Source organism: Saccoglossus kowalevskii, chromosome 12 (genome assembly GCF_978046115.1).
Source record: "Saccoglossus kowalevskii chromosome 12, keSacKowa6.1, whole genome shotgun sequence".
NCBI lineage: Eukaryota > Metazoa > Hemichordata > Enteropneusta > Harrimaniidae > Saccoglossus > Saccoglossus kowalevskii.
The window spans coordinates 26,704,813-26,766,967 of NC_140652.1; the positions used below are offsets into that span (position 1 = coordinate 26,704,813).

A 62,155-nucleotide genomic window follows, 5' to 3' on the forward strand; every position below is an offset into this window, starting at 1 on the left:
TTCTGGGAGAGAAATTCTGATTTTGCACTACTGAGCATATTTACTGAGCATGTATGCATTGCATTCTGGGAGAGAAATTCTGATTTTGCACTACTGAGCATATTTACTGAGCATGTATGCAATGCATTCTGGGAGAGAAATTCTGATTTTGCACTGCTGAGCATATTTACTGAGCATGTATGCAATGCATTCTGGGAGAGAAATTCTGATTTTGCACTACTGAGTTTATTTACTGAGCATGTATGCAATGCATTCTGGGAGAGGAATTCTGATTTTGCACTACTGAGCATATTTACTGAGCATGTATACAATGCATTCTGGGAAAGAAATTCTGATTTTCCACTACTGAGTTTATTTACTGAGCATGTATGCATTGCATTCTGGGACAGGAATTCTGATTTTGCACTACTGAGCATGTATACAATGCATTCTGGGAAAGAAATTCTGATTTTGCACTACTGAGTTTATTTACTGAGCATGTATGCAATGCATTCTGGGAGAGAAATTCTGATTTTGCACTACTGAGCATATTTACTGAGCATGCATGAAATGCATTCTGGGAGAGAAATTCTGATTTTGCACTACTGAGTTTATTTACTGAGCATGTATGCATTGCATTCTGGGAGAGGAATTCTGATTTTGCACTACTGAGCATGTATGCATTGCATTCTGGGAGAGAAATTCTGATTTTGTACTACTGAGCATATTTACTGAGCATGTATACAATGCATTCTGGGAAAGAAATTCTGATTTTGCACTACTGAGTTTATTTACTGAGCATGTATGCAATGCATTCTGGGAAAGAAATTCTGATTTTGCACTACTGAGCATATTTACTGAGTATGTATGCAATGCATTCTGGGAGAGAAATTCTGATTTTGCACTACTGAGTTTATTTACTGACCATGTATGCATTGCATTCTGGGACAGGAATTCTGATTTTGCACTACTGAGCATATTTACTGAGCATGTATACAATGCATTCTGGAAAAGAAATTCTGATTTTGCACTACTGAGTTTATTTACTGACCATGTATGCATTGCATTCTGGGACAGGAATTCTGATTTTGCACTACTGAGCATATTTACTGAGCATGTATACAATGCATTCTGAGAGAGAAATTCTGATTTTGCACTACTGAGTTTATTTACTGAGCATGTATACAATGCATTCTGGGACAGGAATTCTGATTTTGCACTACTGAGCATATTTACTGAGCATGTATACAATGCATTCTGGGAAAGAAATTCTGATTTTTCACTACTGAGCATATTTACTGAGCATGTATGAAATGCATTCTGGGAGAGAAATTCTGATTTTGCACTACTGAGTTTATTTACTGAGCATGTATGCATTGCATTCTGGGAGAGAAATTCTGATTTTGCACTACTGAGCATATTCACTGAGCATGTATGCAATGCATTCTTGGAGAGAAATTCTGATTTGCACTACTGAGTGCATTTACTGAGTAAGTACTTGTTAAAATGGAAAGGCTTATTTGCAATGGAAGTCTAGTCAATTTTAACAAAAAGTAATCTTTTTAACCAGGGCTTTTCCTCAGTGTAAACTGTCCATAACAAGTGCCCTCTATTGAAAGTTTTAGGAAATGTTTTCACATTTAGACTGTAGAGTACTTACCAGTACTTCCAATGTAATTAGTTTGTATTCAAAGATCTGTGATGTGTTACTTCTTTAATATACGTTCGATACTGTATTTTGTATACTGAGTATTTTTTGTATATCCCAGGCAGGGGTCCTGCATTATGGAGCTTTAATCCCAACCTCTCATAAGATGATAGGCTGTTTTGTAGGTTGTGTAAAATGAACAATTTGTTTATTAATTAATTATAACTTTGTCATTCATTTTATTTTGGTCAAATGTATATTTCACTGAAAACAACAATCTGATGGTTTATTGTGATTCATTTCATGATGAGCTTAGGGGGTATATAATCTGTAATTCAACCTTCCAGCAAAAATACCCTGGTAGTGTGAAATCTAAAATATGAGATTATCTATGTTGAGTATTGCATGTGTCTTGCAGCGTTGAAGGGTGGCAGTCGTCGCGCTGTGCATGTGCGACATTAGTGTTGAAAAACATTGATTTTCCCATAATCCAATGCGTTCGATCTTCTAATGGGAATCAGTATGAAGTATGAATTTGACCTGGGTGCAACTTGCATTAATTACCGCTGGTTACTCCTTCAATAGCTTCCAATCCCCTAAAAATTACCTAATAAAAGCTTAATAAGGTCTCAGTTTATACTCGTTGATCTGAATTGCCATCTTTGTTTATATGGGACCATATATCTGGCGCATGCGTGGCGCGATGACTACCCCCCATTAATGTCACCATGTTTATTAACCATGGCTGCTCTAGGCTAGGCTTTATATTGTTAGACAGAATAAAATAAGAACAAAAACAGATAATTCTGGGTTTCTGAATGAAAAGTGTTTGCGCATTTATCGATTGTGCACTTGCGGATATTGCGCAAGCAAGGTCAACAAATCAGAAGGTTGGACAGATTGCCAAACGCACACAGTCGCAGTACAACAAATATCAGTGTTTCCAAATTGCACCATAAAATAATCCCCTCAATATTTCCATATTTATTTGTGGGTATTTTGGGAGTTGAAAAAAACATTGTAACGGTCATATTAACCCAGCGAAACACAAACATACTATCTCTATTTCAGTTCTGATTTCTCTAAAAAATCATTTTTTGCTACTAGAAATCCATGTTTCTCAGCTGTCTTCAATAGTTATTCTAGCTGCCGGAGGAAGTACATATGTATTGGTCCATTGTTATGTGAGTGAAACTCGTGTAAAATGTATCAAATTTATTTTAAAATCAGGCCCAGTTGCATTTTATGTTTGAGAAAATTACCTACCGGTAAACACCTTTTTATCTATCGATTTTGTCTTTCGCTATCTTGTTCCCAAACTTCCCTGGCTCTGAAAGCTTGAGTGGTAAAAACTGCCCTGAGTCACCCTAGTTGTGACGCCACATAGCAGTCGAACGAAGACTGGGTAAGTGCGAGGCGCCCACATCGCCCAAGGCGGCGACACGAACACACTCCATGTTGAATCGACTATTCACATCTAGGTTATCTAGTTACGACAGGATCTACTTTTTCATTATTTTAACCTTTTGAAAAGGTTTTTGAACTGAATGTAAAAATATTCAATATAACTATATTAAGTAAAACATACAATTTTTTCAACAAAAGCTTAGGATATAAGAAACAAATGAATTTAAAAAAACGCAGAATACCAATTTGGTGTAAAATGTCGCCTATGGCAGAGTCTGCGTTTCTTTTTGGCTCCCTAGGTCAGTTCATAAGCTCAAAGACTCTGCAAGGGAGAGTGGGACTATAAATGTCAGGTGTAGTGGACAAATTCAAGTAGTTTATTAGTATTATATAACAAACGTAGGGCATTGATGATGTTTAATTTCAGGAAGTTGTGATATGCCAGTAATCACCCAACATAATAAAATTATATAATGAGCTCACTTCATGTTCTCTAAGTGTACGTTTAAGTGTTTACTACCATACTGTAACACTGGTTTCAATCTACCTGTGAAGGTTTAGTATACCTTGAATAAAATCAAAGAGAAATTGAACAGTTACGTGCCACAGGAATGAACACAATGCACATTTAAATGAACTAGAAATTACGTCTCATTTCATCAAAAAATGAGAGAGCATAGCTGTTCATATATGTGTCTGATGTTGACCTTTCCACATCTGCGTCTATTCAATGTCTATATCAACTTTGCTATAAATGAGTTCCTTTTCTTGAAAACTACAAGTCTGATTGTTTTGATACTTCACATGCATGCAGGTACATTGAATAAACTTTGTTCATTTTGAGATCTTCTTTTCTCTATTTTTTGCAAATATTTTTGTAATTTTTTCTTCCTGAAAACTACCAGCTTGATTGCTCTGATACTTGATCTGATCTTTTGGTAAAAAAGGGACCTTGGTGAAAATAACAATACTGTCAAAAATAATTTAAATACAACATTTTGACTACACAAAATAATGGAATTCAAAGGGTTACCATAGTAACTGTTCATGTAAAATATAAAATTTCAATTTTGCAAAAGAGGCTATATCTAAACACTGTATTCTACAGATAAAGTATATGGTAAGATATGATATTTAATTTGAAACATAAACATTATCAATATTGATAAAATAGTGGGCCATCATCTTAGATAAAAACATCCAGGCCAGCATCGTGATGATGAGCTTGACAGATCATTATCAGTTGTAAAGCCCTTTCTCCCAGGGTATTATTGTATTCTGTATAGGTTTAGGAAAGAATCATTATTGTTTGGGGGAGGGGCAATTTGCTCAAGTGGATTGTAATTGTTTGTATGGTTGAATGTCTGATAGATTTTTAATTAATATATGTATGTATTAATTAGAATCACTTCATATTAATTAACTATTAATTAATCACGTTATATTTTATATAATATTAATGTGCTTAAATCAAATAAAATTCGGTTCACAAGGCATACACTACTCAATGTACTTGAATGTTTAACAATTTATATAATTTACATGCAATTTTGCATAATATTAAACTTTTTTCAGCTTGTTTATTTTGTGTGAAGTTTGCTAAAACAACATCAAATTAAGTATATCATTACAGAATGGTGGGATGTTGTGAGGGCATAGCGGAAGTTTCCCTGTCATGTGATGTTTCCTACTTATACACTAGCTGCTTCACGTTGATTTAAAAAAGTAGACAAGGTTAACATAATTCACCCATACACATACTCTTAAAGTCTGTATTAGAAGCCACGACTTCTATTGAAATGTTACAATGCAACAGAGGGGGAGCAGCTTCTATTAGAGCATCACATATTAGAAATGATGAATTTTTGGTTCTCATTTGTTCAAAGAGAATGGGTGTGACTGTTATTATGGATACGGCCTCTAGTAATAAACAGTCACCTGTGTGTTTGTATGCATGGTACATTAATACAGGAGCATTATTATGAAAAACTTAAATCCTCAGGATTATAACCACCTTATTCGACTCAGATTAAATTCATGCATTTAGAAATGAACACAAGAGCAACAAATTATAGGCATTCTCAGTCATTATTATAATTACATTATTACAATTTGATACAGAATTTATTCATTACTTATTACAGTACTTATTCGCTGTTATAATGCTGTACCATTACTTTTACCATCCTAGTACAGCCAGATCTGAAGGCCTTTGCTGCATTCTGGTCACGTTGTGTGGCGCGAATCGTGTGGATAGGTTTCATGTTCTCTGCAAGTAATAAGCTCGGTTATTAAACATCCTTTTTTGGGGGATGCCCGGTGACCGAGTGGAATATGTGTAGTGACGTCAAGCCAGGAGATTAGGTGGTATACGTGAGCGTCGGATCTGTGTCACGCATGCAGTGCGTTTTTAATTTTATTTGTTGTAGTATTTACCATGCCATTTATTCTGTGTTATTTGCATTTTTGAAATATTGCATATAGTATTTGCTCAATGCTTATTTGCATAAACGTGTAGAAATGATACATAATATACTTGCCCTACATATTTCAGAATTGTTTACATTGTTTTGCTATGTCTTTTTCTGTGTTTCCTTAAAGTAGTTTACTAGTCAAAACAGGTTATCAAATTTCTGAATGTATATTTGTGCTTTTAGGATGTGCAAACCAAATTCAACTTATATACCTATATAATGTTCTTCCTTTTTTTATCATTATGTGCTCATACCATTGGAGAACTGAAAATAAAACTAAAAATTGGGGTCACCAGATGAAATATCATGGAAAATGGTCAAAATTGTCATTTTTTACACTGGTTTCTATGGTCAAAGTATTTCTTCATATCTCAAAATTTCTTTTGATGAGATAGGAAGAAAAAGTCATATACTGTGGAATACTTTATTTTCGCTGGAATAAATTTTCGCTGAAAAGGCTTTTTGGGCGTTTTGTATGGGATTTATTTTCACTGATTTTTGATGAGTTTAATGTGAAATATAGGAAAAAAAGTATATTCGCTGGATTTTATTTTCACGGAATCATTCCTTCAGCGAAGATAGCGAAAATAAATTCCAAGCGAAAATAAAGTATTCTACAGTACTATTAATGGTATAAACTCTAATACATGTACTGTAAAAACATTTAGAAGGTAATATCGGTAACAGTTTTCCATTAAATACAAAATGGAGCTTATTTCCCATAATACATTGCATATATGTGCAGTAAAACCTAAAAGCTGGTGACTTAAAGGAAAGTTCAATGCTAGCAACATAATGATGTCACACTTTACCCACAATCCTTTGCTAGAGAATCAAGTTGGCAGACTACGGTACATACCGGTAATACTGATGAAAAGTTGAATAACTACAAAATAAAGAGTGATAAAACAAAACTGTAAATTGCATTCTCCTGCATTTGTGGATCCCTTTCATCTGAAAACATTATGTTGTTTGCTATGATATCCCCTTTAAGTTGATATGTACCAATCAATTATTGTGTAACATTTTTGAAATAAAAAAAAATTGTGCAAATTTGTTCGCCACTAAATAACGTTGTGCCCCTGAATGACCTAAATACAATACAGACAGTATGTACAAGATTAAATAACAAAGTATATGTACCTAAATTGCCATGCTAATCACATGTATTCACAATAATAGATAACCTGCTATACAAACAAAAGCATACATTCTCTTAGAAGCTTTTTTTTTTTACTGTTACTCTTGAAATTTATGAGATCTTCAAAGACAAATGGAAACATCCAATTTGATTATCATCAGTGAACATTTGTAAAAACACATTTCAGTTACCTGTTCTTCCAACAATCAATTATTCAATGACATATTAGAGATGATGCATTTGTATTTGTTTTGCATTTTTTACTTCCATGTGTGTGAAACATACAATAGAAGTACTTGCAGTTACACTGTTTGTAAATAATCATTGACATTAGTAACACTTTAAAAACCATAATATTTCCTGTTAAAAAATATTGGTTTAATATTGTAATTATATACTTTATTTCGAGTACTAGCTCATATTAACATCACCAAAATTACGGAAAAATAAAAATAAATACCAAGAAAATATACATAATAAATATATTAAAATACTTGGCTGAGCCAAGTACTCAAAAGTGTACTACATTTCATTACATCTGGGTTATAAATAGCTTTAATTATTGCATCTTTACTTATTATAATTCTTAAAAGGAAGTTCGCCATTTCTTTTCTGCGAAGAATTTTACATATTTATGTATATTTCTCTCAGCCAGATGATAATTACAAACACCCGATAGTTGAAATAGTACAAACTAAGATGTACCATAGACCATCTCTGTTAGAGGGTCTATAGATGTACATAATAATAAAAAATAAATAAAACATGAAATTAATAAAATACCCATTGTCCATGTACAATACATCAGATTTTAATCAGATTTGAAAGTTGACATACACAGGCGTGACAAGGTCACCTATACCTACACAATTGGCACTATAATAAATTTGTTAAATCTCTCATAATAGCTTTATTATTCACTCTATCTCACTGCAGACAAATATTTAAAGCTGATTTAAATTTAAAAAAAAGAATTGAAAGTCCTGGAGAATTTAATTGAACTACAAATCACACTTAGGATTTAAGTAGATTTAATATAATTACCATAACTACTACCCCCCCCCCCTCCCCCGGTAGTTATTAAGCACTAATAATGTTCAAAACAAAAAGATTTTAGTATTTTGTATCATTTTATTATGTGCGACAGTGAAATTTTTAAATATGAATAATATGCTTGTTATAGTACCTGATTTGTTATTGGTTTAAATCTGTGCATATTAATTAGCTTATTTTCATATATCTTCACCTAAAGTTGAATTGGAATGAGCATAATTTATCTAATAATGTTATATATTTCTGTTCAGAACAAAAAGATTTTAGTATTTTATATCATTTTATTATGTGCGCCAGTAACATTTTGATTAAATATGAATAATATGCTTGTTATAGTCCCTGATTTGTTATTGGTATAAATCTATGCATATTAATTAGCTTATTTTCATATATCTTCACTGGTTGAACCATTGCTAGTACGACATTGTGCAGTAGTCTTCATGCTGTTTTCTGTCCAATATTAATTGTTGTTGACTTGCCGAATAATATAAAATGACAATCACTTCTTTCATAGAGTATATGTAGTGTAGAAGCCTTCTCATGAATGCAAATACCCAGATTTATTAATTTTGCAATAAATTACAGAAATATTATGTCATATGTCAAATTGTAGGCTGGTGACATCGGCCGAAACAATCATTTATGGGGTACTTTTTGATGTCCTGAATTATTTCACAAATCTGGGTTTTAAAAATGATAATATTGCGCTCTATTGAATTGTTCTAACATTATTGATTTTTGAAAAATATTACAATATTATTTAAATAATCAATGTAAAAAACAAAAGAATGCTATTTCATTCACCATGAAATATTTGCTCCATAAATTTACATGATAACCAATGAGCATTGTCATGAATTTATGAACAACTTTCTCAAAAATTATGAGTACATTTACCTTAAGTATCATAATTCCATTTTTTGTTTGAATATTTATTGTTGTACATCTGTCACCCTAACGCCATAAGTTACAACAAGCAGTAATTTTGCGGTATTTTACGGGATATTTTCATCCTACCATATTAGGAAATGTGAATTCCAAATATGAAATGACTATGCGCGTGCAAAAACAAACATGGCTGCCACCAGGGTTTGACTGGACTCCACACAAAGAAGTTCGCTGATTCTGTTCTGAGCTTTTTGGATTTCTGCATTCCCATGATGTATCCTTGGAAGGAAAAGATGTATAATAATAAGGTTATTATGAGGATATATACCTCAAAGTATGAACTCAGACAGTACAATGTCGCATCGACTTCCGCTGCGTGTCAGTCGATACTTCCGCTGTACTGTCTTCATGCATACTTGAGGTATCCTCATAATAACTTCATGTTAGTGGGTGGCAACAGAAAAATGTTGTTTGTCATAGTTGAGTTGTCATCATGCTCTTGGTCAGAATATGCTGTTCTAATGATGAGCACAGAACTCATGTTAACCAAAGACCTGTGTTACCAAAATGGGTGCAAACAACGCACAAATTGCCTTCTTCAGGAAGCTTTAACTAGGAAAATTTAAAATGTGAACTTTGAATGCCATAATTTTTCTTGCTAAAATTTGTGTGCAGTATTTTGCATATTCCATAATTTTCTTTGTCTCTTATTTGTCAATTTAAATATAAAATTATGATTCCTTTTATATATGTATATCAACGTTAATCCCAGTCAGGTTGTACTTACATGATACATGTTCGTCACATCAACCACACCCATTATTTATGTGGCGCCCCCTAGTGTCAGCTAGGTAATCTGGTTCAATACTTGAGAGGTACGGTTACGTTGGAAGATGGTTGTCAAATTCTGGTATAAATATCATGATAATAGTGGATATTTTTTTCTTAGAATAATTTTAAATAATGTAGTTGTTACTCAAAATATATCTTCTGTTGTTGCTGTCACTTGTCATTGATACTGTAACGTGTACACTCAGATAAAACAGGTCTTGCAGCTAAATGTAACTGTTGCCATGGTAACACATCAATACCATGTATACACTTTCCTTTCTAATGATGTTATCAGAAAATGGATAGAATTAATTCCTCTGACTCATGCAATTCACCAAATTTTTTTTTTTCCCAATTTGTTTTTACTCATTTTTATATTTTTATTACAAGCCTGGATAAAGTAGTTTTTCATTTTGTATGATAATTCAGTGCACATTACTTCAAGGATTAATAATTTTTGAAAATATTGAATAATGTCACTGATGTTTACTTTCAATTTCATCAAAAAAAAATTGTTTAATCATCAACTCTATTAATCAGCCAGTTCCTGTAAATTCACACTTATTTTCCTTGCAAGACACACAATTACTAAATCACTTGAACGGTACAGTTGAGTACAATGCAATAATTATGGAGCCACAATTACAGGTGCCTATTAGGTAGTTTGGCTTAAAGGAAAATTCCACATCATTGCTGCTACGTCACAGTCCCTCTAAAGACTATGGCTAGGTGTAACATAGAGTGTACTGTAAGGTATAAACATTGCAAGTACATATATATCCTTAGGATAGCTATTATGTTTGTACGCAAACTCACATACTCGGGCAATAGGTGATTTTCCATTCAATTGTGAGGTCTCTCTCGAGTTGCATGAAAGACGGAAGCCAAACGTCTGCTGCAAAAATGGAAGATTTGTTTAAACTCGAATTTCGTAGCTCACATCGAAAGACCAATCTTTGACAGGGGAATATTCCGTTTGAATACCATTACTTCATCAAAATTGACCACCATCAAATGTGTACAGCACATTATTAAGCATCAAAATTTCTCCCAGAATCCTTTTGTGTTTGTTGAATCCCACACGATGTTTACTGCCACTGTTCGAGTTCATGTATAACGTAGAATCTTGCAGAGAATAGAAAATGGTCTATTATACCAATTATTCACATGGGACAGTAATTACTGTTCAATTCCTGAAAGGTTTAGTTATTTTTTTTTATTTTTTATATGATATTTTAAATGAGTGCTTAAATAGAGGGTGATTTGAGTTCCTTGTTATTGGGAGGGGCACCATAATCTTACTTTTAAGACTGTTGTCTTTTGTCATCTAGCTTCGTCAATTTCTTGAGTGTATGCGAAAAGTTGCTTTCATTTGTCTTATTATTGAGTGTATTAACCTTTTTATCACCAAACTTTCTAACCAAAATTGTTCTGCACTTTTTTCTTGTATTCCTCAAAATTTCTGGAAATGAACCCTATTTTTAGAGCCAACTGAAAAAATTTGAGTCAATTTTCAGGCTATTTTTGTTCCAATCGTCTGAAGGAAAGTGCTGACTATAAATGGAACTATTCTGTGAATTTATGATGAAAAGAGAAAACTGGTGGTTAAAAACTTAATCCAACCATCATGGCTACTAAACTATCGGTATAGGCCAAGAAAAAAAAATCTATAGAAAAATTGTAACATTTTTTACTCACCTGCTATATTTTTGAAACATGTTATATGAACCACAACTTTTTTTTTACTTTGCCTTATGTATAGAACATGTATTAGTCAGAATTTTAATTATTCATAATCGCAATCAGAAAGACAACTAATTATTCGGTAATTCACTAAAACCCACTATGGATGTGATTGTAAGAAGCTTAATTGTGAATATAAACGTGTCCCAAGCTGAAAAGATTATTATATATTAAGAGTTTAAAATGTCATTAATGAGATTGCTTTATGTGCAGACCATATGTCACCAGCATTTGTACAAAGACTGAACTCTCACATTAGATAATACACACCCATTGTGCTCTGACATTACTGAATAAAAAAGGTTTTATCATCTCTTTTTATCATACACAATAGCTGCTTGTTTTTGTCCTCTCTTCTTGTAAACCTGTACTTGCATATCGATTCCGCTCACTCTGGGACCTGTTGAGGTTTCAGTGATATTTATGTCTTTATAAATGGTAGAATTGTGAGTAATTTAATATTTTTCTTTGTGTTATTAACATGATGGTTTTCGTGGAGTTTTCATCTTAATACGTTGCTGGTGACTTGATGACATTTTTATTCGACCAAGTTATCGAGTAACAAGAGTTTCTGAATCTGGAATCATCTTTTCCATCTAGGTATCAGTAACTATAAAACATAGCAATTCTGAGAATGATTTGTCTGAATTGTTTAATTCACTCTTCATCTTGTTTTTATGAAAAAATTGATTTGGTATAGATTGCTCTTATTATTATATCAGAAATATTGACTGCAAGGTCGATATTCATATTTGTTGACCCAACAATGCTCACTGAGGGCCGACAAATCTGGGGTCAATATTTGTTTTATTATAATGAATCAAATAAATATTTTATAAAAGGTTGTATTGCAAAATCTCTCCTGCCCAAGTTTTCAACTCCATCCGCAATGTTCCCCATTCAAAAGTCTTTGTATCCTCACACTTCCATGTTTACAGATAACATCATAACAACTGCACAAATGCAGAAGCCTAATCTGACTACTGAGAAGTATATATTATATTATATTATATTATATTAGAGACTACAATGCAGATTTTTTTTATTTTGCATGAAGATGTAATTGTTTTTCTGCTTCTGCTTCTGTCTGTAAATTTAATTTATACAAACTGTATTGTTTAAAATACTAGAAAAATATTAAAAATAATAGAAAAAAATGTGATAACTGGAATATAAATTTTATATGTTTTAAGAAAATGCACTACTAATTAAGGAAATACAATTTCTCAATCATCTCGTGTTTTATCTGAACTACTCAAAATCATGTCATTTTCTTTCATCTCACTGAAATTTAAATTTTGTAAATAATACTTAAAGCGGGTGAGTTAAATTGTCACCTGCGCATGTGTCAGATGGCCATATCGTGTCATTGTTTACAAACAAGTGTCTACCCATGAGCCTTTGCATTTTTAGCGTGTGTTGTTAACGTTGCTTGGGGCTCAATTCCCGCATGTGCACAGGTGACGACCCTCCCGCTTTATCACACAGTGTGGTTGTTTTTTATGTAAACAATGGTCTATTTTACACGTGTTGTATACGTCACTATATTTGGCCCTTTTCGATCAGTACGCACTGTGATGACTGTAGCGCTTTAAGGATTGTCGGATTTTCAGAAACTGTACACTTCATAATCTCTGAGTTTCTCTTAAAAAATAAGAGCAGTAGTTGTAGATAAGATGTGCCAGGAAAACCAAAATAAATTCATAGAAATTATTTTATTTATCTCACAGTATTATATTTTTATGTTTCCAAGCTACTTTCATTTCAGTAATTCGTAGGCTATTTAAAAGTATATTTTAAAAGTAATTCAATTATTCAATAATTGTTTCATGCATAAGATTTATAATCAATTGTGGTGTTTATGATACCTTTGTTGTGGCTTTTTATTATTCATTTTATACAATTATGTCTTCATTCATTTTAAATAATTCGTGAGATATTTTTTTAAGTGTTTTCAATTATTCAAACATTGTGCCAGACATAAGTTATGTATTATTAATTGCAGTGTTTATTAGTCCCCATTCGGACTTAGTCCGAAAGCGGGGACTTATGTTTTGCCCTGTGTGCATCCGTGCATCCGTGCGTTCGTGCGTCCGTGCATTTGTGCGTCCATGATCAACTGTATCTCGAACATGCATGGACCGATTAAGTTCAAACTTCACTCATACATCACACATTATATGGGACATATGCACATTAACGATAGCCGAATAGCGGCCATTTTAAGGCCGAAAATGCATTGAAATCGCGCATTTTCACCATTCCGGACCCGGACCTCAGTTATGCATGGACGGATTTTGTTCAAATTTGGTACATACATTAAACATAATAGGACCTTGATGCACGTCATTTTTTTTTTTTGGATCGGGTTTGAAATGGCCGACTGGTGGCCATTTTGTTTTAAAAAATTCAGTTCTGGATCCGTATCTGAGACATGCCTGGATTGATCAAGTTCAAACTTCACACACACAAGGCACATCATGTCACAAATAGATATGTGCATTTGTTTCATGATCCACTTAACAATAGCTGAATGATGGCCACATACACTCATAATTGAAAAAAGAAAAGAAAATTTAAATTTCCATAAAAATTGAACTGAAAACACGATATATACAGGTAAAATTATATAAAAAATATGTGCCTGCAATGAGTATGGAATATTAATTGATTTAAATCTTTTCTTATCTGAGGCTCAAAAGTAGTTTGTTTTTGTTTCCATAGTAACATTATTAATAATAATGAGACTTGTGGGATTCAAAATGATATGGACAGAAACTATCATTGGTATTACCATAGGGATTGGTAGATTCTATATAATTTATCAAAAGGTTTGTCTTGGTTATCTCTTATTGCTTGCATTATATATAATGAAGAAATCCCAATATTTTTGCAGATTAAATTGATATTAATACATGATATGAACGACAGCAATATAATGCACCCACTCCGGACCACGCCCCATTCTAATATACAAAGAGTCCAGACCACTTTTACCTAATTTTAAATTTACATATGAACTAGAGAAATGAAACAGACACACTCCTTATTCCCACCCCCTATTTTACAAAGATTGAACATTGCCTTAAAACTAATTGCTACAGCCTAAGGGTTATGGTTCAAAATTATGCTCAACCTCTTAATTCTTGCTGCTAGAAATGTTTTCATTTTGATAATTTCAAGGCATTTATGAAAATCATAGTTCAATTTGTGTCATGTAGAATGGTGTACCCTAGAGAAATTGTCACTATTGCAACATTTTGTGATTTTCACCAGCTCACAAAATTCACAAAAAATTTTCTCTCGCAAAATGAAAGCGGTTTAATGTATGATGTTATCCTAGGTCCCACCAATGATCCCAGCCCCCATAATACAAATAATGAACACTGCCTTAACCTTTTCACTACAAGTTCCCTCTTTTCATCACAAATTCATAAGTTGGTCCTGTTAATAGTCTGCACTTTCCCTCAGAAGGTTCGGACAAAAATAGCCAAATTTTTTTGAGCAAAAACTGAAAATTTACTCAAATTTTGTCTGTTGGCTCCAAAATTAGTGTTCAATCTCACAAATATTGAAGAATGTAAGAAAAAAAAAAACAGAACAATTTTGGTAAGAAAGTCTGGTGGTGAAAAATTTAAAACTAAATAGTGAGCTTGAGTTTTTAGAATGATGACATTGTCTCAGATCATTTTTTATCTGACTTTGTAAAGTGAAGTGAATTTACAGGCTATCTATCCATGAAAGTGATGAAGGGAAATGGTTACCAAGCAACCATCACAAACACAATGGTTGCTAAGATATGTTAATAAGTAACTGCATGTACAATGCCTATTTAGATGTGGCTGTCATTCTGCGATAACTCGTGAGTGAGATAGGATGCACACCTATAAATTATATGAAAGGCTGCTAACCACAATTGTATCCTTGTTGTGTTCCACTACAAGCATATCTCAGTAAATAAGGTAGGCATATTATATTTCACTGTCGTGGCCAAGACCACGTAAAATTACGTTTCAATTCTGTCTTAGTATTGTCTACAACAATCAATATACACTTTATTTCAAAGTCAGAATAAAAAGCTTGTATAATGCCATTGTTATTCAACAAAAAAACTACCACAATAAGACTGTATTTTTTGTATGAGATATTAATCAGGTGTGATTATTGGAATTGGCCATTTTCCGTACACTGCGAGAATCACGCGTTATGCGTGAAATCGAACGTAAAAACAGGACAAACAAAGGTCATAGCGTTGTAGTCGCGTCAAACATCGCGTGGGATTCGACAAACGCGAAAGTATTTCGGGGACATTTCCATGCTTAATAATGTGCTGTCCACATTTGATGATAGGCAATTTCGATTAAGTAAGGGTATTCGGAAGCAATATTCCTCTGTCGAAGATTGGCCGGTCGATGTGAGCTACGAAATAAAGAAATTCTAGTTCAAAATCAAATCGTTCGATTTTTGCGGCAGACGTTCGATGCGCGTCTTTCATGCATCTCGCGAGATCTCGCAATTGTACGGAAAATCACCTATTGGCAGATATCAGAATTATACTTTCAAATTTGTTTGTATTCCTGTATTCTCCCAAAATAAATCTGGATTTTGATTTCAGATTTTATTTTTGAAATTCACTCATATTTTTGAAAATTAATCTTTTGCCTTCAATCATGAATCAAAGTTTTTTTCTTCTTTATTAATAAGATTAGAGTAATAAGATCCAGAAAAACAAATTATATTTTTTCTAGTCATCATGTGCACCAGGTAAACAATGTGAGCATCAATATTTTTTTTTTTTATTTTTTTTTTTACAAAATAAAATATGAAAGCCCATTTTTTATTTTTTTTTATTTCATATTAAAAGTAACAAAATGTGCACATGCAGCAATTTTGAAAAGAATGACTCACGTCAGACTTATTTTTCTTTGTTCAATAATAAAACTACTTATACAGCACTTGTAGTACATTGTAGTTTTAAATACAGAATGTCTTTCAAGGTAAATTAGATGCATACTTGTGAAAGAAAGAACATCTGGATTATCACCTTGCTAATATTCATCAACAATTGTCAAGGTCTCATACTACTCAACTCAGAATATAGTGAATAATAAGAGAACAATATGCTATACAAGTATCTTTTCTAAGAAATAAACTCATTCAACTCCTTAAAGTCAACCTCTTAGAAAATAGATAATATCCTACTTACATTAATAAAATTAGAAATTATTAAAATCTTGAGCAAACCTTCGCATATTTAATCCCCTTGTTATTTTCCAAAGTTCACATATGAGTTTCTAAATTTACACATCTTGAATATGGGTCACAATTGGTGACTGAATTCCATGTGTGAAATTTTCTAGCAGTGAAATTTTCTATGCGTTCTATGATATGAAGTTTCAGCGACTTTTGTAAAATTTCGTCCTCATGAATGAATATATCGGAGTAATCGTCAAATCTTGAAAATTCGGGGTAGCAAAACTTCAGCAGTTTACAGTACAATTGTACATTACAAAAGGTCAAAATGTCATAGAATAGAGAAGTTTGGAGTTACCTGGTTGCTACTAAATGCCATTGAGAGACATTGAGACATAATGATACATGAGTTGTTGGCCTCAGTTTTTCAAACAAGTCAAACACATATTCTTGAATGTTAAATCCTTCAGTGATTTCTTACATTGAATACCAAGATGTTATAAAGTATTTTTTCCCATGTTATTATTTTGTGGAGGAAAGGAGGTTCAATCTTCTCAGCAGTGGGGTAAATGGATCGCCACCTGCCCACGTGCGGGAATTGACTCCCAAGCGATGATAAAAACACACGGTAAAAATGCAAAGGATCATGGGTAGGCACTTGTTTGTAAACAATGACACGCTATGGTCATCTGACGCATGCGCAGGTGACACCTCCCCCGCTTTAATCGTAATAGCGTGCATATAATGAGTGTAACAGAGCTGCACTCGTAAACAACTGAAACACAATACCTGTTGCGAAAAGATACAATGTCGCTTTAGATCCCATTGAGTAACAATTTTAAGACGAGAGATGTTTTCATTGACTCATAGAAATGTGCTTATTCTGACCTTCGAACAAATATTGGATACATACATAGAATGAAATAAGGAGAAAATATATGATTATAAAAATGACATTATTATCTGAACAGTGAAAGGTCATAGATAAACATCGATAGAATAAATGAATCTCCCCACAAATTTTCTTTGTATTTTACAAACATTTTCAATAAAAATCAGTACAAATTAAAAGTATCAGCTGACCAAGGATGTAGTAACAAGACAACTCCCGAACATTATCGCTGCTAACAAATTTTATTTTGTCTCAAAAGACTAACTCATTTCACCGTGTAAAAATATATACGTTTTGAGATGTAACCTGCAGTAGGGAATACATTTTTAACAACTGAACAGTGCCCAGAGCACAATACTATCTGTATATATATCCCAGATGTATTGTTAAAGCTGAAACAGGTGGCAAAATATCTTTCCACGCACGCCCTTTTCATTCAAAATCTAGCCTCAAGAACACGAAAATACCACAAAGTAATGCACGTAGACACTACGGAGATCAGATCGACTGATGCTTAGCGGTGGTTCGATTCCGTGTACAAAATGCAGTTTTCTGATGATAACCTAATATTATCATACGCATTTTTTTGCTTGTAATGAAAAATTCAAATTAATCATGCTGACAAAAAATGTTTTTACAAGATTTGTGCCAGTACCGTCATTTGCATTCATTCACGAAAATCTATTTCTATCATGTGATATATTGATGTTACATCCAATATAAAAAAATGAACATGCATGATTGTGTATTCAAATTTTACAATATTATAATTAAGCTTATATTTTAAATAGGGAAGATGCATCAATATCACATTTAAGTGTTAATAACATTTTCAAATTCATCTTTACAGATTTTTAGGGAAACTGAATATATTTTTATTGTAATAAAACTAAATAAGTCCGTAAACTAAACAACACCATACTATTAAAATACCTCTTTATAAGTATATACCCACATTAACTACCAATCTGTATATAGACAACAGATGTAGCCAACAGGCGTAACAGTACTTTTTTGATTTGTTGCAGGCACTTATCTTGTTTCCCCTGGAGCTCTGACATGTTTTAATGGTGCTTAACATCTGTTGTTGTTTTTCTCTGTGAGGCCAGCTTACAAAAGTGTTTAGTTTATACAAGTGTTCAGTTTACAAAAGTGTTTAGTTTGATAAATGCTCAGTTTACAAAGGTGTTCAGTTTATGTTCACTTTATAGAAGTGTTCAATTTATACAGATGCTCCATTTTTAGGAGTATTCAGTTTACAGAGGTGTTCAGTGTATAAAAGTGTTCAGTTTATAGAAGTGTTCAGTTTATGAAAGTGTTCATTTTATGGAAGTGTTCAGTTTACAGAGGTGTTCAGTGTATAAAAGTGTTCAGTTTATAGAAGTGTTCAGTTTACAGAGGTGTTCAGTGTATAAAAGTGTTCAGTTTATAGAAGTGTTCAGTTTATGAAAGTTCATTTTATGGAAGTGTTCAGTTTACAGAGGTGTTTAGTGTATGAAAGTGTTCAGTTTATAGAAGTGTTCAGTTTATGAAAGTGTTCATTTTATGGAAGTGTTCAGTTTACAGAGATGTTCAATGTATAAAAGTGTTCAGTTTATGAAAGTGTTCATTTTATGGAAGTGTTCAGTTTACAGAGGTTTTCAGTGTGTTCAATTGTTCAGTTTATGACCGTGTATATGCTGTCTGCATTGTTATATTACAATCTTCATACCTGGGCATTTAAGTGAAATTTAATAAGTCTAACCTGCATATATCTGAGCCTATTACATTTGTACATTTCTACAGCATACATTGAAAGGCAATTTTGAGGCAGCGAATTGCCTTAAGTTGCAGATGGTTGATTCAATTCTACAAAGAAAATAACTTCTTGTTATTTCTGCTTCTTTTGTATCTGTTTCCCATCAGAACAATGGATAGACGTGCTTGAAAATACAATCAAATCGCGTTGCTTTGTATAGCGTATAACTGTACACTCACCTTCTAACATTGATGTCGGACGCGATCTGCATACATTTCCTTCTGCACTCAGTCAGTCACCTTTAAGATTGATTTATTTAATTGACTGACCTTTTCATACATTCCCAATATTGGTTGTTGTTCATATATAATGACAGTATTTTCATGATATGAATGGATTTTTGTGGGGTTCTACGATGATTTGTTTTTTAAATGGCCTTGGTCTGTCTTTTTTTATTTTTATAAACAATTTATTTTTATTCTTATCTTTCCCGATCATCATTAGATGAAGAAAAAAGGTAATAGTCTGTCCTTGTTGTTGTCGTCTCCAGTGTGAACTTTTGTCTTGTGGTTACAATAACTCTAACAGTTTTCATCCTTTCTTCTCCAATCAGTCAATTATATATGCAGTGAAATTGTTTTTATTATGAAGTCATTCTTCCCAACAAAAATTAAGTACTTTTCCCACTAAATCTTTTGATTGGTTTTACAAAATTTAGCTTAAATTCCTAGCACAGTTCATGTTGCATTATTCTATAAGGGATGCTGAGATTAATACAGTATATGTAGTATTTTATATGTAAATACTAAAAACCTTATAAATATTCTCATTCATTTCTTGTCAGAAATGATACCGAGTATTTACTTATTTCTGCTCTGCATGACTGCGTACTTTTGTATTGTTCTTTTTGCCAAAAAGATGGCTTGTAATTTTTTTGCTTGTCAGAAATAATCGAGTGTGCTAAAACATTAGCTTACATGTATGACTACAATTCAGTAAATATTTTATCCAAAACATAATCATGACTGAATGTCCTAAGAAACATAATTTACTTTTGTTATGTTATGTTTTGTATGTCCAGCTGAGTGTTATTTTTGTTCCTTCCACCATTTTTAACAGTTAAATTGCCACCAGTCATCATTCTTGAATCGAATCCTTCTTATTTGTTATTAATATCGCAAGGTTTACATAATTACGCTATGTTTCTTTTATTGGAATAATAATGTACCATTTAACCATTTATCTTCTATAGAGCATACTTTGAATACCTGTTTACTACACCTGAGTTCAATGACCTGAAAATCCAGCTCTCTAAATATACCTCAATATCAATATTAATATTTATAGCTTATACAAAATGAAATATAACAGTAATCATAATTGAAACATGCTTATGAATAACATATATGTTTGGTTTAAGGGGAGGTGGGTTGGGAGTTGGGGTGCAAAAATCACAATACATTGTTTTCAAGGAAAAAGTCAATTTTAAGAATGAATACATGTACATGTGATGTATAGGGTGAAGGTAGTGTGTGTCTAACATTATTCAAAAATTACAACAGTATATCTGTTTTTTGCTGCTTATTTTAAAACATAGAAATTAATTGAAATGAAAACAACTCATAATGGCTATGTGTTCTGTAACATTGTATATACGTATTCTGATCAAATGTTATAGAAGTATAAATGGAACAATGTTTCCACATATTTTTAGCGCTTGAAAATGTTCGGTTATATGGGGAAGGAGGGGTTGAAGCTAGACAAATAGATCAGATTTGCCATGCACACATGTTTTAATTATTCATGGACCCTAAAACCCCTACACAACTACAAATGTTTCTTCTACTAATATTGACTTACGACATCACAGACTCTGTCGGCGTATTGACACTTTTATAAGCTATCTACATGTCCTCTGAGTTCTATAAGAATGTAAATTACAATAGTGACGCATTAACTCAAGCAAAATTCTAAAAGGGTTATTTTGATCTGCTGACGAACGCTGACTTACTTAAATGCCAAAGGGGACTTTTGTCAGTTTTCCACCTGTTTGAATGATATCACAGCGTTTGCGATGATCTTTGCAGTAAGATCAGCCTTTTTTCACTCAGTCTGAAATATTTCTTGGTTTTAGTTGATATACATCTTGCTAGTCAGGTTGACTACTTAATTTCCATTTCATGTTGGTACATTTCACAGGTTAGGTTTCTCTTTTTATATTTTAATTTCATGTCATTTAATATGTGTTATCATGATGTATTGTATGTTTTAGGTGCCACACCCAATTTTTTCTTTCAGTGATTCTATAAAAAAAAAATTGTTTAAATTTCTATGTATATGGTATTTTCATAGATTATTTACTTCCAACTGAAATATTTGAAAAATGGTTTGGTTATGCATAATTTGTTATCTTATTTTATTATTTTTTGTTACCACTTTCATGTCATTTAATTTGTGTTATGTATTGTATGTTTCTGGTGACACACTCAATTTTTCTTTCAGTATTTCTATACAAAAAAAAATGTTTCAATTCTTCTAAAAAAATTAAAATTACATAAAATCGTTTATTTACTTCCACCTGAAATGTTTGAAAAATGATATGGTGATGCAAATTTTTTGTCTTCATTTTATTATTTTTTTTGATCACTTTTATCTTACATTTTTAAAAATATTTTGGTAAAATTGTTAAATGCACCTTTGAAACTGACACATATGCTGACCAATGTAAATCTGTTTTATGAGACTTTCATCGTAATCTAACCGTGCTTACACACAAACAAAAGTTTAATTTATACTACCACTAGAGGGCAGTATAAAAGCTTGAACTTGAAAGAAATGTTTTATCATATCGTTTATTTCGTGACACAAAATGTATGATAACAATCAGATATCAGCTGTTGTACATGTAAATGTGCCTGAGATAAAAGATAGCGAGGTCATCATTTGTGGACAACAAGTGCACTATGCAAAAACTGATGTAAAGTAAGATTAAATTTAAATTAGAGCAGATCTCATATAATAATCTATACTTAAATCAAATTATTTTCTTATTTTTTCATCCATCACCTGGTGTTATTAATTTTCAATGTGTGTGTACATATGCTAATTCACAATATATATTGTAAAATGATTAATTTTTGCTTGTAATTTATTTTCACTATTTTCGCTGAAGAGATGATAAAAATCAGCAAATAAACAATGTTTTACATTCAACTCATTAAAAATCAATGAAAATAAACTTCATACAAAACAGTGAAAATTTATTCAAGCTTAAAATAAAGTATTTCACAGTATCTGGCTCCATCCCAGCTATATGCAGTACGATATAAGTGTAACTTAAAATTCCACTAGCTTTAAGCTACAATTTGTTACAATTTTCAAATTTGAGAACCTCTTCTTGAAGGTCAGAGGTCACGCAGAAACAATGACAGATACACGCAGAAACAATGACATTGTTTTGTGAGTTCAATTTCCTGTGATCAATTTCAACATTTAAAAAAAAAGCCATGAAATGTCTACAATACCCATTATACCTTTTTTTTTTCATAGTTTAATTTCCTAAATACATCATGTATCTTGAAATACATATGCACGTTCATTGGTTTGTGATCTGATTGAAGATGCATGAATGACGGCTATTTTGGGGCTAAAAATTAATCAAAATCAAGCATTACTGCTATTTTGAAACCTTCTCTAAGCTTAGCTATGCATGGCGAATATTGTTCAAACTTAGTACAGACATTTAACATGTAACCTTCATGCACCGTCATTGTTTTTTTTGTTTGGATTCAAAATGGCCGAGTGGACATTTTAACAACAGCTGTTCTAGAACCATATCACTGACATGCTCTGATTGTACATGTTCAAAATTTTTATTTCTTAAACTTGAGAATTCTTGGGGACTATCTGATGCATTTACTTGTTTAGCTGGTCTTCATTTTCGTGTCATGTGTCTTTTTGATTCAAATTATTTTGATTATGATATGGTGTCCCAATTTTTTTTTTTTATTTTTTCTTTGAAAACATTAATATTTTTGTTTTCATTTTTATAAATAGTAATAATGTGCACAATAAATTATATCATACATAGAGCATATATAGCATAAGAAATGGTGTCTATTATCACTTGCCATAATAAAAACAAAAGAAAATTCAATTTGGGCACAGAGGGCATGCTTCATACTTCATACACAGTGTCAATGCAACAATTCCTGTGTTTGAGAGTTTGAAATTAAGGGTTCTTTTAAACTGTTTGTCAGTGAACTCTGAGATTTTCTGTGAAAATACAAAAACCATAAGTGATTTCAAATTGTTCAACCCGTTTTACCACCAGTTCTTTTTTTTCATCACAAATTCACAAAATTGTCCTTTTTATAGTCTGCACTATCTTCCAAAAAGATTGGGGCAAAAACAGCAAAAGTTTTTGGGTAAATACTGAAAATTAACTCAAATTTGTCTGTTGGCTTCAAAAATAGAGAAAAAAGTGCAGAATAATTTGGCGAGAAAGTCTAAAAACTGTACTACATAAGATGTATTTAATGTACATTTCATTATATCTTCTAGGTCTCCCATTGGCTGCAATTATCTCGCTTTCGTTAGTTGCCTGCTTTGTATTGGTAGTAATTGTTGGCATCTTCTGTGCGAAAAGAAAGAAATCGCAGTGTGCTCGTGTGTGGATACGAAAACACAAAGTGGACAGTTCAGAAGATTCACATGAAAACTGCTGTTTCCATCTTGAAGCTAACTGTAACAATATGAACTCCACAATGAGCCAATCATCTCCGAATCCCAGTACGGATTCTAGCGGCTATGACTCACCGACAAGGATTTTACCTCGACAGTCGACCGTGCCTGTGATGACGTCAAAGAAAAAGCGAGAAATGTACCATCGGCAAATGTCACTGCAAGTTAATATGTCAAGTGTGGAATTTTCTGTTCAAAACGTCCAACGAAAGGAGCAGCCTCGTATAGGGAATCTTCGACCAGAGTTATACAAAACAGCCATAGAGAGCAATGGATCAGATGCTGAAGGACGAATTAATTTCACTATCAAATATGATCACCAATTTGAAACACTTATCATCAATATCATCAAAGCCATTGATTTACCAGCCAAAGACTTTTCCGGAACATCTGATCCATATGTTAAGCTGTACCTACTTCCAGATAGAAAGAGGAAGTTTCAAACAAAGGTCCATCGCAAAAACTTAAATCCTACATTTGATGAAAGTTTCAGTTTCAATGTTCCTTTCCAAGAAGTTCCAGAACGTAGTCTGCAGCTGAGCATTTATGATTTTGATCGGTTTTCACGACATGACTCAATTGGACAAGTTGTGGTGAAAAATTTAATGGAAAAATCTGATTTAAGTGTTGAAACTGAATACTGGATGGATATTCAGAAGAACACGCATGAAGTAAGCATTGAAAAATACTTCACAATATGCACATGATGTCATTTCTTGTTTGATGTCATATCCTCTGTATTTGATGTCACATCCTGTTTGTATGATACATTCTTTTTTCTGTTCAATTGTATCAATGTTTCCTGTATGTATTGATTGATTGATTGATTGATTGATTGATTGATTGATTGATTAAAAGTATCTTAGAATTTCAATGATACATATGCAATCCCTCAGGATGAAAGACCATGATCTGATCATGTTTCAGATGATAGTCAATAAGTGAATTGTCAAATCATTCTCGACGAGTATCTCTGTTAGTGATTTTGGTTATTTGACGATCAAACACAGATGACTATGGAAGATCATCATATCACGGATATCAGAAAATCAATTTAGTTACATACATATAAATTTTTGTTACAGGATAAAGCTGACCTTGGGGAGCTGATGTTTTCTCTTTGTTATTTACCAACTGCTGGAAGACTCACACTGACAGTCATAAAAGCTAGAAATCTTAAAGCTATGGATATCACAGGTGCTTCAGGTAAAACAACATGTCACACTGGTTTTTTTATACTATCAACAAACACAGGCACTGTCATGTGATGATTTCACATTCTGTATGTGCTACGCGCCAAATAAAGATGATTTCATATCACATACTAACTATGCACTAGAATTGTACTGTGAACAAAGCACAAGTATACTTTGTAGTCATGGAACACTTCATATTGAATGGGAAAGTTATTATGTTGTGTACACGCAATTTTGAAATTAAATGTACAATTTTGTTGACCAGGACTGCTTAGGATGTTCAGTCAATTATTTTAGTAATGATATTGAATAGCATTAATTTTGTCTCAAACAAACAAGCCTGTTCACACTTCAATTGTGGTGTTGTAATATTAATGAAATGTTTGGGTGAAAGTGGATTCAAAATTATAACATAATACTCCAAGTATGTTGCAATAGTTGTACTGTTTAATTTTAACCTACTCAAACTGACATAGTAATAAAATTATATTGGCCAAGTTAGTGATCGAAAAACAAAAGAAGTCTGATGTGGTTTTGACTAGTAAATAAATACAATGTTTATGATGTCATAGTTTTTGATATTGTAAATTATTAACCAATAACAAACTGTTCAAAAGTTTAGAGAAAATTCTACTCTGTTCAGCATTCTTAGATTTTTGTTTATTGATTTTGTTGCTGACAGATCCGTATGTAAAGATTTCACTAATGTGCCAAGGAAAACGTCTGAAAAAAAAGAAGACAACTGTGAAGAAAAACACCTTGAATCCTGTTTACAATGAAGCTATCGTGTTTGATGTTCCACCAGAAGTAATGGACCAGATAGCATTGTTGGTAGCTGTAGTAGACTATGACAGGTAAGTACAAAAGTGACCTCCATCTGTTGTAGATTATGATAGAACTTCTTTTAATATTTGTGCCACCAAAAATAATAATAAATGAATGATAAAATAATAAATGAATGAACAATGAATGGATACAATAATAAAAACATGGTGTTATTGGCTTATTTTAAACTGTGAGAACCAGAAATGGTGGATTTTGATGCATTTTACAATTAAAATGACCACTATTCAATTTTCTTGAATCAGATCATCAAACAAACCTTGTACATGAGTATGTGTGACATAATGTATAAAGTTCTAATCAAATCACGTTAAAGATATCTCTTAAACATCAATGTGCCATGATGTACCACATTTGTACAAAATCTTATTACATACTCGAGATCCAGTTCCAATATGGCAGAAATTCTTGAATTTCTTTATTTGTTAGCACAAAATGGCCACCACTCAGCCATCTTTAATCACATCATGAACATGTGTACCCCAAGATGCATGATGTATGTGTGAAGTTTGAATGTTATCAGCCCAGGCATATCCAAGGTAGAGTTAGAAACACAAGACAAGGTGCAATCTGCAAGTCCCTGTATTCGTACTGCATCACATCAGGGACCTATTGTTTTAGATTGAGAAGTTATTTGTTACTGCAAATCTAAAACTCATACCTTACAACTTCCGTCTGTAGAGTTGGTCACAGTGAACTAATTGGTGTAACAGAAGTGGGACCCAATAGCTGTGGTATCGGAGGAGATCACTGGGGTGAGATGATAGCACAACCTCGTAAACCAATTGCATATTGGCATCCACTTTTGGAGTCAGTGGCAACACTGAACAGTGGCTCTATGGGGAGTCTTAAAGGTTGTATGACCCCGCAGCAGTCATTTGATTGAATATACAAGAGCTCTATCATAGAAGCCATGGAATCGAATATGGAAATGTGGTTCCTATGATGATGCCTTCAATCTGCTTGTTGCATCACATATTGAATAATTCAAGACTGGTGTAATTGTCCGAAGATACCAACTTCATCAGCTGAAGACACTGAAAGTGTTGTTGTCAATTGAATTCACCATCAAGAATGAAAAAGAAATGCGCTGAATGACAAATTGAGAGGAAGTTTTGACAAGCATATCACTAAGTTTGAGCATAATTATTTCAAATATTCTTTCTACATTTTACATTTTACCTGTCAATTTACATTGAATTGCGTGGCTCAAATTATTATGCCTCACAGTTTTATTGATTTTCTTTTATGAGAATATGATGTATACTGGCGAGATAAGCTTGTAATGTGCTGTCACATAGATATCACTGATTACTGTTGGCGCTAACAAAACACAACATATCAAATTATTGTACTCAAATATATTGTCTCATTCTGATGATCAGTTTCATTTTATATTGTCTTACTTAATGGTTTAAATATAATAATGATATTTTCAAAGTTTACTTCAATGTAGTGAGCATTTTTCCCACTGAAAATAACTGGTTTAAGACTTTTTCTTGTTTTATAAATGTACAACTTTTATTGTGTCATCTAGAGGAAAATTTACATTTCAAGACAAATTGGAGTAGAATACTTCGTCATTTTTTGAATAGTTTTAGTTGTTACAATTAGTTCATGTATAATGATGTCATTGTTATATCAACTAGAACAACTACCTGTTTATCACACAATTCAGCATTGTCCCATATGGCATGGATTTTGAACTAATTTAAATATTCATGGGAATACAGGTTTCAAACATGAGCACTGAGACATTGCCTTCTCTCTTGTTCCCAATCCCGTTTTTTTTGCCAAACTGGAATCATTTGCTGCTTTGCCGCTGCAGTGATGCAAACTAACTAAATTAAACAGGGATACAATTTTTTGTCATAAAGTTGTTTGCACAAAATATTTTTTTGTAGAAAATTTGTCTGAAAAAATACAAAAATATATAAATTCAATCTGAATCCATAGAATAATTTTTTTCAAAACAATATTTGTCGAAATTCCCGGATAATTTTGACAACTATAATAATACCTATAACAGTATCCATTTGTTGGGAAAATTTACTGTTAAGTTCAACTTAATATAATCGATCTGCCAGTGGACCTTTTGCGTGACATATTCATTTCATATTTTACTTAACTATATAATTAGTTATAATTAACATTATGCACATTTTTCTACCATATGTTTTTATAGAATGTCGCTGTTGTTGCAAGGATATTTTGTATATCTGAACTCTAAACGGTGCCAAAATAGTATCATGTTTTCCTTACGTTTTAAAGCGGGAGGGTCGTCATCTACGCACAAGCGGGAGTCCCAAGCGACGATAACAACACACGCTAACAACGCAAAGACTCATGGGTAGACGCTTGTTTGTAAACAATGACTCGCTTTGGCCATCTGATGCATGCGCAGGTGACGACTCCCCCACTTTAAAGACTATTGTATTTGCTCTAGTACATTCGCTAACGTATATATCAGAGGGCGTCTTTTGACAAAATAAGTAATATTTAGATAATCTTGTATATAAAAAAAGCAATGTTTTGGTTTATGATAAAAGCACTATTGATGGAGCAAATACGGTATATATATTTTTTTCATTTAAAGTATACAATGCACATTGTACATGTACATGTATTACAACATGGCACGTTGGTATATAAACAAAGTATGAGTGCCGTCACTACAGTCAGACACACCACTTCCCACACTGTCATTACCAGGACAGCTCAAAATGGCATGTCACGAACACCACCCACTGTGAATAGCAGACAAAGATGTTTTGGGTTTCGCCCATCCAACATCATTTCTCTGACATGGCAGGTCTGGTTTTGTTCGAACTTGTAATTTTTTTCAGTTCAGTGGGTAGCACGTCATAATCTCCTGACATTTAATTATAATATACATATTTAACTGTTTATATTTCATTCGGTCTCCAACAACACACTTTGAACTAGCTGTGTCATTGACAATGAATTGTAAATTGTGGTGTGTTTTTTTTTAAATAGTTTTTTCAATCAAATAGATAATCTCAAGTTGTTTGGAAGATAAATGATCACTGTGAATGTATGCTACAATTCACGAATTCTTTAATAAGACAGTATAAGCTGATTTTTACTTTAAATTGTTTGTTGTGATGCAGACTACAACATATGTGGACACTTGAGAATGATGCATGAACCGTATCGACTATTGTACTATGATATTTTCTTAGCGATTTTCACCCAAACCCAGTGGGAGTAACAATTCAAAACATGATATTACTTGACGCCACCAATCAACTTTCTTTAATAATCAAGTTATACAGTGTTAGAAAATTTTCAAATATACCCCATAACAAGTATATTTCGCTGGTGAACTTTTTTGAAATCTGACAACAGATACAGTTAGGGTAGTAATTAAGTTAATAGTACAATTATTCTATTTATACTTCAAGTTGACAATTACGTCATTGTACTATAGCAATTAATGCTAACACAATGAGCACAACTATGTAAAGTATTTCGAGTGACTGGTAAATGTTGAAGCTGTACAAATAGTTGTTTATCCTTTTAGCTGATGCATTATCACTATTACAGTTTCGAATATAAACATTTGTACTATCACCATGGCGACATTTTTACTTTTTGTATGTTATTTTTCAATTTTATATAACAATGTCACATTTCAACCTGACCACATTTACTGCATATTTATAAGAACAAATGTCAAATTGAAAAAAAAAATCATTATATTCATAATTAAAAATAATTATATGGCTAAATTAGTGCATTTTCTTGTGATGTACAATAATTTAAAATGTTTCTGATGATTGTATATTTTGAACAGTACTGTTAATTTCTGTTCTGTAAGTAATTTTTCCTGTCAATGAAATATTTAATATAATTTTATATCCCCACAACAAACTGCTTTATGTTTGCAACATACATAGATATGCAATATATTTATAGAAATTTGATTTACGAATGCTTGTTAGTCGTGTGTTGTAAATTGTTCACATGTATGTACGCATTCATGTTTAGTGCATCATGTGATTCAAACAAAGGAAAGATTTAGCCATGTGCATATCATCTAGTTTTACAAACAAAGATGGTCAATTGGATTTTTTTTAATAATACATATACTCAGTGTATCAACTAACTAGTTCTGTTTTAATTAGTTCTATTCTGTGTACAATACACTCAGTTCCAAGTGGCCAAGTCATTTTTGTTTACTGTGTGCTATTTAATTTTGAAAAATACATATGCATTGACCTATTTGATGGACCTTCATGTTCAATTGGGGGTAATGTATTACCATTTGAGATACAGAACAACGTAATCGAATTTGAGAATCGTCTCGTTAATATTTACCTGTTGATTGTTGGAAATTTGCCACTATATAATACATTTACAAAGGTCGTAGATAAGTATTGTGCAACAGAAAAAGCTTTCATTTTCTATTCCACCGGACGCTTAAAGATATACGACCAACCACTTAGTATCTAATACGCATGTGATGATCGAATATTTCAGTAATCGAGATTATCACTTCTATAAAATAAAACTCAGAACATGTTTTTTTTAAATTTATTCTTAACTGTCCCTCAACACAATTATGCTATTTAAACATACAGTGACAGTTCGAAAGCATCCGTGAGATAACATAAACCTGTTATTTTTTTAAATCGTCACTATGGCTACTAACTATGTAATGTTTCACTTTGATTCAGAGATTAATATGTATTTATTGTAATTTATAAAAATAATCGTTTTTGGTAACCAACAACTATTGAAAGACAACATCCCTGACATAACAAAATTGTTTGGGTAAAACGTTGTTATAATGACTATATATACATACACTTGCACTTGCACAAGCATGTAGAAACGTTTAAATGCGCTAGAAATACTTGAAAACTTCCACAACCTTGATTTTGTTATTCCCCAATAAGATTACGTACGCCCTACTCTGATAGCCATTTTGAATTGAAAATTTTCTAATGTCAACGAGGTTCATAATTCCAAAACTAGTATTTTTCTTTAGCCAGTCACAGCTTGACAATCTGTTTCAAATATATTGGCCACGTTCATCTAGGCTGTTGAAAGTAATTAATGTGATGATTGCTTATTGTTTAAGTGCCATGGAAAACCAACGTGAATAGTAATTCAAGATACTTAACACTATGTTGGTTGACCTACAGTATTTCAAAGTGTATAATCGTGGAAACGGCAAAAAAATAATTACATAGCCGCTGTCACATGCATTAAACAATAAATGTTTTTTTTTGTTCACTGCAAGATCAATGCGTATTGCGTAAAAAGCGCCGACCAAATATCTGTCACAAAAATCGAGTGATTTGATTTTGATTTCTGTTTTTGTAGCCCAATATAGAAACATGGATCTTCCAGAAAATTACATGGTGTTCAGATACCATTATTTAATCAAAATGGATTATCATCAATTGGTATACCACATTCTTAAGCGTGAAAATACACAAAAAACTACTTTCGCGTTTGCCGAATCCCACGCGATATTCTATGCCCTTCGTTTGTCCTGCTTTTACGTTCGATTTTCATATCATCATACGTTTTAATGATTTCAATTCTGAGTAATCAGTTTTTAATTGTTCAAACAGTGTTTTTTTGTACAACATTATTGCTTGAACTGTGTATGATATCTGATATGTAACAAGATTTATCATGTAAATGCAGCATAATTTTACACTTGTACTCCATATTGAAGATGTTCTATTCATAAATAAATGTGTATTGAAACATTATGCCTTATGTGGTGTTATGTTATGTGACTTTACTGATTATGAGTGTAGTAGCAATATTTATATACAGTAAAAATAATAAATAATATCATTGTGTTTTTTATTTGGTTCATTGGAATTTATTACGTTTGTAAATTGTGAGGTTCCGGTGATACACAGACTTTTCTGATCAATTTGTTAAGTTTAATATTTGTAAGATCATGTAAGGTCTAAAAAGAATTCATGAAACTATTGGCTTAGTTATCAAGTTCCTGGAACCACAGAATTACTTTAATTGACTGACCAACGTAATTAGGTATGCAGTTCTTGGAATCATAAAAAGTCTTTCATAGCTTCATGGAGAAAGTCTTCATGGAGTTTCAAATCTAGTTATTTTGCAGTTACCCAGTTACTGCTATCTATATTACCGGTAATTCTGTTCATGGGATTATAGAATGTCTTGCATGGCCTTTATAAAATAACCAACCTAATTAGATGTGCAGTTCCTGGAACCATTGAAGGTATTTCACAACTTTTATGGAGTTTCAAATCTAGTTATTTTGCAGTTACCCAGTTACTGGTACCATTGAATATCGATATTAATTCAGTTCATGGGATCATAGAAGGTCTTGCATGACCTTTATGAAATAACCAACTTAATTATTTATGTAGTTCCTCGGATCATAGAAGGACTTGCATGGTCTTTATGGATTTACAAATCTGGTTTGTTATATACAGTTACTCGGTCACTGGTGTTGTAGAACGTGGAAGCTGCAATCTCTCACTTGTCTGCTAGCAGTTACAGATCCACTGAGTGTACATATCAATTAAGCCAATTGGGTCGTCACAATAGTAAATAATTTGTTGTGTTACCTGTATTACATGTATATACTTGTGTAATATACGTGTGACATTTCTATAGAGCGATTTACTCAGTTAATTAGGGCAACCATAGGTTCATCCATTAACCAGTGCAAACAATACCGCCATTTTAGTGTTTGTCACGTGCGTAATGCCAAGACACGTTTTTCTACATATCATGTACAAACGTTTTCTCAAATTTGGTGTTTGTCGCTTGCGTATCCCTACCTGACCCGATCTTAAAAATAATGCCAAGACATTTTTGTCCATATCTCGTGTGCAAACGTTTTTTTCAAGTTTAGTGTTTGTCGCCCGACCCGAAAACTAATGACATTACAGATGAGTGGGTGTAAATCTTACCTGACCCGACCATAACCTAAATACTAAGACAACTTGGGCCTACTTCTCAAGGTGCGATTATCGCCGCCAATTAGGTGTTTGTCGCTTTTGTAAACCATACCACAATACAGTGGTTGATGCATTCATCTGCGCTGCCTGTTGGTACTTATTTACCGAATTTCCAAAGTTGCATTGTAAGTTGATAAATTAATCTAATAAATATACAGGAATTATGGGATATTTGATTAAATTACATGATTTCTTAAAATGTTATAATATTAATTGCTAATTTCGAGCCTTAATCAACATCTCCACCGACAGAACTACTACACCACAGACTATATTGATCTGTTTTTCGAGTATTTTTCGTAATATAGGACACACCATCGTAACACTTATAAATGGAATATCTACTATTTTTGTATGGTGACGTTTTTGGGCGGTTTATCGTTCTCTTGTGATATTGTTTGTTTACTTTTTATGGTCCGACATTTTTAAGTTATGTTATTCACGTTTTACAGGTAGCTCTGAGCGGGCCTCGAACTCACTGCGCTTACAAGTTACTTTTGTTTACCTCGATGTCCCGACAGTTGACTGCAAATTAAATGAGTGGGAAAGCCAAAATGGTTGTTTTAGTGTGAGTGTTTATTTATCGTATGATTCGAGCCCTCGTTATTTGTATTATGCAGTTTTTCCTTTCCCACGTGTGCCATGTCGTAATATATGACCATTTTCTAGTTTCATTCTGTTTCTGTGTTTGTTGAATATTGTTTTTCTCGCGTGTCACGCCATGACCTGGTTTCTAATATTCAAGTGCGTGACCGACGGGCTATATGATCGTCATATTTAACACGCTGGGATATGTTACCGTTATTGTCAATATATTGTCACGTGATTTGATCCACCTTGTTGGTATGTCTTATAGCGGGCGCAAACACGATTCGTACGGGTAACTTGCAACTTTCCTGAGAAAGAATTTATCGATGTTCCAATATCCATATCAACTTCCCCAGACGGTGGAGGTGACCGTAAGTAGGATTTGTACGGATAATTTACAACTGTCACTCTATAGTTACAACAATGTTGAAATATGAACACAAATTAGCCATATAGTAATACATTAATTATTCACAAATTAAGTGGCGCCAGGGAAGTAAGATTATCACACAATGTAACAAATGGTTTTCATAACATTAGATCATTTGGTAGCACCAATAAAACATTTCCTTTCTATGATTGCAATGAGCATATGAACTTTTCTAGGTAATTTGACAACTCCCTGTACAAATCTTGTTTGCACCTGATGTAAGTATCTTTGTTGTAATTTATAAATACTAATTCGTATATTCCGAACAAACGACCGATCGAAGGAAACGTACTCTGTGACGTAATCAAGTCGTGTGTAGGTAAGTCTTCTGTGGTCCGGACCCCAAGAACTCCCCTAGATCCGCCACTGAGACCTGCCCCATTATTGTTTAAATTGATTCAACTGTTTACTCGTCATTACATGTATATTCTTGTGCACACTCGGCGAAAAATATACAGTCTACGCAGATCAAGTTTGCTTTAAAGCAAATGCTGTTACTATGCTATATTTCTACAAATCAAATAATTAAGACACACTTAATCCGTCATCCTCGTAAAATCCAACATTGAAAAGACGCAAAATTTGAAATGTTCACCTATTTTTGCTCTCAAATTTACGACATGTTAATTTTTTTGTAAAATGTGATAGTAAACACTCACAGGGGCCTGACGATCTAATCGTCTCAATGCATGGACGTCTATGGGACCGAGCGACTATGTCCCGGTACAGGACCTTGTCCTTGCTCAAAATAATAGAAATTATAGAATTAAAACAGTTTAGTAATGTGAAGCAAGCATATGTTATTAAATTTGATCATCACGCTCCGAAACCTCGAAAATCACTAATACTTGTTTCCGGCCGATCAGCTTGCACTATATATAAGACAAGGGAGGAAACAAAATGTGCACACATTTTTCTAGCAGCCGAAAATCACACCTCAAAATACAAAATACCTTGTCCAAACCAGTTACGAGTGCTTATAAGACACTGAACTATCGCAAAATGTTGTCAGATTACATATAAATAATATATTTTTATATATAGTCTTATATAGTCGCTCGGTCCCATAGACGTCCATGCATTGAGACGAATAGATCGTCAGGCCCCTGTGGTTACACTTTTGTAGAAATTATGTCAAATGGACGATTTTTCAGGCGACGAAGATGCAGTTCAGTTAATTAATTAATTAATTAATTTATTAACTGTTGGCCCCCGGCCCTGAACGCGAAGTCCGAACAACTCGATTCGCGAATTTTCAGCGCCCCTGCACGACAGAATGGAACGTTCGAGGGGCTCTGAAAAGGTATACACTCTGTCCACGTATTCCATGTTCATGTAACAGTTCATAGTTCAGCACATACGGAACTATCAGACAATGGCAGTGCAAGAAGGCAAAAGAGTAGCTTTAATTACAGGGTCAACGTCAGTTGATGGTATCGGGTATGGAATTGCTAAAGCTTTGGCTCAAGTTGGATATGATATTATTCTCCAAGGACGACGAAGTGTAGCGGATATAGAACCCATGAGAGAAGAGATAGAAAGGTGACCTTGATGATACAGGGCGTACGACTCAAACACTGTTAACATCTTAAGTCGTACCTCCATAAAATAACACCATACAATCGGAACTATAATTTGGCATGATAACGCCCAATGTTATCATTGTAGGATCGATACCACGTATAACTGGGCAGTGCTTTCGACCAACTTGAACGTGAAACTTTTGTGTGTGTGTTTATATTGTGTGTATGACTCAGCAATATCCAATGTTTTCCAGTATTTGTACTAAGGATTGTTATGATACCGAGGCTCCTCAATCTCCGAGTTGCCATATTGAATCACTGGACACCATTGCTCGTGATATTTAAACAACTAATTTATTGTTTACCATTGTCTTTTTCAGGATTTAAGCTGAAAATTATTCCAGTTAACAGCCCCACGCATCAAAAAAGAAACCCATTCAGTCTCTCATATTTGGGCAATCCTCAGGCTGGTCCAATCTGATTAAAATAAGATCTTAGTTTTCTTTTGTATATTTATTTTATTTTATTTTATTTTGATCTAGTGTTTATTTTTTGAGGTTTTGGCGAAAGCCAACAAGGCAGGGCGGAATTAAAAAAAATCACAAAATCAAAGTAAAATAATAAAATAAAAAGACATTAATAACAATTATTATACATCTGTCACCGTAACGCCATAAGTTACAGCGTGCCATAATTTTGCGGTATTTTACGGGGTATTTTCATCCTACCATATTAGGAAATGCGAATTCCAAATATGGAATGATTACGCGCGTAAGCGTCCTCTAATAATAAAAACAAACATGGCTGCCACCAGGGTTTGACTGGACTTCACACAAAGAAGTTCGCTAATTCTGTTCTAAATTTTTTGGATTTCGGCATTCCCATGATGTATCCTTAGTAGGAAAAGATGCGCGTCGGTCGATACTGCCGCTGTACTGTCTTCGTGCATACTTTGAGGTATCTTCGCAATAACCTTATAGTATTAAAAAATATAATAAAAATAAGTTTATAGCCAAAATAATTAAAGCCCGTACAGTACATCATAATTTAATCAGATTGACGCTGGTCATTATTCGTGAAAAATTAATAACACGATGTGATTATTGAATGATTATTGACCAGAACTTGGTGATTAGTGACGTTATTCGTATTATGCTATTCATGCATAATTATTAGCAACAGCCTCATGCTTTTTGACCTCATTTGTAATATATTACATCATATGTTATGTCATTAATGTCCGTGTTATTAAAACAACCCTGAAATGAAAGTTTAATTTGAGTTGAGATAACTTTGAGTGTCATGTGGACTTCTTGTATATATCTCTAGTCCCCGTAGACTCGTTTTCCAGTCTGTCCCTGGCGTATAAATTTGCCGTTCTTGTTTGTCACACTGCCCTCAACGATATGTGTTTGTATGTACAGGGGAGACGGTAAGCGGCTCGCAAGGCATCCGGACTGAATCACAGTAGCACGGCACGATATGAGACCGGAATCGTTTATTCAAATTTACCTATAAAGCCATGCCATCTCATCAATAAATAAATATTTAATTTGACCCGACCAAGCCAATGGGTTGACCACTGCAGGGATATAAATGAATACAGCAGCAAACATGAAAACTCCATGAAAGGCTGAGAGATAATATGTTAGATAAAAAAAAAACGTCCAATGTTTGTGAGGGTGGTGAATGAAATGAAATATTAGCAAAACGACAAATATTTCTCTCCATTTCGATTGAATATTTGTTATATAAGCTTATATAATTGTTATTACATAAACATAAACAATTTCTTGAAAGAGAAGTTCACTCCTTCCTAAAGAATATGCACTCATATTTATGTATGTTTGTTCCTATTTATTGTAGTTCGTTTAAAGTCACATGCCATTACCTAAAGGCAGATTTGTTGCAACGAGCAGAGATTGAAAGTCTATGCAGTAACATAAGAACGATCTATCCTGATGGAATAGACGTCCTTGTGAACAACGCATGTAAGTCAGTTGACAAACAATTATGTCTTCAAGTTCACTGTACGTACTCAACTCCACTTTATAATACATCACTCGTTAATACTGTACTGTAATTGGTCAAAACAGGATCACTTGTTATCGGCTAAATTACCATAATAGCGCCAGGGAAATTTCCAATATGTCCGTCTGCTAGCTCGGTCGCTGATATCGATGGTCCGCTTCGAAAGACTGGACGATTTAGCTTTAGTTCAGAAGAAGAACTGGACACACTAGTAGAAAATAAAAATGCACCGAAGACGAAGGACGCAATCAGCAGTTTGAGCATGCAGTGTGTTTACTATTAATGGCACAGTATAAACGTGTAATGTGTTATAAAACACATATTGCATGACCATGAGGGCACTATTATACTATTTCCTCGAGGGGTTGTGGGTTACCAACAATACCTGCTATTTCACAAGGCCGCTTAATATCAAACATCATCATTTGCTTGGGACGAAATAGGTCCACTAAACCACGGTTACTAGTAACCTGTGACTAAACCACTAGTTTTTTATAAATAGCAAAAAAAAACACATTCACTTCATCATTCTGAGGTATTTCTCTGTGAGTTACGTGGATGCACGTTTTTTTCTTTACGTGTTAAAATTTAGTACCATCACACAAAAACAGAAATACAGATAATGGGTAGCATTGAAAATAAGACAAACTAGAGTGACGTGCTAGCGTCAAAAATTATAATCAGAGAAATATCCGATTGCTTGCCAAATTTCGCGGCGTTATTTGAAACATACTCAGGTAAATGTCACAGCATGGAGGTACATCACATATCAATCTTGTTTCCAGGTTTGTATGGATTGGCTGCGATAGAAGAATACCCAGTCGATAACTGGGATGATGTTTTAAAAGTCAACGTCACAGCTCCTTTTGATCTTATAAGACTAACACTTGGAGCAATGAAAAAGAAAGGTAACACACCGTTCGTATAAATCGCGCCCTCCTAGCGATGAAACTATTCTGCGACGTAGTAAATGAGTGTAGGGAACATCGGTCATAGCGTGTCCGTCAATAATCACAGTTCCCCTTCGTGGACTGTGGCACGCTATATCATATTTTAAAACAGCGTTGACGATGTTTTTAAAAAAGTGTTATGAGGTCAAAATTTGGGTCACGCAACAGTAGACGAACTGGGAATTTGAATTCAAACCTTTTACAGTATCTCTGAGTACCGCGAACATCATTTCTGTGGCATTATTTCGGTTTATTCGAAAATAACACCTCTCTATTTGCACAGTGATCACGTGATTACATGGTTCCATTTTTTTTGTTGGAATATTTATTTCAAATTATTTGAAAAATAAGCTTTCTAAAAATATATAACTTGATGGGATTCAAAGAATATGTTACTTCAGAAATGTACTATGGAATTGCAATAGCAAAAAACCTCTACTACATCCTTAACTCTAAAAGACAGACAAATACAAGGTCAAAGTTGTCTATTTGAACAACATTGCCAATATCAAATTACTTCATTTTGACATTATGCCTTGTCGCTAGAAGGCGCAGTTTATAGAAAAGACCTTTGTTGAGACGAACCATATATGCAAGGTGCAATTTGATAGTTTTAAATACCTTTCAACAAACAACCTACTCTCTGATTGGTCGAAAGGTCATGTGGCCAATCAGACAAAACCTTGCAAGTAGCTCCGTATTGACGCCAGATGTTTAAATCGATCAATGATATTATCATGTTCTATCGGTATCGCTTATCAAGTTCTGAGGAAGATGCAATCAGTGTTAATGCAATGCCAGTGACTGATAGGTGAAAATATGGACGATTATATTTCCGTGTAATCAATATCAACTCCTTTCGAATACCAGCCTACTAAATGGAAAACCTTTTTGGGCAATATAATATCGAAGCAGGCACACTGCATGTTTGAGAAACTTTTAACATTTTTGGCGTAAACATACCGATAATACAATCTGAAGTGGATTAAAATATTAAGATCTATGATTTAAACATTCCGAGAATAACAAATTATTCTTGAATTTAACAGCAAATTCCTTGGTTGATCTTGAAATTGTAGTGTCGGAACCACAATCGAACTGCGGAAACCACAAAGAGATACGTTATGTACTTAAGTTAATTATTATTGAGTTAGTTGATTGGGTACTCAGTAACAAGTTACGTAAGCCCAAACTTCCGGCCACACTGTATGTATACTTTCAACACACGCTTTATTCGGCAGTAGCTGTATAGTATTCGTGTAGTCTATATCGTATAATAAAGTCTCTTTCCTTGACTTAATCGATCGTCTCCTTTATCCTGTAATTTCGATTCCCACATTTTTTGGTGCCGAGACCAGGATTTAAGGAAACGATCATGTCTGCCAGAGGAACTCGCCCAGCCTACCGAGGAAAGATGACCCAGCTACTCAAGAAAGCCGAAGATACGATTGTGAAATTCAACAGTGAAGACGACGTGGATTGGGACAATCTCTTGATCACAAAAGAACATCTGAAATCAAGGACGTGATAGAATACTATGAATTCTCGAAGGATCTTTTAAAATCTGGCGGGTTTAATCTTAGGTCATGGGCTTCTAACTGCGAACAATTACGTGATCTCACTAAAGCCGACAATGTAGCTGATCTAAACACTGAGGTACACATACTCGGATTACGTTGGAAAACATTGTCGGATGAGCTTACCTACGCAAATAATATTTCAAATGACAAAACCATATTGCCAACTAAACGTGAAGTAAGTAGTGCAACGTCTAGCGTATACGATCCTTTCGGTTATTTAGCACCAGTGGTTATTAAAGCGAAGATATTTACACAAGAATTATGGAAACGAAAGCTCGACTGGGATGAACCTTTACCTTCCGATTTGACAAATGAATGGAACGCCATATTGACGGATTTGAAAACGGCTACGAACATTACAATGAATAGAGAATATTTCTCGGACGTTTATGACCGTAAAGACGACCACGAATTACATGTCTTTGTAGACGCAAGTACGAGGGCATATGGTGCCGCTGTTTATTTACGTAATAACAACACAGAACAAACATCTCTTGTTATGTCGAAAACCAGAGCAGCACCATTAAAGAAACAGACATTACCACGCCTGGAGCTCATGGGAGCAGTTATTGGCACCAGACTGATTCAATTTGTATCCGACGCACTAAAAGATACGGTGAACATTACGAAACACATAATATGGTCGGACAGCCAGATCGTTCTTCATTGGCTAAAGAGTGACAAGAAGTTGCCTTTGTTCGTCACTAACCGCGTTAACGAAATAAAGACCTTCCCCATGACAATGAAGTATTGTCCAACAAAGGACAATCACACCGGCTACAACACTCAGAACTATGGTGGTGCGGTCCTACTTGGCTAAAGCAAGGCGATTGGCCAATATGTCCTGTATTTGATAGTACAGTCCTGCATACCTTTGTGGAAACCGATACCGCTCAAGATACTACCACTGTGAACGAGACAACTAACGTCGGGATACAGCACATCATAGACGCCGACAGATTTAGCAGTTTAAACAAGCTATTACGTACAACAGCTCTTGTGCTAAGATTTGTATCTAATCTTCGAAATGACAAACATACATCTAGTACCCTGTCTAGTACAGTATCCGCTGAGGAATTACGCAAAGCCGAAACCAAGTGGATAAGAGATATTCAACGTGAAGCGTTTAGCGCTGACGTCACCACTCATCGCCGAAAGCCAACCCTCACCAGACAACTTGGTTTATTCTTCGACAATGATACATTACTCCGCTGTGGGGGGAGGTTACATAATGCCCCTCTCGACTACAACACGAAATTTCCAATACTCCTACCATATGGACATCGATATACGATCCTCGTTGTGTTGGAATCCCACTCGCGCATGCTCCACTCAGGATTATTATCCACGGTCACAGATCTACGACAAACATACTGGATACCAAAGATCCGCCAACTCGTGAAAAGAATTATACGACAATGCGTGACTTGTAGAAAAATCACCGGGAAACCATATCAACAGCCCATACAAGCCCCACTACAACACTGTCGTGTAAATGATGCGCCACCGTTCACGGTTACTGGTGTTGATTTTACCGGTGCATTATACGTAAAGGGACAACACGACGGAAAGGACCAGAAAGTTTACATTTGTTTATTTTCTTGTGCTGTTACCAGAGCAATACATTTGGAAGTCGTGTCTGATTTATCTGCTGCAACTTTTTTACGCGCATTTCGACGATTCTCCGCACGACGCTCGTTGCCATCCGTGTTGATCTCCGACAATGCGTCTACGTATCTGTCATCCGCCGATAAACTACAAGATCTGTTCAATTCTCCTGAAGTCACCAGATATTTAACCAACAAGCGAATGCAATGGAAATTCATTCCCAAACGCGCTCCATGGTATGGCGGTTTTTGGGAGCGTCTGGTTGGTATTACGAAAACCGCTATTAAGAAGGTACTTCAACGTTCATTCGTAACCTGTGATGAACTTAGCACAATTGTAGAAATAGAAGCCGTCCTGAACAATAGGCCGATTACTTATGTTTCAGGAAACGCGGACGACTTGATAGCACTCACACCATCGCATTTAATAAATGGACGTCCGATCACGATGTTACCAAGTCAACCAGTCGACCCTGACGAATTACAGGATCCCACCTTTGGTGATAACCAAACCGAAATTCAACGAAGATATTTACGTCTGTCTGAGTTGATTCAGCAGTTTTGGCGTAGATGGATCTCCGAATATCTACCCGCTCTCCGCGAACGCCATATGCTCACTGGTAAATCAACAAATACCGTCAAAATCGGTGACATTGTTCTCGTCCATCATGACAACCAGAAGCGACTGCATTGGAATATGGCAAAAGTTGAGAGATTAAACTACGGAAGAGATGGACTAGTCCGATCTGTGGATATTAAAACACCACACGGACGAACCAATCGACCGATCAGTAAACTCTATCCGTTGGAGTTAAACGCTGCAGATGACATCGAATTACCTAACGGCATTGAAATAACCAGACCCCGTAGAAATGCGGCCGCCGTTGCTCGTTGCAGAATAACAGACTTAAACGAACTGAAATTGTGTTAGTTTTGTGTGTGTGTACGACAATTTGCCTATGTAAATGGATATTTATCTTTAGTTGAATTAGTTACATGCTAGTATTTGAAGATATTTTACGTAGAACTTGACATGATTGTAGCTACATCGTTGTATTAGTATAATGTCGTATTTTGTTTTTTGATCGATTCTCTACCACATCGTTGTATTAGGATAATGTCGTATTTTGTTTATGATCGATTCTTTACCCCAGTGTGTTTTTTTTTTTTTTTTTTTACACTTACGTTTAGTATTCCTGTTTATATTTACTTCGAATTTAATCACTTGCGGGCCGGGAGTAATGTCGGAACCACAATCGAACTGCGGAAACCACAAAGAGATACGTTATGTACTTAAGTTAATTATTATTGAGTTAGTTGATTGGGTACTCAGTAACAAGTTACGTAAGCCCAAACTTCCGGCCACACTGTATGTATACTTTCAACACACGCTTTATTCGGCAGTAGCTGTATAGTATTCGTGTAGTCTATATCGTATAATAAAGTCTCTTTCCTTGACTTAATCGATCGTCTCCTTTATCCTGTAATTTCGATTCCCACATGTAGTGCACATTGCCAATAACTCGATTACTATATATGCTTCAATTTCAATAGGTTGGGGGCGTATCATTAACATATCGTCCATACTTAGCAAAACTACGTCACCAAACTTATCTGCCTATGTTTGTTCAAAACATGCCCTTGATGGATTAACGAAGGTAAGTACGTAACTAAGGTAACACACACATCTTGACCAGAAATAAGATACTTATACCTAAAATCCTAAAAACGAGACCCATTTCAGGGGCACGTCCCCATTAGGCAAGTTCTATGTATTGACCCCCCCCCCCCCGGGTGCCAAAGGACTGTCATCTCGTAATATAAGGAACCCTTAGTTGCGTCCATATATTCATAGAGATACATGTATATAGACAATCCAAATGTGTCAATAGACCATTTTTCTCTCACTGTGAGAAACAAAGGTCATAGCATCATGTAGAGTCAAAACATAGCGTTGGATTCGTCAAACGCAAAACAATATTTGGGTATTTGCACGGTCAATAATGTGCTATACACTTCGAAAATTTTTTTTAAAAGTTATTTCGTCTGTACGCGATATTCCTTTTTGAAAGATAGGCATTTCAACATTTAACTATAAAAAAAATCAAGCGCAAAATCATTTTTTCGTTTACTACGGCAGAAATTCGATCCGCGTCGTCTGCGCATTGTGCGAGATCTCGGCCGTGAACGGAAAATCACCTGTTTTGACGCGAGACGTGTTCTGTTATACAAATCATGATTTTGTATAGAAATGAGCAGCATCCCGAATCGTCTAAAACAGAACACATTAGCGACGAATGTTTATAAATACGTTATTGGTAACATCTAATCCTATACGACTATAATCCCAAATTATCGGTATCAAGTGATTTATTTATTTATTTATTTCGATGATTTGAAAGATTTCCGCAATAATGAGTAGTTCAAAGACTTGTTTTCTATAAATACTGTACATCCAGTATTGTATTCGGAGATGTAGCTACTAGACATGTGAGAGACGATTATCACGCAATGTACTATATATGGGTTGTTTGTCCTTGGAAGAATGAGGTTACCCTTTGCCACAACTACCTCCAGGTGTTCCTTGGGCAAGGTGTAGTACCTGTCAGCCTTGGGTGCCAACTTCCCACATAATAAGTTTGGTTGACGTCAGTAAGGGCATACGGTCATAAAAACCTTGCACCAACTCAACCTCACATCAGAGGTATTACCTGATGAAGGCAAATTTTACGTTTATTTAAATATGTATATATTTGTCCTGGGTACGATTTTAAACTACATCCGGTTGTGGAGTCTATGGACTTGGAAGAATTAGGTTACCCTTTACCACAAATACCTCCAGGTCATCCTTGGGCAAGGTGTAGTACCTGTCAGCCTTGGGTGCCAACTTCCCACATAATAAGTTTGGTTGACGTCAGTAAGGGCATACGGACGTGAAACTCCTGCACAAACAGATCCGCATAGGTGGACAATATTTCATGTAAATATGTAAATATATGTTTCAGTTGTTCTTAGCACTTGGCAGGGGGGTCGTAACCTCTTGTAGTAAGAACCAGAGTGACTGGCCTACCAAAGGGGTGCTAAGTATTTCATAGTACAAGTTATCTGTCACATACTTAATGTAATTTCGTTTTACTTACCCGTAAATTAAAATCACTATATTTTCTTGTAATGTTCTCAGACTGTGGCGAATGACTCTTTTGGTACTGGAGTTACTTGTAATTCAATCTGTCCTGCAGAAGTGTTAACCGGATGTGAGTATTTCAAAATTTTCTACATTGTAATCTCAGCGCAACATGGACATTTCCTTTAACTTCTCAATTCAAACTGGAACGAGTTTTCTACAGGCCTATCAAATAACATTGATAGGTTTTCAAATGACGTCTTTGCGCACTGTGTTCGTTGAATGGCTGGTTGATTCAACTTCCGCTGAAATTTGTAAATACATGTACTTATAAAGATGAAGGGAATACCGCTGTTGCACTGAGAGTAATATGCAATCGTAAAAATCCGAGCTCAATTAATAAGATTTTTTTTATTGCGATTGTATCACATCATACCTTATATGGATATTTGTTTTGTACCAGACCCCGCCAATACAAACTGCAATGCACATTTGCGTTGGTTTTCTTAACACTATGAATGGAAGTGAATGCATTGGTTTGTGTTCACCAACACTTCAAAGCTTTAAGATACTGTTTTCTTCTAATGTACGACAGACAAATGTGGAAGAAGTTATATTAAAACTTTTTATATGTAAAAATAAGCATATCATGTCCAACTAGCGTATGCACTTGTGTATAAACATTAAATAACTGCAACTCTATCGTCGAATTTAGATAGCCCTACTGTCACGTGGTGTTCACGTTCATACAAAAACACCAGGCTTGTGTGAGATACAAATTTACAAAACATCGAATGTGAACACAAGACAAAGGTCACAGTGACGTCAAAGAACATGGCATGGGATTCGACAGATGTTCGTTCCTCGATATGTTTATGCATAACATGAGATCATGTCGTAGAAGTAGTTAAAATCGTATAATCTGACATTTACGATCGCAAGCAGATGTGAATGGGTGAGTTTGTTCGTTGAATACTAAATTCATATTTTGTCATTTTAGTGAATATTGCTTACATAAAGCTCAATGCAACAACTTCAGGTCTGTCCTATGAAGAATGTGAAGTAAGTGATTGTGCGGTTAATTTATTATAACACGTATGCCAATTTAGAATGATTCACTTTGTTGTGCTATTATTAAAAACAAGTTAAATTTAAGTATAATTTTGTTATGCACTCAACGTCCCACTTCTGAAATTCAATTTCGTCGATTGTACATCACAATCGCACAGTGTCCTTTCAGTACCTAGCATCGGTTGAAGTGTGGCTTTAAACATTTTCGATGGTTTAATGTTTCCCGCCAATGTGAACATTTTGCACATTTGTTGGATTTTTATTGTTAATTTTGATCAATGAGACATAATTTCGCACCGCTATTGGTTTTTAATAACATAATTTGTGAACAAAATATTCCAAAGATTTGCGGATTTCATGTTGTGAAACGTGACCATATGACCAATTGCGAGTAATTGTTGTTTTTCAAGGACATTATTAACTTTTCAGTTTACATTCATTTACAGAAGAAACTTCTGCAAGAGTCCAATCCGAACGGGAAATTTGTTACCATTGAACAGGTACGGGTACGCCCACTTTTCTACTGCCGAAACTGTTTTCAAACAGATTCGTCCAAGCAACAAACAGAAACATTTAGAGTGAAATTTGCTAAAGTGAACATCATCATTCATTTCCATAACATCGTATAAATAGAGCTGAACAATTACATCAATTCTTCGACGCGCGCGTCACTCAAAAAGGCAGTGTTGGAATTTGTTTTATTTTGAACAAGGAAAACACGGGGAGGCAATGAACCTACGTTGGTGGCGCGAACACGCATGCGCACATCGACTTTGTTGATGTTTCATAAAAAATGTCTCACCCACAAACCAAATATTCAGAAAGGTCAAGCAAGCAAGTTGCAGTCTTGGAAACCTAGCCATCTTATTATTTATCTGTTCTTTTTTTAGGTTGCAGGGCTTGCCGTGTTTCTGTGTTCTCCGGCAGCAGACCAAATTACTGGTGCTAGTATTCCCATTGATGCTGGTCGCTGGGTTAAATAGATAGTTATAGTACACTAATTCCAATGTCATTAAGTAGAACGTATTGAACATCGATTGTATACATGTATCCAAATTAAACTGAAAGTTAAATAAATACATAAGAATATATACTACTTATTTTGTATTTACAAATACAACTTTTCTCTTTCATTCGTTTTTGTGATAAACGTACACAACTTTAACGTAAGCTTCATTATTTTTATATCGCCCTCTAAGGTCAGATTATGGCATTGTTCAAGATTTTACAACGTATATCATCGTAACTTTGATAGCTTAAAGGCGAAGTGAGATAATCGTTCACTGTTTATTGTACAACACATTATTTAAAATGTATGCCTTTCATATGGTTAGACTGGCACATTGTTAGCATTGAGTTTTATCTATTGACGAAATTAATTGAGTTCATAAATATATTAGAAACAACTCAAGTATATGTGAATTCACAGAAAACGCTTTTTCGAATACCACGGAAAAAAATGAAAGATGCAGCAATCAGTTGCATTTTTCGATGCACAGTTCTGAACGTTGGTTAGCTTACCTGAATACAGAAAATGTAGTGTACGCGTTTCCAATCGCCCATGGTCCACGACTCTGTTTTGACCATTTCTAATGTGCCGAGAACATCCATCATAATGTGTGGTTTGTACCATACATTTAGTCTTTTTTTTCCCATAGTTACCAGGAGTGGTATAACTATGCATATTCTAATATGATCGGTTTTGTATAATAATGAAATCTCAGTATAAACTTTGCACAGACTAGTGTTAATAATTATGTTGATATGTGTTTTAGTGAAATCATACATACCTTATAGCTAGTAGGCATCCTTCGGGAGGGGGCGCTTTTGGCTAAAGAATTTGAGGTTTTCGCCAAAATGAACAAAATTCAGCTAAAAATTGTGCGCGAATACGATCGACTCGACCTTGAAAATGAAGGTCAAAACAGCGGCGAATACCCACATCCTTCTACACACATACTTCCCACCCCGGGAGACAACCATACGTCAGGTTGCCAGCTATCTGTGCAGTATGTGACGATTGGTCTTTATTTGTAATTCAATATTTTTGTCATTAGCAGATAACAGCTGAAAATATTGAAAAACAAAACCTTCGCAAACAAAATCAGAAGCGTTAAAAATTAGTGACATACACAGATCTTGGGCATAATTCATGTAATTCAGTCTATCGCGTACACTAAAAATTCGGCTGATCTGCACTGGCTCGGAAGATGAATTCTGATTGGCTAAAAAAAACAAAAAAACTTGTGGCGTTGAATGCACGTTCATTGTCAGTATTGTTATGCAAATTCAAACTAGCTAATCATTTACAACCTTCCGAGCCAGTGCAGATTATCCCTAAAAATTAAAAATATGTCACATATATTTCTGGAAACAAAAAATCAAACAATATCTGATCAGTCTGCACATTCAATAGACTGATTTGAAAAAAAACTAATGGCTATACTCTACTCTATGTATAAAGCACTTAGTAGGATGCTCCAAGCAAGGTATTATCGCTATACAATTCAGACAATTGTTGAGGTATTTTCTCGAGTCTGTTGTAGAACTATGGCGGTATTGTTTTTCATTTTCAGTTGCCTAGCAATATGGAAACAACGTTGTTAATAGACACGCGATGTATATGTACGCTGAATGGCTCCGGTCGGTTAAACCAACATTTTAAAAAAGGTTGTAACATTGTCAAATCGGTATATATTAGGTAGATGTATATATTCTTACACAATTGTTGCACGTTATTCGAGTTGTTGCTAAAAGAATACAGATCACATATATTATATTATTCATGCCGACTAAATGAAAATCCCATAAAATAAACAACTGTCTCGTATTATAAATAGAATATTCTACTTTGATGTTGGTTCTTAAATTTTCCCACCCAAATATTCTAATGTGATTCAAAACGTGTGAATCTATGTTTACCACAACCTGGAACCTAGAGGTGAGATTTCACAAATATTGTTCTGTAAAAAGATTTTGTACTTTTAAACGTTCCTGTCCTCGAACAGAAATATAAGTTGTACATAGAAAACGTCTGTTTATGCTTGTAGCTTTTATAATACTACAATATGTGTTTCCAATCTGGTATTTGCAGAGAAAAAGAGCGTTGTTACTGAAAATAAGACGCGCCACAGGGTTTAACCACATTCACTGTGTTGGTGCATACTCGTGTTTATGTCCGATAATGAATGCCCATTGCACGACATATCACTATATATGCATAAATATATTTGATAAATAATATTAATGTCTACTATTTGGACTCGTTACCTAATTCTAAACAAATACATTCTGAGTAAAACATACTTTTATTGGATAACTAAGCGTGAACCTATGTAGTTATATGAGGTAATTTGGATCACGTTTTGCAGATACTAAAATGGTCACTTACTTTACAAATCAAACAAATTACAATTATAGATCACGATGTTGCCTTCTTTGTTCTGAATGAAAAGATGTAAATAATTTGCAACTGATATTGATTAACTAGAAACAAGCAGGTACGATGCACAAAAAAGATGGAGCTGTTTTAGACAAAAAATAAGGCGGCAATAAGTTTTATTATTGCTGTAATTGTTGCTTTAGTCAAAAAGAAAGATTGCATGCCTCAAAATGGACAACAAATGCAATTGGACAATAGAATAATTACAAGATATATGAGAAGTTTTTAACGTTGTTATTGTCTGAAGACAGAAATGAATTAAAATCTCTTGCAGCCTTTCCTTTTCATTCACTTAAATTACGTTATGAAATTTATAAACACAGTGTGTGACATTACTGTTTTTGTTACTTTATATTTTATTTATAGTTTATGTATTTTAGGCCGCAGGCCTTTGATTGTAATAAAGACCTTATTTGTGTTTAAAAACAATAATTATAAAATGTTTTGTATGTTTTCCAATATTTTGGGGGCACACCTCTCGATGAAACCAAATTATTTTAACTATATGTTTCCCAAAGCTGTTGTGTATTTAAGATTATTATAATTTGTCTACTCAAAAATTATAATGTTTACCTGAAAAAGTCCATTTACCAAATTATCCAAAGATCTTGTTATGTATTTCAAAAAGCTGTAGAATGCCAAGTTTGTAGAATTCCACACCAATAACAATATTTCCTTGGTTAGCTAACCTGAAACATTAGAATTCAACAAACATAGATTCATCTATCAAGACATATATCACTGGCAATTAAACGTGTCTGACTATTCTATTGTACGCGACCTATTTTTGCCTAGTGTCACAGTGTAAGGCCTGCTTATTGCAATTGAGAGGGCATTCCACAGAAATCACACTGAACAGAGGTTCTTTCACTGCTAGAATGGGGTAGACAATACAATAGTACTGGAAATTAATACACATACACCGAAATATCGAGTTTAAGTTCCTGGCTTTAATGCCTCTCAAAATATTTACACAGATGATTCAACAGGTGAATGTAGTTACTGATATAAATTCTCCTGATATATTTCTGGAAACAAAAAATCAAACGATACCTGCTCAGTCTACACATGCAATAGCCTGATTTGAAAAAAAAAACTAGTGGCTATACTCTACTCTATGTATGAAGCACTTAGTAGGATGCTCCAAGCAAGGTATTATATAATTCAGACAATTGTTGAGGTGTGCGACCTCTGGGCAAATTTTTCGCGAGTCTGTTGTAGAACTATGGCGGTACTGTTTTTCATCTTCAGTTGCCTGGCAATATGGAAATACTCTAAAAATAACAGTGCTCCCTTGCTTCCAGTTACTTCACACCATTCAATTATTTCACTTATGAAACGAATGTTATCTGTAATACGCCTGCCCTTAATGAAGGCAGACTGATCTTCGTGGATAATAAATGGTATCACTTGTCTTTCAATCTAGCAGTTATACAATGGCTTGCCAACTTATAATTAGTATTTAGTAGTGAAATGGGTCTCCAATTCATGATATGTAGTACATCTTTCCCAGGCTTTGGTAATAGAGTAATCCCTGCTTGTTTTGGGGGTTACAGAGAGATACATATTTGGACTGCTCTTAAGTGCTTAAAGTAGCTCATCTTTAGTAATCTCCATTTCGCAAATACGCGATTGTTCTTGATTTAGAGCTGGAATATGCTATATTTCAAGAAATTGGCAATTTACATTGTTTTCAGGGATTGTTTTGGAGTTCAGGGGTTCATGGAATTCTTATATCACTTTTTAAATCTTTTCCGAATCTGTGATATCCGAACCCCCTTGTTTGTCAATGGACTTTTTTTATAATTGTTTTTTCTAAACTGAGAAAGTATTTGTTATTATTTTCCTCATGTTGGTACCAATTTACTCGTGATCGAATCATAGACCACTGTGTTTGTTGTGCAACTAATATCCCTAGTTCATTTTTAATCTTTTCATATTCTATTGAAATATCATTATCGAGTGTTTCATCGATGTGTTCTTCCAATTTCTTGGTTAGACTATTCTCTTTGATGTACAAATTCCTTTGCCTAATTTTGCTGAAAATAATACCTGAAGATATTCAAAAGTCTGTGGAGCATTGTATTTTAAAAGAAAACATTCTACCAAAATAAAAGCATTGTTTTCTTCCAAATAAGCTTCATCGATTATTGGGCTGTTATTTAACTCCAAAATCCCGGCACTCTTTCTGGATCGGGTTTTTCAAAACTTATGGTGATCATGCTATGGCCAGTACGAATGCTTGGTGCGATGTTACAGTTTTTGACCGCGTTAAGTAAACGTTCTGGAACCAAATTGATAATCTGGAACCTGAATTTCTGCGCCTCCAAGTGAATCGAAAATTTGATGGGTTAAGTTTTCCATATAGGTCAGCTAATTTTAAAGCATCCATCAAATTGTAAATCGTTCTTCTAGCAGGCCCTTTATTATCAAGTCTACTCGCATGTTTATCAATAATCTGGTCTAAGATTACGTTAGTCTCCTGCAATAAAACAGTTTGAGTGAGAGAAGTTAAAATTAATTTTATATTTAGGCTCAGTGAAAAACACTTCCTGGTCTCTAGTAGTGCTTGTGTTCATGAACTTGTACTTCCATATGCGATATTTGTAATAAGATCTACTGGTTGTTATGTTAATTCAAACTTTCTCTATAGTTTACTATGATTGTGTTTTTGTACATCCTACATTCAAATATTTATTTTTCATGTTGTACCACATTTTTCAGGTATTTGAGGTATTAAATTTAAAATAATCACATCACTTATTGTGAGTTATAAATTACCGTTATGATGTTAATATGATATCATAGCTTTTACCATATCACAGGATTATGTAAATCAGACCTCCATTCGAGTGTACATTCACATCAAAACAAACTTGTTTTAACTGAATTTAACAACACCACTGAATTCCTCACTGCTTCGTATAGTTTTTAAAGGAGATCCGGGATGTAATTATATGTTCAGCTTCGTCTGACACTTCATTTTGCCAAAATCTTTTCCCCCCATGTAATACGAGGCAGTGTGAAAATTCATTATTTTTAAATAACATTGCATGTTTTTCTAAATAATATACACCTGGATCACTCGATAAATGTGAAGCACCGCTGCTGACCTCATTTCCATTTTAGCTGGTAGATCTCAGGACTTATGCAAATAATGAAAGATAAATATATATATATATTTAGAAAATGCCGAGCTCCAAATAATTTTACCACCATTTTGAACGACTGTTGAGGAATATCAAACACGCACTGTGGTAAGTTACAATTTGTCATGATTCAACTAGCTCATTGTTGAGATAATAAACAAATAATTTGCATTGTATTCGTTAAATTTCTGTTAAAAGAAATCATTTTTATAAAAGCGACACGCTTCATGAAACGCAGTCGACTGAACAAAAATAATAATTACGGTTTGGCCCATAAAGGCCTTATTAACAAATGATGTTTTTGCAATTTTAACCTTTATAGAAATGTACACGCTATCTGAAAACTTGATACAAAATATAGCAAGACTTCATTTTTATTGCTGATTCAAAGTCCTATCAATGGCATATACATCTCTCCTCTAATTATACTTGCCATTATCTGTAGTACATATGTAGACTGTTTTGTCCTCTTTCGTCAACACTATTAAATCAAGGGTTTTGTAGAAAACGACTGGCCTTAATAATAAAGAATTTATTTGGGTATATGGGTGTGATTAAATACTACTTGTCTAGAGATGATCTAAATTGGCGCTTGTGTGAGGTAAACATCAAGTTCAATACACTATGATTATGACTCACAATGCTATATAACAGTTGCTACAAGTAGAACAAGATTCGCTCACTGTTTTCGAAGCTCCTGACATAACTCCATGTATACCATGGAGGCAATGTAGCTTTCTTTTCATTTGACGGTGTAGCGTAATGTGCTTGTCACTTTTTTATTTTATTTTGTATTAGACTCTTTTTTTTGGAAACTTTGTAGTCCGATTATTATGTGTTCTAGAACTTGCAAATTTTCCTATACTATTTCTAACTTTACTTTTTACTTTTCCAACTTTGTTTTTAGAGGTCACCTTCTCATTAACATTCTACTTGTAACTGCTCTATCATGTTCAATCATTCTTTCCTCGAATTGTACCTCAGTCTGTCACATTTTCTAAGTATTTGAGTTAATGTCAATAAAAGTTAAATACACCATTATTATGTATTTACGATGCCAGAGCTTTAAAATATCACTCAACAATACAAACCAGTCCTCTATTTGTAATTAATTAACTTCACCAAAAACCTACTCAATTAAGCTAAACTTGTATAACTCTTGTGTCGTTGATTTATAACAACAATACTGAATCCCTATAGCTTCATACCGGTGTATAGGAGGTTCCTGACGTGATAATTTGTCCAGCTTCCCTTCTTCCTTACATCTTACCATAGACGCATAATCTCTTATCCATAGTTTCATTGTTGTTTCAATATCAGGGCATTAACAGGAATGTTTTCAATGGTTGTCATTACTTGTGTGCTCAATTATTAATTTTGTAATAACAATTAAAAAATATTTTTTTAAATCATTCGATTTATGATTAATACCAATTATACAAATTGTATGTAATTGATATGAAAAAAATAATATATCATGTTGTCTTTCAATTCAGATAAGCTCAGTATGAATGCCACGTTTTTCATTGTTACTCTGGTTCTCGGAAGTATGGTTCTGCTGAACCCAGCATGTGCAAAGGTTAGTATTTTGAAAATTGATTGTGGAAAGCTATTGTACAACAATTTGTAACATATATTTGCAACATATATTTGCAACAAAACAAAACGTAAACAGAGAATGAACGACAAGATTGTATAGGGTACAACACGCTTAACATGTATATTTTAACAACCAATTGAGTTGCAGTACAAGTAAAAAATATGCAAAATAAATGATAATTATTCAAACGAGGACAGCCGTATTAGACACAACATTCGTTGTATATATAACGTGGATGGTGGTATATCTTCCATCTGAATGCCAAGTTCAATCAGAGTGTAGCAACTAACACGAGTTTTTTTCTGTAGTAGTTTATAGCCCGATTTCTTCTTTTCAGTGCTCGAGCGCTGGGGACTTGAATCATTGTTCTCTTACAGCATATTTTCAGATCTCTAGTAGCTATTGGTGATGGCTTGTTACCTGCTTTCATTTATAGAAACGCAATCCTTACAATACGTTGTTCCATTACAAATCGCCGGTATGACAAATGTCTCACTAGCGGTGCAGTCACGTCGATTAATGTTCCTTTGCAAAACAAGCACTACTATCTGAAAAATATTCCGCTCTAAAGGTCACTGTATGTGTGTCACAAGGTAAATCATACGGTGAGGTATTATGGTGTGGTAGAATCGCCAAACGTCATACAGAAATGCAATGGCCTAAATAAAGTACAGTCACCGACCATGTGGTTGGGTTCTTTACCCCAAAATACACAATGTAAATAATGTAAAGATATATTGATATTGGTATATGATCATACACAGTAATGCCAGGGTAGAACTTTGGGATAGAACACGCACATCCGCAACAAACATGGACGCACTTCAAGAAACACAAGTATATGTGGGTCGACGAAATATTTAATATAGAATAATCTAAAATAATATTTGTAATGTAAATCAAGTTTGACCACAACTAATTAAAGCAACAATTACATTATCAATTAAACGCAAATAACCATGGTTAATGCCCTAAAAAACATACTCAGTAACGCCATGCGACAAGTTAATTTATTCAGGAAGGTTTCATTTTCGGATGGGTTAGTCACACCCATTAAAGTGTCAAATACAGCGCCATCTCTGGCCAAACTAATTAAACCTAATTAAAACTAAAAATATACACTCCAACAATTAAAGTTAAGTTACTGAGAAATGACCCTGTGACAATGTGCTTCAGTGGAAAACGCTTTTATTTTCTCGTAATGGTCGCCGATTTCTCATTTCTTTCGTGTTCTGCTTGATGTTTTTGGCTATTGATTTACGTCACTCTGCTTCTCGATTTTCCACGTCTTAATGTCTAGGCTTAACAACAACTCATCCACCAGGGTTCCTTTTATACATTAGAGTTTGACGCCCAAATCATCTGAATATTCTCTCCTCCATTCACGCTTCCTCGGGATAACAATATTCTGCTAGTGCTGACGTTCACCGTCATATTTATTTGTTCACTACATATGTTTTTTAGTTGGTTACTAAGTTTATCGCATTCTTGAGTCAAGTATTGAGTACGAAACTAATGTAAACTTACACACGAGTTCATGATAAATCTACTTATAAATAATTGGTCCAGGGTGTCATACACTTCTGATTCCGCGTAGTTAAATCAAGGCTTGGTGTACCAGCATAAGAAAACCAATGTTACGAATGAAACACAGATCGTAGCGACAATTTTACTGTTTAAATAAATTTTTGCTGTTTGAAATACCTCTTGTCAATCATCTTTTTTAGACTAAACTCATTCTAAATAGCAGAACATACCTTAAATTCTCATCGATATTTTATTTATTTTTAAGTGTATAACATAAGACTTCACGCTTGTCTTGACATATATTCAACTCGTTTCCACTTTAACATGTATTCGGTTTGTATAAACGTACTCTTTTATTAACAAGGCGAGGATAGATTTACAACCATGGTCTTGAAACACCATGTATAAGGACAACATTGTAGTCTATAAAATCATTGGTAATTTCCTGGATAATCAATGATGTAAATGATACATTCGATATATGCTAATTGGAGAATAAATTCATAACCCATGACCATGAACAAAGGATGCGATTATATTTTGGGTACCCATGACTCTTAATTATTGTTTGTTTTGTTTTGTTTAAAACATGCCTCCCTACCTTACAACCTTTTTTTACAGTGCCAAGACTTCGGAACGTTGGGTTCATTGTATAACTAATTTTTTTTCAATGTTTGTGCTACAGCCACATGGGCAACTGGATGACCATAAGTCTTTTGCAAGTCTTAGAGTTTTACGAAGGTAAGCGTTACTTCCATGCGTATGAATGCGTAAGACTTTTACATAATGTTAATTACCTAATTTTACAACATAAATTCCGAATTTCGAGGAGCATACTGCATGTTTCAAAACTTTTTTTTAAATAATTTTATAAACCCTGATGGTAACAGGTATGTAAATAGAGTATGTATCTCATTCACATAACTAATTTTGAAATATATAATGGAAAAACCATGTCTGACAATAATTAACGTACCTAATATAGGGCGCCATTAATGCATAAACTTTACTTGAAAGTAAACTATGAAAACCAAAGAATGTATATACACTAAAAATGTGAGTGACATAACAACTTCTTAACAACAGCATTTTATTTATTTACAACATAATGTTATTAGTCATATTATAATAATGTTGCTAGGGATATATTGACACTTATTTATATTATGAAAAGAACTGAAAATTATATTCGTTGTTTACGCCATATTGTGATTATGTATGCTATCACTATTTTTTTTATTTTTTTATAGCGTTGAAAAACGGCAATCATTTGACTGTTGTCCTAGGATGTTCGCGCATCTTTGTCCACCTGATGCATCAATCTGTTTTTGAGAAAATAAAGTGTATGCAATTGTAACCTATGTAGTTTCAAAATACAATATAGCACTCTGAGTATATTAAATCTGCTAATTTTGTTGTTTCTTAACATTTAAGCCAGAATTAATGATAATATTTAAATGTTGACGATTTGTTTGAATAATGACAATAGAATAAATTTACCTTGAATAACAATATCTAAATCTACCTTATATTTTCCGTACCATTTGACTGTACCATTCGCATATATTTTCTATTTGAAACTTATTGTGTCCTTCTAGCCGTAAGTTTTCAATTAACGTCGTAAGAAGTATTGAACAGGCCACCACCGGCCATTTTCTCGTGTTGGCAACTGTTCAAAAGGAACGATTCCGTTTTCGGCTTCACGCTCGCGTGCACATTTCTCGTTTCCTTAATTTCCACCATAAAAGAGAAATATTTAGGAAACTATAATATAGACAGGGTATGACACAGTGTGTTCCATTTTCGGACACACCGCGTCCTAGACTCCTCGTCTAAGAACAAAACTATGGATCACATGGAGAACGAAGTTCCCAGTTACGCGAACATCAATCTGTACAATTAATATTTATGACGTTTTCGCCGACACAATGCAACGATCGATCGAGCCTCCTCAGATCCGCCCTTGTCTTTATATGCGCCCTTTAGCAATATAAACTATTTTACTTTTACTTGTAGCTGTCGGTAGCGGGGGAGGGGGGTTTATAAATATATACATGTTTTAATTTGTTTTCATAGTCAAGTAGTCACCAAAATATGAAACAGTCAATGACATTTCTTAAAGCGGGAGGGTCGTAACCTGCGCACGCGCGGGAGTGCCTATCGATGATAACAACACACGCAAAAAAGGCAAAGGCTCATGGGTAGAGGCTTTTTCGTAAACATTAACACTGATGAGCCTTTAATTTTCCAGTAAGTCCCTATATCTGTTCCTAATTTTACAAACCAATATATTTTGCCAACTACTCGGAGATTCCAGTGGCAGTGATTCGGATTTTTTTTCTTCAAAATGTCGGTGATTGTAAATTTGAGTGTTACCTAAAAAGTATAATAATCAGGCATTTCAAAAAATAAATAATTACCAAAGTAATTCATTAAAATTATAGAAGTGAAGCTATCATGAAATAAAAAAGCAGTATATTAGCCGAGATAGCTCCGCTGTTAGCACTGCACATTTAAAGAACTGAAGATATCACAAAATAAACATTTCTGAGGTACCTGTATGTACAATATAAAAGCAATCAGCCGTGCGAGTAGAAAATACAAGTCTTTATTGATAATAATAATTAATCAAATTCGAGAATCCAAGGTCTATCCAAGATGCCTATATAACAAACATCAACGCAATTGTAGTTTGTAGAAAAAGAGAAAAGTTTAAACTTGACAAGGTCGACAGCAGAGCTAAAATTAAAAGAAAACCACACAAGGTACCAATCCAACACGACACGACATAACAAGGTTCAACGATATCTGTACATACTCTATCATAACCAATAATTGCAGAAATGCCTGATTTTCATGGAATTTCATCTTGAATGGGCTCAAACAAAAATAGATGCATATATTGTATGATGTCTGAACATGATCGGTAAAAACATGTCAGAGATTTAGTTCTGCAACAGTATTCATTTGGAATCCAAGCATATCAGGAAAAAAATGAGGTGCATCAAGGTCGCATAATGACTGATGTTTGTACACAGTTTAAACAAAATCCGTCTATACATGACTGAGGATCTAGTTCCAGAAAAGCAGATATACTCGATTCCAGAAATGGTCATCATTCCACAATATTGAATCGGACTGTGAAACAAATGGGCATGAATGTGTATTTTTAAAAGGTATGATGTATGTATGTGTGAAGTTTGAATGTGATCTATCGAGTGTGTCCGAGATGCACATCAAAACACAAGCTCTCATTTTCTGATTTAGTCCAAACAAAAGGTCTTAAAATGATGTACATAATGAAGCAATTATGTTCAATGGGCATATCAAGTTTGTATGTTTGTAACTATTTCACACCTAAATCGTATGGCCATGTATGACTGAGATCCAGTTTTGGAATGACAATTTTGGAATTTGAAGAATGGGCGGAGTATTTGTGTAAATCACAGCACAGAGTAGCGACTCACCACACTATCATCTGATAAAACTTATTTGTAGTGCTGGTTGATGGATAAACACACGCGTATTCACCAGTTCTACAAATGACTGACCATTTGCAGTTATACACATAAATAGTTTTCAAAAACAACAGACATGTTACCATTCTTAGTAACATTAGTTCTGAATAAACTTTAGTCATTATTAGTTATTGTCATTACACCAATAATAATTGTTAAATGATAAAAACACTGCTTAATGTTTGAGCACATGCTTACTGATAACATTTAGCGTGTACATTGCCACATTTACCATACCATATCAATGATATTTTACACTAATTGTCAATACTGTAAAATGTATACACCATAGTAAAGGACGGTGTATCAAACATATGTTGTACTTACTCTATGGATTAAAAACTTCTGTTTCACAGAATAATCGCACTTAGTTTGCAGTTGTGTCATCACAGTAAAAAAGCTTACAAATGATATGTAATAAAGTGGAGTAATTAGGTTAATATCAGAGAGAACACTGTAAAGACGAAAAAATTAAATTAAGAACCTGGTTTCAACAAAAATGTACTGAATTAGATGGCCAGGAAAGGAAAGGCAGAGGACATACCTGATAGAGGCCATCATGGTTTTATTGTTTTGGTGAAATGAAAATTCAGGTAATTTGATACTTACAGCAATTATTACTTGCTGTACTTGCTTTACGTGCATGTCAATCAATATATGCCTGTGCTTAAACAATTAAGTTTATCTGGGGAAAAAAAATCAACAGCGCAGCTGAAAAGTGAATATACAACATGAATATATGAAGTATCAAATATCAAAGAATTTAAGCTGGACATTTTTGAGATAAAAATGGAATTGTTGACGGACAGGCTATAACGACAATCACAACGAAGCTAAAAAAAATGAAGATATCAAATAGTTTTACAGAATATTAGGTAGTCTATTAAAGTGTTGTTTAAGATACATTTTAAAGAATTCAAAATGGCTACACCTATTTATATACAAACACTAACATTTATATGAGATGGATTTGAACATAATTTATAACAATGTAATATTATGTTTTTTATTAATAATATATCAATTTAGGGTGAAGTACAATTGAGAAAATTTGAAATTTAGTGGTTTTGAAATTGCTGGTCTAGTTGATCTTGGAGACCTTCATCCAAATGTAATGGCTTTGCCTACTGGTTTGTGGCAATAACACACACAAACAAGTTATTGTTGATGTAATAGTCCATAACTATATTTGGAAGCATTTGCATTTGAAATGAATAATGCAAGACAAATTGTACAAGACATGTAACGCATACAAGAAGACAATACATCAGACAAAAATAATGCATTTTTGTGATCTGAAACAGTTTTTCAAGTTGGCATTAAGCTCTACATGTATGAACACGTGCATGTTTTCTAATTAGCAAGAATTGTGGGTCATATTGTATGACAAATTAAACAGTATATAAAATTAAACTACAACAAACAAAGTGTCATTTTCGATCCTTATTAATTTTTGTTTTGATAGTTTTCCAGGTAATGCTGAAGCGGCATCTCACATACTGCATATGAGTTTTATGTGATGTGAAGGTTTTTTTTCGCATTTGTCTATTGGCCATCAGCAGAAATTGATCGGACTACATTATACAACACGGGAAGCAGTTTTTACTTTACTATTCACAATTATAATGTTTATATGTCTGTGTGTGATGGGGCCCAGATTAATCGGTCATTTGTGCTGGGTAGCAATCAATGACAATTTTACGATTAGAACTCTTTGATCCATCAGCAAGTATATAGAACACTATAATTCATACCTACAATTAATGGTTCTTGGAAATAGATATAAACAGTCTTGTGTATAACATTGCTACAAACATCGGCATAAATGTGTCTGTGATAAAAACGGGAAACAATATGATACCTGATTTATCATAGGTTACAAGAACATTACATTTTTTTAATAATTATAAGAATGCATGAAATTGTAAAAAAATATATAACTGGGATTTGATTTTGACTATGTTGATTTATATGTAGAAACTGCTTATTTACTGAAAATCTGATTTAAAAACCAAGTGAATATGATATATCCAAATTGTGAAATAAAATACAATAGCAAAAATAATACTTTCACAGCATGTTTTGGCATACATCTAAGTGTAAAGACACATCATTTCAACACAAACTATGCTTAACCGTTTCACCACCAATTGCCTCTTTTCATCATAAATTCACAAAATAGTCCATTTATTGTCTGCACTTTCCTTCAGAAGATTGGGAAAAGAATGTCAATTTTTTGAGTAATAGAAATATTTAAGAGAAAAATTGCACAAAAATTTGGGCGAGAAGGTTTGGCGGTCAAAAGGTTACAGTTGTATTATACAGTTGTATTATATGAGTGAAGCACTTAAAACTACCTCTTAGTTAAATCATTGTATTTCTACTGTAAGCGCGCATCGGTCAATTAAAGACATTAATATATGTTAAGACTATGTTGCGTCCGATCATATGCCCATGTCGATTACCTGTCGGGCTATGAACATGGTTACAACCACAACTAATAATAACTATGGTATTAATAGAAATACGCGTGTCAGCTGGTCAAAAATAACCACTGATAAAATACAGCAATATACCCATAATAGCGAACTTTGTATGCGAAAGCTTAATATTCCCGTAGATGCAGGGGCGTCGATCATGGGGGGGGGGGACAGGGGGGACACGTCTCCCCACTTCTGAAGTGTGGGGGGACACAATATCAACTGTCCCCTCCACTTTCCAGACTTACCAAAATAACAATAATAGGCTTATATCAAAGCCTGCGTTTGTGTAAGGCCTTTGGTTCTGTGTACATGTACTGTATTCTTAATGATCAAGAATGAAAATCCCCAAGTATGCACCAAATGACTTCATTTTGATTGCATTTATCAAAAATTTCTATCTTCTGAGGGGGGCACATCCCTCCTCGGGGTTACACACCTATATTCCGACACCCCTATGCTCCGATATCCCTATATTCCGACACCCCTATGTTCCGACAACCCTATGTTGAGATGCTAATAGGTTCTGACACCTACGAAATTTTAGAAACGTTTTTGACATTTCACTGCGTTTTTATCTCTTTACTATAAGAAAAATATCATTATTCTTCTTCAAATATTATTCTACGCTCACCTTTTGTAACACAATATTACATTTCTTTACATTAAAAAATAACTATGCCGGATTATAATACTTGCCACTCCAGGCCCGTAGTTTGGGGAGGGGGTCGGTCGAACCCCCTAAATTTTGTGAATAGATTTATGATCGTA

General features: G+C 34.0%; 2 protein-coding genes and 1 long non-coding RNA gene across 3 annotated transcripts; all 3 read left to right on the forward strand.

Moving 5' to 3' along the window:
• Positions 1-1,370: 1,370 nt before the first annotated feature.
• Positions 1,371-31,519, forward strand: LOC100369277 (synaptotagmin-6-like). Its single transcript, XM_085506543.1, has 5 exons — positions 1,371-1,469; positions 23,551-24,401; positions 24,816-24,936; positions 25,609-25,780; positions 26,451-31,519. Exons 2-5 carry the CDS (start codon positions 23,742-23,744, stop codon positions 26,653-26,655), a joined length of 1,158 nt encoding a protein of 385 aa, XP_085362669.1. The 5' UTR covers positions 1,371-1,469; positions 23,551-23,741; the 3' UTR covers positions 26,656-31,519.
• Positions 31,520-35,140: 3,621 nt separating this feature from the next.
• Positions 35,141-46,789, forward strand: LOC102801489 (uncharacterized). The gene is made up of 8 exons (XM_085506209.1): positions 35,141-35,324; positions 37,172-37,296; positions 38,122-38,244; positions 43,028-43,131; positions 44,655-44,727; positions 45,598-45,659; positions 46,115-46,168; positions 46,559-46,789. Exons 1-8 carry the CDS (start codon positions 35,158-35,160, stop codon positions 46,649-46,651), a joined length of 801 nt encoding a protein of 266 aa, XP_085362335.1. The 5' UTR covers positions 35,141-35,157; the 3' UTR covers positions 46,652-46,789.
• Positions 46,790-52,293: 5,504 nt separating this feature from the next.
• Positions 52,294-56,765, forward strand: LOC144353836 (uncharacterized). The gene is made up of 4 exons (XR_013420879.1): positions 52,294-52,367; positions 53,756-53,838; positions 56,072-56,127; positions 56,637-56,765. It is a non-coding gene; the product is annotated as an uncharacterized LOC144353836 (long non-coding RNA).
• Positions 56,766-62,155: the final 5,390 nt, after the last annotated feature.

Bases quoted from the DNA above. Each gene is read 5' to 3' on its own strand.
- LOC100369277 (XM_085506543.1), top strand. From the start codon at position 23,742: ATGAACTCCACAATGAGCCAATCATCTCCGAATCCCAGTACGGATTCT. The intron at 24,402-24,815 runs GTAAGCATTGAA...TTTTTGTTACAG, and splicing joins TTCAGAAGAACACGCATGAA to GATAAAGCTGACCTTGGGGA. The intron at 24,937-25,608 runs GTAAAACAACAT...TGTTGCTGACAG, and splicing joins GGATATCACAGGTGCTTCAG to ATCCGTATGTAAAGATTTCA.
- LOC102801489 (XM_085506209.1), top strand. From the start codon at position 35,158: ATGGCAGTGCAAGAAGGCAAAAGAGTAGCTTTAATTACAGGGTCAACG. The intron at 35,325-37,171 runs GTGACCTTGATG...TATTTATTGTAG, and splicing joins ATGAGAGAAGAGATAGAAAG to TTCGTTTAAAGTCACATGCC. The intron at 45,660-46,114 runs GTAAGTGATTGT...ATTCATTTACAG, and splicing joins TGTCCTATGAAGAATGTGAA to AAGAAACTTCTGCAAGAGTC.